At 32.5% G+C, this 72,089-nt stretch overlaps 1 long non-coding RNA gene across 1 annotated transcript; it reads left to right on the top strand.

Moving 5' to 3' along the window:
- The first annotated feature begins 37,586 nt into the window (after positions 1-37,586).
- Positions 37,587-70,145, top strand: LOC141564881 (uncharacterized). Its single transcript, XR_012488775.1, has 4 exons — positions 37,587-37,693; positions 44,335-44,371; positions 46,162-46,230; positions 67,878-70,145. It is a non-coding gene; the product is annotated as an uncharacterized LOC141564881 (long non-coding RNA).
- The last annotated feature ends 1,944 nt before the right edge of the window (positions 70,146-72,089 follow it).

Below are 72,089 nucleotides of genomic sequence, written 5' to 3'. Positions count from 1 at the left end.
ACTACTACTACCAATACTACTACTATTTCTATTACTGTTTGTTAATTTTGCCACCTAAAATATAACTCCTTCCAAACTTTAATTCATAATAGCTCCTACATGGTGCATTTCCTGAAACCCTCTATGTTACTAGTCATTCCTTTGGATTTCCTTAGTATTTACTTTTCATGCTGTTTGTAATATTTAACTATGTGTCCTCTACTTTCCCCTATAAATACCCTGGGCAAGAAATCTTTTTGGCTCTATATTTCCAGAGTTTAGCACAAGCACATACTTAAATACTTATGTGAATCTGTGATCTTAACTGGTTTAAATGTTCTCTCCAATGATACAAACTGTGGCTAAGTTATGGTCCTCTTATTTGAATCTTCCTATAAACTTGTCACAAAGGGACCATTTGAGGCACTGGGGATCTTTCTTGCTTTTCACATTTCAAAGATTATTTCTGTTAACTTCTTATCCAAAACATCCTTATCTTATCATGATAGGTCATGAAACAAGCTCATTTCCTCTTCTTGTCATAAATGTTTCTGATGACATTTTTTACATTTTTTCCAAAGTTCTTTATTAGTTGTATGTAGCATTCTATTCATACCCACTAGATAACTCTCCATTACCCTCTTAGTAAAACTGATTTTCAATTCTTTATAAACTGTGGTGTTTTATGTCTTACAGCCATACAATATGAACAGGAGGTGTTAGTATTAAAAATATAAGGCTTTCTTCATGAAGAATCTTGTGATAATTAAAGGAGGTTTTAAATTTCCTGAAGGCAAGTTATTTTCCCTCTTCTCTTGTTTCATCATGGAGTGGTTATAAGTCTCTTCCAGAAGTCTTTGCAATGTTTTGGTCTTGAGGCAGTCAGAAAAATGTTACCTTTTGATACCATCAAATTTGGAGAATTCTTCTTCAACTTGGTCTTACTTCTGGAAGTCCCCCATCATGATGATAAATATATTTTTGGATTATTATATTTTGTCTAACGTTTATGATTAGAGGGTCACTGGACAGTGTTATTTCTGTTATAGCTTTAAAAGGCATATGTTAAATATTTAATAAGTGCTTATTGTGAATTGAATTGAATTCTTGTTTTTCTCTTTGGTTTCCAAACCAAAATTATGGGGTGGAAGAGAGAGAATCTTATGTCTAAATTAACTCACTACTATTAACTTCAGCTCAGGATATGGATAACTATACTGCTACTATTACTAATAGCAATATTAGAATTTAAATAGAATTTTGAGGTTTTCAAAATATTTTACATGTTATTTCATTTGACCCTCACAGTGAATATGGGAAGTAGGTGTGATTACTATCCTGTTTAAGAGATAAGAAACTGAGGCAAAAATAAATTGAAGGACATATTCAGGGTCACATAATAAATTTATGCATCCAGATTTGAACTCAATTCTTTCTGACTCCAAAAATAGTGCTCTTATCTACCAAGCCACATAGACATATATAATCAAGATTCAAGCTTAGGCAATTTATAGTCAGTTTTTTTTTTTAACCATACTAGCTACTCCACCAGGGTTCTTGCCTTTGTAATTAATATGCAGAATTAATTGGTACTATATAACATTGAACAGGACATGACCCTTTTGTGTAATAAGATTTTGAAGTAGATCTATTAGCACTTTCATAATTTCTTCTCACCAGTGACCTTTTTATTTCTTTTTTCAAGATTGTGTTCTTAAAGAAATAAGGCTCTTTCTCCCTTTTGAGCCCTTTATGTATGCTTGGCACACAAAAAAATAAACTTAAAAACAGTTACACATTACTTTCCTCACAATTGTATCTTAAGTACTGGGTACCTTTTCATTAGCTATTTAAGTCTTAATTTGTCCTGGTTTAAGAAAATAAATAGGCAAAAACTGAGCAGTTCCAGATTGATAGAGCAAAGGTGATTATGCTTATTACAAAGGGATTCTCCTCTCTATAAAAAAGGTTCTAGTTCCATAAATAGTAGTTCATTAATGTGTGCTCCATTTTGTTTTGCTTTGACAGATCATTAACAAGTTGACAAGTTGGAGGGCAAAAAAAAATTATATTATTGAGAATGGCTGTCAATTGGATATAAATTAGACATGATGTTAAAGCATTTTTGAAGTCAAATTATGTCAGTGGAAAAAACTTCCCATTTATGAACACTCAGCTTATATACTTTTAAGGGACACTTTTACCACCCAGTAAAACCTTCATTAGAGTTCTGACTTTTACCAATGTTATTTTAATACTAGATGACTAAAAAAAAAAAAGAGAAGAATGACAACTCCTGATGACTATTAAAAATAACTTTTAACACATTTCTTTTTGTAGAGATAATTTGTGAGGTCTCTTTGTCCTCCGTCTTCCTCCTCCTTCACTTCCCTAATGTGTCCTTTTGTCAGGGGCTTCACTTAGAGTGGAGCTGGTTCTTTCTTGCTGCATTTATTCAAGTGCCTTTTAGGGGTGTGGGAGAAGTAGTATGGAAAAGCTGCCTTTTATTTTCTGTCATTAACTTTCAGAAATCTTTCATTCTATTTTACTTTCAGTTTTTAACTTTCTTTCCTTTAGGTGTGCTGGATAGAAAAGGCCATGTAGCATAGTGACTACAGAGTTGCCTTTGAGCCAAGAAAAGCACTTAAATTCTGCTTCTGACATGTCACTGGGCAAGGCACAACTTCTCTGAATCCCTATTCCTTTACTAGCCAATGAGCAATAAACTCTCTAAGTAGTTGTAAAACTCAAAAAAGATAATGCTTGAGAAGTGGTTTTTGTAAACCTGAAGGTATTATCTAAATTCAAGCTATTGTTAATTCAAATCTGGCAATATTTCCTCTCCTTTCTTATTTTTGGGACCAAAGTATTTCTGGAAGAATCATTTAAGGAAAATGAATCTGCCCCACAATGGGCACTTAATAAATGCTTGTCAATTGATTAATTGATTGCTGACCATTTTCAGTCTGCCAAATACATATGGAATAGCATATCTATGGCAAGCAACTATGCAGGGGGAAAAATCACTTTAATATTATTTGTATTAAATGGGTATTATATTCTGTTACTGAAGAGGTTGGTTGTTCACCCCCCCAAAAAAAAGTGCTAGTGGGTATGGGGTTATTAGGCCATGTAACAAGGGGGCAAATTGGCCCAAATCAGAAACAGAACAAGCAAAAATTTCAAATCAACAATAGGGGTGGAACTGGGTATGATCCCTATCCTTAACATAAGACATTATTGTACTATTATTATCTTTCTGCCATTAACATTTTTCATATTCTTTTCTACTTTCTCTTTTTCCCCATTGAATATTGATTGAATATATTTGTTTTCCTTAGGAATACCATTCTTTGCAACAGCTGTTCATTTTGATATCACATGATGTCAGAATGGCTGCTAACTGAAAAGGCTTTGCAATGCACTTTATTATGTGCTTAATGAAAACTGACACGTTACTTTCGAGAAATAGGGCAAAGTACCCAAGCATCTTCTTGGAACAGCTCTTAGCTAAGGTCTGTTCATACAAAAACAGAAATCCGCCCCATGTAGAGTTCTGGTTCTTCACTAGAGGGCAGCATTTCTACTTAGTTTTAGGTTTACATGTATGTCTGTATATGTATGTTTATTTTATTTTTGGGAGAGTGGGATGGTTGTAGGGGCTCATAGCTCCAGGAGCAACAATTTTAAAAAGAAGAAACAACAATGACAAAAGCAACAATAAAATACATCCCTAGCCCAGTTACCAAAAAGGAAAGTGGAATGACCATAAGACTACTAAAAATAAATTATTTTTAAGATGGTCTCACTTCTTGTTTATACTTAGCACAAATTTAGAGCAGGGCAAAAGCAATCAGCTCTTCCATGTCCTCTCTTAGGAATCTGGGATATCAGTAAGTCTCATACATACAGTATCATTCCATTTCAAAGTGAGGAGTATGGTTTGTTTTCCTAGAATTCCAGGCGGCATGAGGTACTTAATGAAACTATGCTTGCACCCTGCTGATGGGCTTGGTCTGACAGACTGGCTAAATCCCATCCCAGAGGGCTGGTAGAATTGTACTAAATTGGATCTGAAAATGATTTGCCTTAACACCATTAAATAATGTTAACAAACCTATTCTGCAAACCAGGTTAACTTAGTGTGTGCTTGAGAAAAAAAAAAAAAAAGCCTGAGATGAAAAGCGATTTTTTCCTCCCTCCCTCTCATTCCTCACCATTGCTACTCACTTCCACTTGGGGATTGTTGGCTGGCTGTAGATTCAATGTGTCAGAGCTGCCAGGATGCTGTACAGCAGCCAAGCGGTAACATGGCACATATTATAGAGAAGATGAAGGGCTGATATCATTTTTCTTCCCTTCCTGGAAGGTAGCAGGAGCAATTTTTTAGTGAAAAGGAAACAGGGAGAAGTGCTTTTCAAGAAACATGTTTCTGGGGGTGGGGTGAAGTGGGGGAGTGTTGATAGAATGGAAGAAAGATTGATGTTTCATAATCAAATTAGACTGAGGAAAAAAGTTTTTTAGCAATAAAATTTCTTGCCAATTTAACTTTTATTTTAAATAAATTCTCATTTCTGTGACATCAATGAAATTTATTCTATTATAATTATTATTATTATTATTATTATTATTTAGAGCTAGTTTAGAAAGGGGAACTGCATTCATGAGATTTGTCATCACACTTCATCCAGAAGAGTATAAAACATTTAATCTTTTTTTTTTCTCCATATGAACAATAATGCAGAACAAGGCATAGGCAATTGATTTGGGTCAAAGATCTTAAAGAAAACTATTCAGTGCATTATAAATCACCTAGGGGAGCCCTAAGAGGGTCCTTTGATCATATTACAATAGATAGATTTTCTGAAATGATTAAGACAGAATAATGAAAATGTACAAGGGCTAATTTTAATGAACATCATCCAGATTCCTCAACATTAATCACACATGGCTGCTCAACATATCCTGAAGAAAAATCCATCTTTTGACCCTGTCTAATGGACCACACTAAGTAGCTATATAGGTACTTGTTATTGCCTGTTGGCCAGGTTAAAAAAAATAAGAATACGTATTTATCTTGAAGGTATGGTCCTAAAATTAGCCTAATATAAGACATTAAAGGTAATCACTATGTATCATCCTCTGGTAAGCTAGATGGCTCAGTGAATAGAGCAGATGGCTCAGTGAATAGAGCACCAGTTCTGGAGTCAAGAGGACCTGAGTTCAAATTCAGCCTTAATACTTACTAGATGTGTGACCCTGTGCAAATCACTTAATCCCAATTGCCTCACCAAAAAAAAAAAGAAAAAAAAGAAAAAGAAAAAAAGATATTTTCTCATAGAATGACATGACATTGGCTATAATCAGTGGATCATTAGGACCAAATGACAAATAGAAGTGATAATTAGCATCTTTGCTTTTTTGTTAATTATTTTTAATTGTTTCAGATCCAATGATGTATTGAGGGTCATATTATAATGTGCTTTCCAGAGCCCCCAAGCTGGGGTGCCAAAATATACCAAGTGGACTAGCTCTCTGGAGGACCTCGGGACCAGACCAAGTCCTTGGTCTTAGTGGAGGAGTGATGAAACAGGGATCCCTATGAATGGTCAAAAATGGAGTCCATTTATTTCAAGTCCTCTCAGCCTCTAAATGCATTAGTACAATTATATCACCACAGCACACTGAGCATGAGCTAACTATAATTACCCTGCTATTAATATGTAAATGCCTTTTTTATTATAAGTAGCTCTGCCCCTTCTGACTTGTCAGGAAGACTGAGATGCCCCAAGGGGAGATGAGAGCAGAAACAGAAATCTTCAGCAGGTTCCCTCTGGGCTGAAGGATCTTATACCTACCAAGAGTTCGCCACTCTCTTGCTCTCTACAGTGTTAATGGTGGCTAGTAAGAATATGTGGACAGATTTGAACTCAAGTCTTCCTCATTCAACATCTAGTGATTTATCTGCTCTACTAAGGATGAAAAAGGAAAAAAAATGGGTATGAGATGGGTGGCTTTAAAAATAAAATACAGGTTGCTTAGAAGCAAGAAAATGATGGTTTAAGCTGTTGGTCAGTCAATCAACCAGTTTTTATTATATGTTTGCTAGCCACCAGGCATTACATTTAACACTGGAGATACAAAGAAAAGTATCACAAGCAATATGTCCAGGACAACTTCTATTCTTCCAGGCAACAAGTTGTGACTAAAACAAACAGCAGAGGGTAAGAACTAGGGGTAGAAGATGTAGGTACAATGAAGGAAAATAGCATTAACTTTTCTTGATGCTGTTTGACATGGCACCAATTTCAGACCTTTTTGAAGATTACCAGACCAACTAAGGTACAGTCATGATCACACAAAGCTAAAAGGGAAAACTAATGCTTTGGACATCAGTAAATTACTTCTAAAAAGGTCTCTAGAAATGGTACATTGAGTTGAACCTAAAATAATGAAATGGAATATTGATGAATGTAAAATCTTTTGCAGCAGTTTATTTGTAAGAAATCTGGGGGCTTTAGTTGATTCCAAGCTCAATTTGGGTTAACAGTATCTTATGGTAGCACTAGAAATGGATGTGACTTTAGTTTTCCTTAAGATAGATAGACAGACAGATAGATAGAAAGATACATAGATAAAGCAGGCATTTCCAATTTATAAAATAGTAAGTCTTACTTTGAATGAAGTACTATATAATCTACCAGAACATTTTATCCCTTTCCATATTTTTCCAGAGTCATAGACATTTTAAGCAGGAATATGGCATGTAGGAAAACAAAACAAAAAGCAGTATAACAAAACACAAAACAATGATTTTGGCTTCAAAGATCCTAGACTTTGTTCTAAATTTTACAACTTATTCCTTCCAGAGACATTGGCCTATCTGATTTTTCTTATCTGTAAAATGAAGTAGTTGGGCTGTGATCTCTAAGTCCTATGATCCCTGCTGCTTCTTCCTTGTTCTTTTCTGTTGCTTCTCTATTTTAAAATTCTATGTCGAATTTCTTTTCTTCTTTCTACTTGCTCCATCAGAATCTCCCACAAAACTTTAAGGCCAATGGAAGATTATCTATAGAGTAAAATGTCTTCTGTAGGAATGACAACTTTTTAAAAAGTATCTTTTTAATTTTTCTCAGTTTTATGTAACAATCTAATATTCATTTATACAAATTTTGAGTTCCAAATTCACTCCCTCTCTCTTCCCTTCTCCTTGAGAAAGCAAGCATGTTGATATAGATTATAGATCTGTAGTCATTCAAAACATATTTTTCATATTAGCCATATTGCAAAAGAAGCCACAGACCAAAAAAAGAAAGAAAAACAAAGTCAGGAGGATCGGAGTTCAAATATGACCATATAACCTAAGATACTTAATACATCCTAGCTGTGTGACCCTGGGCAAGTCACTTAACCCCAATTGCCTGGGGGGGGGAAGTATGTTTTGATCTGTATTTTGACTCTATCAATTTTGTGAATAACATTTTTCCTAAGTCCTTCAGAAGTGTCTCCTATCATTGTATTCCTGAAATATAGTCAAAGAATGAAAATATTAACTTAAGGCAAAGGTGTTTCTCTTTAGTAGAATTCCTTCAGTTTTCACAAGGGTACACAGAATTGGAAGAGTATGAGGACCTTAGAAGTCAGTTAGTCCAATCTCCTCATTTTGCAGATGGTAAAACTGAGGTTCTGATGTGTTTGAGCATGCATAATGGATTTGAAGTTGGATTTTCTCTAAATACAGTACTTTTCCCACTGAAACATGGAGTCTCCTTGGAATGAATCATTTCTTGTCCATGTCTCTCTAGAATCCTAACCCTCATCCAGTTTCATTTTATTAGGCTTGCAATCATGATAATGGATTAATAAATCATTGTGATGCTTTTGATTCTTTCCATTAACATAAATTCTTTAGGTTGTAATTGATATTTTCAATATCTTTAACTAAAATGATGACTCCAGACAAACTTCTCCATCAAGGAAGTTCCTTGAGAGACAGAATGGTGACTGGGAAGATCAATAGATGAATAACTAGAGACTTAGGATTGAGTCTTTAGTTATTCCAAGTAGCTAGCACAAACTTGGTCAAATATATTTAATTTCTCTAGAACTCAGTTTTGTCATCTATAAAATGTGTAGGTTAGACTATATGTATGACCTCTAAGATCTCTTTTAGATATCACACTTAATGATTTTAACTAAGGAACAAACATTCTATTAATCAAGCAACAAATAGGAATTCATTTCCTGAGGCACCATTACTAAATTAAGGATCAACAGATTTCAAATTGTAAGGATGCTTAGAGGTTACCTAGTCCCACACCAATCCATTTAAAGATAAAGAAAGCCTGGCCAATTCTGATTTTACTTATACATACTTAGACCCTCAGAGTTCTTGGGAAAGATGTTGGCTTAAAAAGGTCAAGGTTTCCCTTGCATCAGAAATCATTTCCAGTTGTCTTGACCTATGTCTTGCCCTTGGACTCTGATGACAGTGGAAGAAAGAGTGAGTTTGATGACTTTTTCTAGCTCTGCCCCACTTAAATCCAATTCATTTGTCAATTAAACCCTCACCTTCCTAATGGCATTGCTCCTCTTCAAAAATGAAGGCCAAACCACAAATAGTTCTTAGAAGAGGAGGTGTCCAATAGATGCTGTATATCAGAGAGCATAGTTTAATTACTTAGAGAAAGGACCACCCTAATTCAAGACTTGGTATGGTAATATGCTTACAATGTGGTCATTGTAAAGTTATTTAGCTTCTTAATGTTTACAAGCAACAATCTAAGACAGTAAACTACTGATGTGTTGTCAATAAGCATTAGTGGAGGGAGTTTCCTTCTTATGAGTTCTTCACATTGATGAAATCAGAGGTCTGAACCAAAAAAAAACAAGAGAAAAATTTATATCAATAGATTATTATGATGGTAGGTAATATTCCCTTTATAGGAACCTTTTAAAATCTCTTCTTTGACAATCCTAAACCTTTATATTGATTTTATAACAGGCTTATAAGTCTCTTAACGGCCGTGAAGCCCATTGTATTTTTAGATCTTTTGTCACTGTAGGTCCCTTGTCAGTCACTCACCCTCTGAGGATGTAATCAGCAAGCTATTAGTTTGCCCAATGTATAATCTCAAGTCCCTTGGAACAAGAGCTTTCAGCAAGTATGCTTCCTGATTGTGGAATTTACTTTTGATTTTTATTCATAGAGTACTGTCAGATCTGCCTTTAAAACTAAAGTGAAAACATATCTGTCTGCTGCTTCATGGAAATCTCTTAAGGGAAAAATATATTTAAAGGCATTCCATTTATAATTCCAAAAACATAACATCAAGCAACATCTATCGTCTATTTAATTGCTTATAGTTTAAATATTATTTTATCCTAAAATTGTGGTCATCTTTTGTCTTTAGATATAGTAAGCAAAATTAGTTAGGCTTTTCCATCCAAATTCCATTGCTTGTTTCCTTTAGAAAAGGGAAAAGATAATGAGAGATTGGGGGAGAGAGAGAGAGAGAGAGAGAGAGAGAGAGAGAGAGAGAGAGAGAGAGAGAGAGAGAGAGAGAGAGAGAGAGAGAAAAGGAAAGAATAAGGATATGCTGTTTTCTAAAGAGGGAAATGGCTGAACAGCAGGGAGGGGAAAATGATTATCAACATGACAAGAAATATTGTGCTAGTGCCCTTTTAAAGATGCAGGGTGGAAGCAATTCCTTTGTCACCATCTAAATGTTCTTTAAATGGAATTTTTGTATGCTAATGAAAATACATCCCAGTCATGTTCACTCACCCTTAATTGAGCCTACAGCATACAAAATCCACAGCTTTAGAACACAGTTGGAGTTGTGTCCCTGAAAGGGCCTTTCTCTTGGTAGTTAAGAGACTTCTTTCTGAAGGTAAGATGGTTTGATTTTTATATGGGTTGGCACTTTGTCTCATTACTCTTCTTTCACCCTGAAACTTACTGCAGCTGACAAATAAGTTGTCTAATATACTGGAAGCATGAAATCTATATACCATGCATAGCTCTGTTTGGGATAAAATTCTACACAGAATCAATACAGCAGTGATCAGATGAAGAATCATCAGTGTTTGTCATGCAAACTGAATTCTGGGTAGCTGACAACTGCCTTTGTCTTGTGGTTCTAACTGCAGACAGGTTTCAGTCAACTCTAACATACTCATCATATATCATCCTTAGCTGCTTGGTATACAGAACAAAAATAGACAATCTATGCAGGGACAAGAGATGGTGGGAGGAGTGCTGCTAGTTACAGAGGAAAACTTAGACCCAAATTTTATAATATAATGAGGCTTCAGTTTTCCTGCTGATGAGAATAGAAAATGGGAGCATTGTACATTTTCAGTTCCCTATTAATTCTAACACTATCAAAAAGAAAAATCCTAATTATTTTAAAAATTACTTTTACATGTGTTAGATTGAAAAATTCTGGATAAATTTGTTTTTGTTTTTACTATATTTTAGTGATTTTTTTTTTAGCAACAAGAAACAAGAGACCTTTTGTAATTTAAAAAAAAAATCCATAAATGCACCCTAGCTTCCATTTTCTTTGCTTTTGAAAAATTCATTTTATTTTTTGATTAAGGGATAGAGAGATCATCAGAGTGGAAAGTGAGGTTTCTGGAGGCAAAAGTTAAGAAGTGATTAGACAGCAATTTTCTTATCTATTTTAATAACCTTTTTGATTTTAGTGAACAGCCAACAGAGTGCATAGTGGACAGGAAGATGGAAATCTCTTCTGAAGAAAAAGGTACTCTATGAAAGTGTGTCTGAATCAGTCCAATTCAGGATTTCCTCGGACCATTAATTTCCTATGGAATAATGGCAAGTGATAGAGTGAAAATAATAGTGTTCATGAAATGCCCCCAAATTAGGATGGAAGTTCATAGTGGCTGCATTTAGAAATTCCATGCCAACTTAATGTAATTTGTAACAAATCAGTGTCTCACTATTTTACTGAATTACCAGGCCATAAGTGTTAAGAGTCTCAACAAACCTCTGCATGGAAATCCTTACCCAGAAGTTGGAAAACATTGTATGTAGATTTCTGCTGTGGATCTAATTAGTCCCAAAAAGTTTGAAGGAAAAAAAATAGACTTCTGAACAATTGCAAATCTTGTTCTTCTTTAACTCCTAGATTTTTTTTTCATTTTTTCCCTTTTTTTCTTAAATCTTTTTTATTTTTAAAATATATGCATGTATAATTTCAACACTGATCCTTGCAAAACCTTGTCCATGAATTTTTTCTCTCCTTCCCCCCATGTCTTCCTCTAGATGGCAAGTAATCCAATATATGTTGTACATGTGAAAATATATGCTAAATCTAATACATATAAATGTAGTTTTACAATTATCTTGCTGCAGAAGAAAAATCAGATCAAAAAAGAAAAAAAAAAAGAAAACAAAATGCAAGAACAACAATAAAAAGAATGAAAATGCTAGGTTGTGATCCACACTCAGTCCTCTCTCAGAGTGCAGATAGCTTTCTACATCACAAGATCATTGGAACTTCTCTGAATCATCTCACTGTTGAAGAGAGTCACATCCATCAGAATTGATCATTGTATAATCTTATTATCATGCACAATGATCTCCTGGTTCTGCTAATTTCACTTTGTATCAGTTCATGTAAGTCTCTCCAGGCCTCTCCAAAGTCATCCTGCTGATCGTTTCTTATAGAACAATAATATTCCATAACATTCATATACCATAACTATTATCAGCTATTATCAAACTAATGGGCATCCACTCAGTTTCCAGTTTCTTGCCACTATGAAAAGGACTGCTACAAACATTTTGCATTTCTCCCTTTCCCTCCTTTAAGATCTCTTTGAATTGCCTAGGGTTGTAAAACTGTATATATATATATATATATATATATATATATATATATATATATATATATATATATATATATATATATATATATACACATGCACAATTGCTTAATCACTTTATTGAAATAATATTTTAGGTTTTTTTTTACTTTGTTTTGTTAATGGTGCCATGTATTAATTCAAATAATTCTACCAACACTTAGTAAGTCCCTACTATACATTGGGGGAAGTATGAATTTTAAAGACAAATTTTTTCTCATTAAGTTTGGGAGATTTATAAATATAATGTTCTTTTCACATTAACATCCTGTTTATAAGAAGAGGTCTGGTTAGGTAAAGAAAATTATAACTTTTGTCACAAAATCAAAAAAAAAATCACAAACTTTGAGTTAGAAAGGATTATAGGAAAGGGTTAAGCACTATAACTTGCCCAATAATGACCAATGTGTGGATATACTTATCACTAAAGGAACTGAATCATTATCACTCTTGGTAGTTTATTTTGCTATAAATAAGACTAGAAGACAAAAAATTTTTAAAACTGGAGGGATGCTTCATATATTTTCCTTGAAGAGGTCAAAAATACCAGAAGGTATAAATCCCAATTTTATCATGTATCCAAGCAGATCAAAAATGTTATTTCATGAGGCCTATCCATTCATCGCTCATTGTTGTTCAAGAATATCATTATATATACTTTAACATGTTTAACATGTATAAGACTGTCTGCCACCTAGGGGAGGGGATGGAGGGAGGGAAGGGAAAAGTTGGAACAGAAGTAAGTGCAAGGGACACTGTTGTAAAAATTACCCATGCATATGTTCTATCAATAAAAAAGCTATAATAAAAATTATAAAAATAAAATAAAAATATCATCATAAAAATAATTGCAATCAATTCACTAATATCTGTTACAGAAGATGAGAAAAAAGAGAAGTTAATATAGGTTCATTCAATCATAGATATAAATCTGAAAGGGATCTAAGATACAGTTTAGAACAACTACCTTATTCAATATAAAGAAACAGAACTGATGATATTAAATGATTTGCCCAAGATCAAAGAGGTGCTAGATTTAGAGGTGAGATTTGAATCCAGGTGAAGACCTTTCTACACCAAAATCACTATTCATTCCACTATACCATGCTGACTCTCACAGTATAGCAACCCCAGACACCTCTAGATTTTTAGAATAAGCCTTCTGAAGAATTGTTCTTCCAGATTCAAAGTACTTTGAATGCTCCCCTTTGTAAACTGTAGCTCACTATTTTGGAACAATGTATTTGTCTGTTAATACACAACTAGAGGACAAAGTTATCTGAAGATAAGAATATCTATTAAAATGACATCATAAATTGCAACAAAACAGAGAATTTAAAAAAAAAACTTACAAATTAAATCAACATATATATTGATATTTGTTGTCTTCAACAGATATAAGAAAAAAAGAAGATATAAAGAAAAATGTCATTTGTTTAAAAAAAACATGGTAATTTGGTAAAACATAAGAAAAGTTAAAGATTTGTTATCCATTTATCAGGTACACTTTCTTTAAGAAAGACTGTTGAGCACTAAATAACATTGTTTTTAAAAGGACATTAATGGCATCCAAACTGTAAGGAAATAACTAGTTATTGACAAAGGTGTTTCTCCCAATTTGGCCGTTAGTCTATAGTCAGACCACTGACCTACTACAGAAAATATAAAAATCAATATAAAACTAAGAAATTTTAAAAATGAGAAGATACACTATATAATTAAGGCAACTTCACACTAACTTACTTAAATAAACTGTTATGTCACTAGATAGAGTGAATATATCAAGGAATTTTAACTGAATCACATCAATTGGTACTATAAAGAAAACATAAGAGCCAAGAAATCACCCTTTGTAATAATTGCTTTATCTTATCAGACAAAGACCTGGTAGCAAGAGCAATGCTGGTTTTGAGTATGAACTCTTGTGTAAAACCATGCAGAGGAAGATCTGTATTGCCTTATAAACTAGTGAGAAGCAGTTAAAACAAAATTCAGAGATAGATCTTAATAACCAAAAAAATGTAATGAAAATTAAGAGATCTGTATACATCTTTAAAGCTGAACTTTCAGTAGCAGTGGTGTTAACACAGTTAAACTCCATTAAGTGCTATATAAGAAAATAGAAATATCATATGAGGAAAAATCATGAAAAGTCAGCTAGACTAAATCAAATATACAAGGGAAAGGCCTATGTCATAAGAAATTAAATTTTAAGGTTTTGAATGATTATTTTTCACAGTGCCTGAAAAAGATAAAAATATCAAGGATTTGAGAAAAATATATTGATTTTTTTTAATATTACCACCCAAAAGTAGCTTGAGAAGGTATTAACAATTGCCAAAAATACTATGTCTTCTTTTCCATCTTTATAAAATGTTTATGAAATTAGTCTATTCATGTATTGATGATACCCTCAGTAAAGGCATAGGAAGAGCTTAGCAGGCTTTCCTAAATGACAATGTTTAGTAGATGAAGTAGGTGATTGAAAAATATAAAAGATATAAGATCTCACTGATTTTTTGTTTAATTATTTAAAAAATTGATTAAATAGCATAACACTTTGCTTTTATACCTGTCTCCCAGAAAATGTTCATAGAAAGAACCAGAGGAAAGCTTGTAGCGTGTTGGGCAAGCCCCCTGTGGATGATATATAAGACAGTATGAATATAGCTTGTTCAATGTGAGAAATCATTGATAGGTTGTGACTTGAATCTTTGAAATGAAAAAAAAAACGCATTGAAGAGATTTAAAATCCATTAAAGTATCAAAATATGAGGATGAGCTTTAAATTTCTGAACCATAGCTTAAAATATAAGGGATAGACTCATAACTAGAGTACCTAGAAAGGCTAAGCAAAATGCATTTGCCTAGGGTAATATAAATATAATTTTAAAAGAGAAGGAAAACTGAGAGTAACAGCAAATGGGGGTAGTGGTAGAGAAAACTGCATATTTCTGTCAAAATAGATAATGTGGAAAGAAGCTAATATGCAGGAAGAAAAGTAGTAGGATAGATGCTCATTAGTTTACAAGAGATAAAATCCAAGAAGAAAAGCCAATGTAAAACCCAGCGTCTCAAATATCTATAAAAAGACATATCAAATATGGGTAAGAAGAAAACAGAACGTGATATTCTGATATGAAGAGTCAAATATGACCAAGTAGACATCAATGAATTTTGACTCAGAGCTCTTAAAAGTTGTACCTTATTCAAAAAAGACAGACTAAATAAAAGTGGTAGTGGTAGAATAATATTGATCTCGACAATATGCACTTATGTAAGGTAATTCAGGAACCAGAGTAGGACAACAAGATGAAGATCATTGAAAGGAGAAAGAAAATCTATATCCATCATGCTCCTAAAATACATCTTCTCAATGGAGGAATTAGAGTCAGAATTTAAGAGACTGTTGGGTGTGAAATCACATGTTGGATTTAATATGGTTATTTGGTCATCTTAGAAATTTGTTAGCTATGTGACCATGAGCAAATCCTTTAATTTCCCAGAACTTCTAATTTTCTTATTTGTGAAATACAAAATAATACTTCTTTTACTTGCTCTTATAATAAGTAGTCATGGAGGAATGATAGTAGAGACAAGGAGTCACAAAAAGTGAGTAATATGAAGGTTGACCCAATATCTTTTATAGTTTTAGAATATAACCTTGGTAACTATATCTTATCTATATATCTCCTAAGTGGCAGGAGATAGAACTCTGGATTTAGCATCAGGGATACTGTGGTTTTAAATACAAGCTCAGACACAAACTAGCTATGTGACACCAGATGTACCACTACTTCACCTTTGCCTACCTTAGTTACCTCAACTGTAAAATGAGAATAATCATAGCATCTGCCTCTTAGCTTATTGTGAGAATCAAATGAGATAATATTTATAAAGGGCTATATAAATACTATTATTATTAATTTATTTTGTAGTATGTGTGTGCAATCACTTTATGTCAAGAAATATTAATGAAAATCAGAATTATTCCAAAATATAAAGATATATAAGACTTACTGGTGATCAGCAGGAAGAGAATTATTCTTTAGAAATGCAAAACCTTTTCAAACTATCAATGACCAGTCAAGATAGCCTTAGGACACTGAAGACTTGGAACAGTTTTGTACTATTTCCAGGACAACGTAGGACTCTGTCTTTGGTCCTGCATATATTAATGATATTATTATTAAAAGTCAAGGAATCTTGGACTCTTGTTTGAGTTTGAAGTAGAAAAGAGTAAAAGAGGATCAGTGCCTGACTATTCCAATAGAATTGAAGTAAGAAACACATTGTTTGGTCTATGTTAAATTCTGTATTGGTAGGAGGAGTTGGAATTTAACTATGAGGGCTGCTATGAACTCACTCTCCATTTCTTCTATCTGGCCTTTGTGAACTAATGGAATACTTAGATAAATCCATATTTCTTCTAAATGATTCCCCAAACTTGGTCACAACTGAGGGAAAGCCAGAATAATAATTCTACGTTAGGATTGTTGTAACATTCTTTTTTTTTTTTAATTTTTTTTATTATATATATATATATATATTTTATAATATTATCCCTTGTATTCATTTTTCCAAATTACCCCCCCTCCCTTATTCCCTCCCCCCGACGACAGGCAATACCATACATTTTACATGTGTTACAATATAGTCTAAGTACAATACATGTGTGTGAATATCATTTTCTTGTTGCACAATAAACATTAGAATCCGAAGGTACATGCAACCTGGGCAGACAGATATTAGTGCTAACAATTTACATTCCCCTCCCAGTGTTTCTTCTCTGGGTGTATCTACCTCTGTCCATCATTGATCAACTGGAAGTGAGTTGGATCTTCTTTATGTTGAAGATTTCCACTTCCATCAGAATACATCCTCATACAGTATCGTTGTTGAAGTATACAGTGATCTTCTGGTTCTGCTCATTTCACTCAGCATCAGTTGATTTAAGTCTCCCCAACCCTCTCTGTATTCCTCCTGCTGGTCATTTCTTACTGAGCAATAATATTCCATAACTTTCATATACCACAATTTACCCAACCATTCTCCAACTGATGGACATCCATTCATCTTCCAGTTTCTAGCTACAACAAAAAGAGCTGCCACAAACATTTTGGCACATATATGTCTCTTTCCGCTCTTTAGTATTTCTTTGGGATATAATCCCAGTAGTAGCGCTGCTGGGTCAAAGGGTATGCACAGTTTGATAACTTTTTGGGCATAATTCCAGATTGCTCTCCAGAATGGCTGGATTCTTTCACAACTCCACCAGCAATGTATTAGTGTCCCAATTTCCCCACATCCCCTCCAACATTTGTCATTATTTGTTCCTGTCATCTTAGCCAATCTGACAGGTGTGTAGTGGTATCTCAGAGTGGTCTTAATTTGCATTTCTCTGATCAGTAGTGATTTGGAACACTCTTTCATGTGAGTGGATATAGTTTCAATTTCTTCCTCTGAGAATTGTCTGTTCATATCCTTTGACCATTTATCAATTGGAGAATGGTTTGGTTTCTTATAAATTATGGTCAGTTCTCTATATATTTTGGAAATGAGACCTTTGTCAGAACCTTTGTTTTTAAAAATATTTTCCCAATTTGTTACTTCCCTTCTAATCTTGTTTGCATTAGTATTATTTGTACAGAAACTTTTTAGTTTGATGTAATCAAAATCTTCTATTTTGTGATCAATAATGATCTCTAGTTCTCCTCTGGTCATAAATTCCTTCCTCCTCCACAAGTCTGAGAGGTAGATTATCCTCTGTTCCTCTAATCTATTTATTATCTCCCTCTTTATGCCTAAATCATGGACCCATTTTGATCTTATCTTGGTATATGGTGTTAAGTGTGGATCCATATCTAATTTCTGCCATACTAATTTCCAGTTTTCCCAACAGTTTTTTCCGAATAATGAATTTTTATCCCTAATGTTGGAATCTTTGGGTTTGTCAAAGATTAGATTGCTATAGATGTACCCTTTTTTGTCCTTTGTATCTAATCTGTTCCACTGATCTACCGGTCTATTTCGTAGCCAATACCAAATGGTTTTGGTGACTGCTGCTATATAATATAGCTTTAGATCAGGTACACTTAGACCACCTTCCTCTGAGTTTTTTTTCATTAGTTCCCTTGCAATTCTTGACCTTTTATTCTTCCATATGAATTTTGTTGTTATTTTTTCTAGGTCATTAAAATAGTTTCTTGGGAGTCTGATTGGTATAGCACTAAATAAATAGATTAGTTTGGGGAGTATTGTCATCTTTATTATATTCGCTCGGCCTATCCAAGAGCACTGAATGTCTTTCCAATTATTTAAATCTGATTTTATTTTTGTGGCAAGTGTTTTGTAATTTTTCTCATATAATTCCTGACTTTTCTTTGGTAGATGGATTCCCAAATATTTTATACTCTCAACATTTGTTTGGAATGGAATTTCTCTTTGTATCTCTTGCTGTTGCATTTTGTTAGTGATATATAAAAATGCCGAGGATTTATGTGGATTTATTTTGTATCCTGCCACTTTGCTGAAATTTTGAATTATTTCTAGTAGCTTTTTAGCAGAGTCTTTGGGGTTCTCTAAGTATACCATCATGTCATCTGCAAAAAGGGATAGTTTAATTTCCTCATTTCCTACTCTAATTCCTTGAATCTCTTTCTCGGCTCTTATTGCCGAGGCTAGCGTTTCTAGTACTATATTGAATAGTAATGGTGATAGTGGGCAACCTTGTTTCACTCCTGATCTTACTGGGAAAGGTTGCAGTTTATTTCTATTGCATATTATGCTTACTGACGGTCTTAAATATATACTCCTGATTATTCTAAGGAATAATCCATTTATTCCTATACTCTCAAGAGTTTTTAGTAGGAATGGATGTTGGATTTTGTCAAATGCTTTTTCTGCATCTATTGAGATGATCATATGGTTCTTATTAATTTGATTATTAATATGGTCAATTATATTAATAGTTTTCCTAATATTAAACCAGCCCTGCATTCCTGGAATAAATCCTACTTGATCATAGTGTATTATCTTGGAGATGATTTTCTGAAGTCTTTTTGCTAATATCTTATTTAAGATTTTAGCATCAATATTCATTAAGGAGATTGGTCTATAATTTTCTTTCTCAGTTTTCGATCTACCAGGTTTAGGTATCAGTACCATGTCTGTGTCATAAAAGGAATTTGGTAGGACTCCTTCATCCCCTATTTTTTCAAATAATTTATATAACATTGGGGCTAATTGTTCTTTAAATGTTTGGTAGAATTCACATGTGAATCCATCTGGCCCTGGGGATTTTTTCCTGGGGAGTTGATTAATAGCTTGTTCTATTTCTTTTTCTGAAATGGGACTATTTAAGCAATTTATCTCCTCCTCTGTTAATCTAGGGAGCCTATATTTTTGGAGGAAGTCATCCATTTCACTTAAGTTATCAAATTTATTGGCATAAAGTTGGGCAAAGTAACTCCTTATTATTTCTCTAATTTCCTTTTCATTGGTGGAAAGATCCCCCTTTTCATTTGTAAGACTATCATTTTGATTTTCCTCTTTCTTTTTTTTGATCAAATTTACCAAAGGTTTATCTATTTTATTGGCTTTTTCATAAAACCAACTCTTGGTTTTATTTATTAATTCAATAGTTTTTTTACTTTCAATTTTATTGATTTCTCCTTTTAATTTTTGTATTTCGAGTTTAATTTTTGGTTGGGGGTTTATAATTTGGTCTTTTTCTAGCCTTTTAAGTTGTAAGCCCAATTCGTTAATCTTCTCTTTCTCAATTTTCTTCAAATAAGCCTCTAAAGATATAAAATTTCCCCTTATTACCGCTTTAGCTGCATCCCAAAGATTTTGATATGATGTCTCATCATTATCATTATCTTGGGTGAAATTGTTAATTGTTTCTATAATTTGCTCTTTCACCCAGTCATTCTTTAAGATGAGATTATTCAGTTTCCAATTACTTTTTGGTCTATTTACCCCTAACTTTTTACTGAATGTAGCTTTTATTGCATTGTGATCTGAGAAGAAGGCATTTATTATTTCTGCCTTCCTACATTTAATTTTGAGATCTTTATGTCCTAGTATATGGTCAATTTTTGTATAGGATCCATGAACTGCTGAGAAGAAAGTATATTCCTTCCTATTGCCATTCAGTTTTCTCCAAAGGTCTATCATACCTAGTTTTTCTAATGTTCTATTTACTTTTTTAATTTCTTTCTTGTTTGTTTTGTGGTTTGATTTGTCTAAATCTGAGAGTGCAAGGTTGAGATCTCCCACTATTATAGTTTTACTGTCTATTTCTTCTTGCAGTTCTCTTAACTTTTCCTTTAGAAAGTTAGATGCTATACCACTTGGTGCATATATGTTTAGTATTGATATGGCTTCATTATTTATGCTACCTTTCAGCAGGATATAGTTTCCTTCCTTATCTTTTTTAACGAGATCTACTTCTGCTTTTGCTTGATCTGAGATAAGGATAGCTACCCCTGCTTTTTTGGCTTTACCTGAAGCATAATAGGCTCTGTTCCAACCTTTTACCTTTACTCTGTATGTATCTCCCTGCTTTAAGTGTGTTTCCTGTAGGCAACATATTGTAGGGTTCTGCTTTTTGATCCAATCTACTATCCGTCTCCGTTTGATGGGATCATTCATCCCATTTACATTTACAGTTAAAATTACTAATTCTGTATTTCCTGCCATCGTATTATCCCCAGATTATGCTTTTTTCCCTTGACCCCCCTGATCCCCCTCCCCGATATTTAATTTACAGACCCCCCTTGTGACGCGCAACCCTCCCTCTTTTTTTTTTTTTTTTTTTTTTTTTAGGATCCCTCCCCCCTCCCTCCAAGTCCCTTCACTTATTCCCCTTTTCCTTTTCCCTTTTCCTCTCCCCCCTTTTAATGAGGTGAGAGAAAATTCTCTGAAAAACAAATATGTTAATTATTTACTCTTTGAGCCTCTTCTGATGAGAGTAAGATTCACACAATGATTCTCCCCCTCACTAAGTTCCCTCAGATATGGTGTATTTTCTATGTCTCTTCCTGGGATGTAGTTTCCCTCTTTTTATCACTCCTTCCCCTTTTTCTGAACCGACCTCCTTCCCTTTACTACACCCCCCTTTTTTTCTTTTATATCAGTAAAATCAAATTATCCTTGAGTATTTTTTATATACCCACAACAGAGTTACAGTTCTCAAGGGTTCTGTGTACCTTTTTCTGTTTCTCTTCAGTCTTGTGGATGTAGATCAAATTTTTTGTTTAAGTCTGGTTTTTTTCTTAGAAACATATAGAATTCCTCTGTTTCATTGAATGACCATCTTCTTCCATGGAAAAAGATGCTAAACTTAGCTGGGTAGTTCATTCTTGGTTGCAGTCCTTGATCTTTTGCCTTACAGAATATCAGGTTCCAGGCCCTTCTATCTTTTAATGTGGCGGCAGCCAGATCTTGGGTGACCCTTATTGTGGCACCTTGGTATTTAAATTGTTTTTTTCTAGCTGCTTGCAGGATTTTCTCCTTTGTGTGGTAATTCTGCAGCTTAGCCACTATATTCCGTGGTGTTCTTTTTTTAGGGTCTATTTCAGAAGGAGTTCGATGAATTCTTTCCACATCTACTTTCCCTTCTGTTTCTATTATCTCTGGACAGTTCTCTTTGATAATTTCCTGTAAAATAGAATCTAGGCTCTTTTTTTGGTCATAGTTTTCTGGAAGTCCAATAATCCGCAGATTATCTCTCCTAGATCTATTTTCCAGGTCTATAGATTTTCCCAGTAAGTATTTGACGTTGTTCTCCAGCTTCTCATTTTTTTTGTTTTGTTTGACTGATTCTTGGGTTCTCTGTGAATCATTCATTTCTATTTGTTCCATCCTGACTTTTAAGGAGTTATTTTCTTCTTTCACAGTTTTTAGTTCTTTTTGTAAATGCCCAATTTCGTTTTTAAATGAATTATTTTGCTCTATTGAATTTTTTTCCATTTCCCTAATTTTTTTTTTTTGAGAATTATTTTCTTTTTCCAATTCAGAAATTCTATTTTCTTGAGACTTTTTTATCTTTTCCAATTCAGAAATCCTACTTTCCTGTGTTTTTTTAACCTTTTCTAATTCACTAATTTTGTTTCCCTGCATCTCCTGTGAATTCTTTATTTTTTCCAACTCCAATTTCAGGACGTTGTTATTCTCTATCATAACTTCCCTTTCCTTGCCCCATTTTTCTTCGATCTCCCTCAATTTCTTAAGAGCTTCTTCTAGGAGAGAGTTATGTGATGGGGGGCAGGAATCGTTCCCCTTTAGGTTGTTATCTTCTGAATCTTTGCTGTTAACTTCCTCGGGGTTGGGTACCCGCTCTTTCTCTGTATAGAAGGAATCTATAGTTTTTCTAGCTTTTTTGCTCATACTTAAAAAATGTTTTGGGGTCTGTCCCTGGGGTAGGAAATTATTTACTTCTTTACCAGCTTCCTCCCAGACCGGATGGATGCAGCGGCCCCTGCGCCCGCGCTAAGAGAGAGCTCTGGGAGAGAGTTCCCCACCCCCTCCCTGGAAGTGCCTCAGAGGTGATTAGCACTACTGTGCTTCAAGGGCGTAGAATAGTGAAGAAAGCAAGAAGCCCAGCCTATGTGTCCGGGTGGGGAGTGGATGTCTGCAGCAGGTGACGTGAGAAGCCCCTGTGCTCAAACTGGAAGTGTCTGCCAGAAACCGCGGTCCCTAGTTCAAAGGTTCCGCTTCTCTGGGACTTCCTGGAGCTGAGTTCCACTCCCTCCAGCTAAGCTAGGCCGTGTGTGTTGCCTTGGGCCGTATCCACCCACTTGTCAGTCTCTTAACTATTCTCAGGAAGTAGCTGAGGCCACACCCCCTGGTGCCGAGTCTGCTGAGTCACCCCCAGGGTGGGGGGGGGAAATCTAATCTGAGTTTTAAAATATTTTGGCTTTCTCTTCTGAACTGCTAAATAATTAGCAGAGAAGAGCTAACAGCCTGTGCCAGATTCCTTTACCTCAGTGGCTTCTCTGATCCCAGAGCCCCTCCCAGCGCAATGGGCGCAGTGTGCCCCTACCCCACCGTCTGTGCTGGTCTTTCTTATTCCTCCCCTGAGAACTGACCTTTCCTGTTGAAACTCCAGATTCTCTTCAGCTGGTAAGTCGTGCTTCCAGTCCTTGTGGTATCTATCAGTCCTGAGCTAATTCTGAGACTTAATTTATCTAATTGGTTGTGAGGGAGTGAGGACGTTCACTGAGTCGTGTGTTTCTTCTCCGCCATCTTGGCTCCGCCCCCCTAGGACTCTTGTTGTAACATTCTTTAGAGACTTTCAATCATTATATAAAGTATCTATATTTATATTTACATATATTTATATAAATGACAAATTATATAAATATTAAAGAGACCACAAATCTAGTATGGACCCTTGGTATAACATGATGATGGATTAAAATCATCTTAATTCTTTCTCTTTCTCTCTGTCTCTCTCTCCTGTCCCATCTTTTTGTTCCTTTCTTGTCTCTCATTCTCCCCAAAGGAACATAGCTAATAATTTCTTTGCTTGCCTTAGTGATAATATTATTCTTCAAAAGTAGACAAAATGGCAAAAGAAAATCTTGGGATCCAGTACCCAGTAGTAAGGAAGAACCAGTAGCTGAAGTAGAAAAGACAGGGAGGGGGGAGGCAGTGATTTCTCCATATTAGAATTTATTATAAGAAGAGATAAAGAATAGATCTGACCTATACTCTAAATCTTTGTATTTTTAGACAGCAAATACCAAAGGGTTCAGTGAAATGATTCCATGACCTATATAATTCCATAAGGGAAACTGTGTAAGGTAGATGGTATAAAATTAATAAAAATAATTTTAATATTCATAATAAGAATGTATATAGTACCTATTATATACTAGTCACTCCCCTAAGTGCTTTACAATTATTATCTCATTTGGCCTTCACAACAATCCTGGGAGATAGGTGTTATATTATCTCCATTTCACATCTAAGGAAACTGAGACAAACACTGGTTAAGTCACTTGCTCAGCATCCCATAGGCAGAAAGTGTTGGAGGCCAGATTTTAATACAGATCTTTCTACCTCCAGTTGTTTTCTATCTACTGTACCACTTGGCTACCTCTTATTCCTGTTTTACAGATGAGATGATGTGCAAAAATCTTCAATGACTTCCTATGGTCAACAAAATCATGTATAAAATCTATAGCTTGACATTCATCACCCTTCATAATCTCTTTGAATGACCTTTCCAGTCATCTCAAACTATTCCTCTGCACTCTATGTGTTCTGGCCAACTTGCTCTTTTCCAAACTCCTGTTATTTCTCCATTCATATGTTTGTGCCTCACAAATCCCTATTTAATACTACCTGGTGAAATTTTTCTCAATCTTCAAGTTTTAGCTCAAATGTTACTTCCTCCATATAATAGTGATTATCTCATTATCAGAAGACATCTTTTTCTCCTTAGTTTTCTAATAGCCCTTTGTATCTCTGCAGGACACATAGCTAGAATGCAATAAAATTGAATTAGTTTTATAATCTTCAGGGCAGGGACTGGTTGTGAATCTTTGTTTTATTTAAAAGTCTCCCATCTCCATTTCTCTTCCTCCTCCTCCTCCTTCTTTTCCTCCTCCTCTTCCTCCTCTTCCTTCTTCTTCTCCTCCTTCTCCTTCTCCTTCTCCTTCTCTTTCTTCTCCTTCTCCTCTTTCTTCTTCTCTTTCTTCTTCTCCTTCTTTCTTCTTCTTCTTCTTCTTCTTCTTCTTCTTCTTCTTCTTCTTCTTCTTCTTCTTCTTCTTCTTCTTCTTCTTCTTCTTCTTCTGCTTCTGCTTCTGCTTCTTCTTCTTCTGCTTCTTCTTCTTCTTCTGCTTCCCCCTCTTCTTCTGTTTGTGCTTCTGATGCTGTTTCTGCTTTTTCTACTTCTGCTTTTCCTTCTTCTTATTCTTCTTTCCTCTTCTTCTTTGCATAAGAAGACTGTCTCCAGTACTCTATCCCGCCTTAAATCTCAAAATTCATTGAGAGTTAGACTCATTTGCCATTTTCTATCTAATTCCCCCCAATTGTTATTGCCCCCAAGTTTTTGTACAAATCTCATATTCTATTATTGATGTGTATACTATTCCTCATTAGTAGAATGTTAAATCCTTGAATACTTGGACTTTGGACTGTTTTTATTTCCTTCTTTGTATCACCAGTGACTGGAACAGAATAAGTCCTTAATGTGAAATTTAATTGAATTTGAATATACATGCCTAGCATTCAGTCCATTCCTTTGTACATAGAAGGTACCTTTAAAACAGTTATTGAAATACTAAAATTCTGGTATTTCATTTTTGACTTTGTTAGACAGTAGTGGCTCCTGATGTTATTCAGGTAAGGTTTTGTTAGTATTTTAAAAAAAAAGTCAAGTCAATCTATTCCCCTTTGAAATTTATTTTATGGATGCATGTCCCATTTTGATTAGTTGCTGATTAAAGAGCAGAAAGCAAGAAAAACCTACGAATGAGTTATTTTTAACTTTTGAATATTTAAAAAATCAAAACTAAAATTAAAACTCAGAGAACATGAACTCACTTGAATTTAAAAAACAAATAAATGAATGAATTTAGTAGCTTAAACTACTAGTTCTTTAAAGGACCATAGGGGGAAAATTATTTCTAAATATTGAATTGATTTAGAGACATTTCAAAATATATATGGTTAGCTCATTTCAACATTCATGATTATAATATTTTGACACATTCCTTTCCTGATATATAATTTTTTCTCTTCTCTCTTTCTCTCCTTTTAATATAATTTTCCCCTTTACCCTTCATGTAAGTCTTTATTGAATTTCATAAATCATTTCTCAGTTTTCTTTTGTTGTTAACGCCCAGTTAATTAGACAATTGGAGCAATGTACCATTGGAATGAAAAAAGCTTTAATGTTATCATCAGTTGTGTTATGTAAAATGCTAGGTTAATCTTGGTGAACTCTAATATCTTTTAAAACAGCCAATAAAATGTGTGTTCTATTGATTTACAAAAATCCAAGAAAAATAGAAACATTACCAAAAAAATCGACACTTTTTTTTTTCTTTCTGAAGAATCTTATTGCTGAGCACTATATTTATTGCATGTGTTCTTTTTTTTTTTCCTTATGAGCATACAGTATAAAGAGTTCTGGCTTTGAAATCAGAAATCAGAAGATCTGAGTTTTAAATCCTGCAGCTCTACCAGTTTAATGAGTAAGTAATAAATACTTATTCAGTTCTTCCTATATGCCATGTCAAAGGATCATAGATTTAAATCTGGAAAATATAATATATGTCAAAATTGGTATAAGTTTATGCACACACATACATATATATGTATATATATGTATGTATAACTATACATCTCTCATTTTTCTGCATCACTCTCTCTCTGTCTGTTTCTCTGTCTCTCTTTGATTCTCCCTGTCTCTTTCTCTAGATCTTTCTGTATATCTCTCTGTCTCTGTCTCTCTGTCTTTCTGTCTCTCAAAAACTAATTCTCCAATATAAGGGATTAAATGTAATGAGCAAATATTTCTCAAAAGAACGAATATTGACTATTAAGTACCACATTAAAAAAAAAACAACACTCCAAATCTCTAATAATAAGAGAAATGCAATTTGAAAACATTTTGAGGTTTTGTCTCATACTCTGTAAATTGACAAGAATGATCATAGTTAATAATGGAGGATTGTGGGAAGATAGTCACACTAATACATTGGCTATGGACTTGTGAATCAATATAACTATTTTGAAAACCAAACCGAAATTATTCAAAGTGATAAAAATGTCCATATCTTTTGACTTAGAGATTCTGTTACTAATGATAAGAAGTTCTCATATATAAAAATATTTGTGGTAACATTTTTTGTAATAGCAAAAAAAAATTATAATAGCAAAGAATTAAAACATTGGAAAATGGCTAAATAAATTGTGGTTCATGAATAGAATGTAACATTACTGTGTTGTATGGAATGATGAATATGACATATACAGAGAAACATGGATCTAGATGAATTAATACATAGTAAAACAAGCATACACAAGAGAACAACAGACATAGTGGCTATCATAGTGTAAATTGAGAAACAACTATCAACATATCATAGGCTGAAAATTATGAAAAATAAGCGTTGTTTTTGAAAGAAGAAAAGTGAAAAGACATTTCCCCTCTACCTGTTTACAGAAATGGGAGTCTAGAAGTGTTGTATAATGCATATATTTTTAAACTTTTAGAAATGTATTTAAGGGGCAGTTAGATGGCATAGTGGACCTGCCCTGAAAGCAGGAGAACCTGAGTTCAAAGCCAGCCACAGAAACTTCATACTTCCTACCTGTATGACCATGGACAAGTCACTTAACCACAATTGCTTCAAAACAAGACAACCCTCCCCCACCAAAAAAAGGTAAGAAAATGTATTTAATCAACTATGATTATATTTTCCTCTTAAATTTTTTATCTTTAAAAATTCTATTTTTTATGTAATGACTTTCTGGGAAGGGGAAAAAGAAGAATGCTGGGGAAAACTATAGTAATATAGAAATACATCAATAAAAACTTATTTAAAAAAATAATTTACCATAACCCCTTCATTTTGATTGGTTCTGGGTAACAAAGATAATGAATATCTGATGAGACAGTTCATTTCAAGTCTTCCTGACTTTAATTCCAATATTGTTTTACTACCATCTTACCTCTATTAACTTTCAACTTTCCCTCCTTGAATTTTAAGATATCATGATTTGTGGAATTAGATACTTGGATTGCTATTCAGATGAAAAGTACAAGATGAGGCAAAAAGGAAAACCAGAAAATTAATATAGGCCTGATTTTCTGAGTCGTGACAATTTGTTATACTATGGGCAATCATATGCTTGCCATATTTCCATAATGATTTCTCTGACTGGTCTTTAAGATGATTTATTTTCCTCTCCTGATCCTGATGAATTTTTAAATCATTTTAAAATTCTGTTTTATAACAAATGATTGCTGTATTTATATAATGATATTAAAATTATGATGACGACGATGATGATGATGATAAAACAACTTGAATTCAACTTCAAACTTTGAGAAAATATCCTTGGGATTTTTGTGGATACTGTTTGATATCTAATTCTTTTTGAGAAAGTCATAAGTTTATAGAGTTGATTTGAAATCAATTTTGGGGGTTCAATTCCTCACTTTCTTGTATTAAGGTTTGCAGGCTGTTCAAATGCATGGTAAAGTGCGTGACAGCCATAAAGTCATTCAATATTATGGTCTACAACAATAAAATGGCAGGGAATGAAGTATTGCTCATTGAAACCCACACAATCCACTGTGTGGTCATGAGTTTCAGCCTATTTTACCATTAGAGTTTAAGATCCTTGAGAATATGTCTTTTCATTAATTAATGAACCTCATAATACCTAGAACATAGTGGTAACTCAAAAATTATTAGACTTGACAGCTTATTCCTATTTACTTTTGTGTATGAGAGGAGTTAACAGGAAAAAAACAAAACAAAACAAAACAAAACAAAAAAAAACCTGAGGAAATGTCATGTTAAAGTCCTGAAATATTCAATAAACATTGATATGCTAAATGTCAGGGATTCAAAGAAATACAAAAACAAGAAGAAACCAAATTTGACAGCAGATTGCATGCGTGGAATAAGATCAAATGAGAATAGTTAGCACAAAACAATACAAGTTTTTATTCTGATGAAAGGCCATCACATTCCTTAGTAGTGTCAGATGCTTTAGGCCTTAACTTCATATTGATTAGAGTTTATGGAGAAGAGGAGGATCTGTTGTTTGTCCTTGTTTTTAAAGAGGACAAATGTCATCACAAGAGTGATGTCTTGACTTGTCCATGAATTGGGTTTAAGTGAGGTAGAGTTGTGCCCAAAACGCTAGGGAAATGAATACAAATAATATAGAAAATATCAATTTTTCGCACCAAAGGACCAGTCCAGGCTTTACCCAAATCAGACATAAAACAACCAAAGAAATTATATAAGTAGCAGAAAAGGTAAAAAGTAACATGAAAACTGGTTAATCTTCAAACTGGGCAGTCAGGTAAACATAATTGAGTTTGTTATATACAAATTTAAAAGTAAACCTAGTATGACCTCCTTTCTGTCTTTCTCACTTCAGAGTTCACTTCCTTCCAAGTTAAAAAGTGACAATATGAATCTCTTTTTTAGAAAAAAAAACTAGGTGTTTTCTGTTTATGGACTCTTTTTCCCATGGTCTTCTGCTGCTGTTTTTCCCCTTTGATTTGTTTTTTAAGGTCAAGAAATTCCTTTGAAATTTTATTAGCAAAAGGATTTTTTGAATTTTAGATTATTTTCTTCTCCAACAGAGTTTTCCTTTGTGTCTTCTGAACTGGAAAGTGTTAACTACTTTTCTCATTCTCAAATTAACTCCATATACTACTACATAGAAATATTATATATATTTCTCTTTTGGTAGAACTGCACAATCTGCCTTTCAGCTTCATTTGCAATACATGTCTTCATGATATTTCCTTTTTATCCCTAGATAATCCTATTTTTTTGAGGCTTCCAAACTCCAATCTATTATATCTGCTAGATTGTGTCTAAGTCTTCAGAGTGTTTACTTTGGATTTAGCATGTCATGGCAACCTGCTGACATGAAGCCAAAATGGAGTAATTTTAGGAACTAATAATGTGAAGAAAAGCACTGAATTTGTGTTTCTTACTCACCTTATGTACCTCATTTTCCTTCTACTTACAGTGGTCTCTATATGATAACACTGGATTTTTTTGAGGGAGGAGGGGAACAGATATAGTAGAGCTGAAACAGTCAGATCTCACAGAATGGGACATTCAGGGAAACACTCATTCAGTTTAACGTTCCAGAAAGCTGGAGTTAATGCAACTTGCTGTTTAAAAAAAAACAAAAAACAAAAAACAAAAACAAAAAAAACCAGAAACCACCCCTGAATATATAAATGCAGAGAAATGAAATGCTCCGACTGTCAAGTGAGGCAATGGTTGCCAAGGTGAATATCCCATCTACTAAAGGAAGTGTAATCAAATGTCATGTATATCTCAGTTTGGACCTGATCTCTGGAAATCTTATCTGGTGCTTTTTTTCCCCCTGGGAGAGTATATAATATATTTGCCTCTTCTCAAGTGCTAACGGCTTCTTTTTCAGTTACCTGAATCTTATTTGAAATGCTCTCAGCTGAGGGCCCCAATGTAAAAGAAATATGTTATGCATTATGGTAGAGGGACACAGACTTCACCCTTTTGAAGTGTTTGCCTCTTGGAGCTTTTCATTAGAAATTTCCAAGGCCCCTGTGTGCATTCCTGCTTTTCAATAACTAGTGCCCACATTTTATTTCACCAATGCATATTAGCTTCCATAAATAGGATATCCTGGATCTCATGACTCATTCTGTTCAATTTTTTCTACTTCTTCAAATGTGGCAGTTTACAACTCTATATGTGACTTTTGGTTGAAAGCTTACTTGTATTGTTTAAAAAAAATTCCTTTTTAAGGCACTTTTATCTCAATAATTATGAAATACATATGTGAATATATAGTTATGCAAATATATATGTATGCATGCATATATAAATATGCATCTAGTCCTTAATACACAGGGAAATTAAATTTACAGCTTCTTGACAGACCTAATTAAAAGTAAATACTTGCTGATTTAGAAAATAAATTTAGGTACTGTGACACTATTATTAAATGACAAAGAAATCAAAATTCCATATGTTATATTACAGAATACACACTTAAACAGAGTGATGCTACAAGGTCCCTGAAATTGCTAAAAATTGGATCCACAGACTCTTTTTGGTTCACTTCAGTGCTTCCCTTCCCTATCTGCTCTGCTCTTGAGAATATTTCCTATCTGGTATGATTTGGAGAAATAAAACCCTGACCTGTATATGAAGAGGCTAACAGGGTCTAAATGGAGAGATGCAATTATGGGGGGATGGGACAAAGAGAAAGAGACAGAGACAGAGACAGGGAGGGAGGGACAGAGGAGGGAAAAAGGAAGGAAGGGAGAAAAGGAGGGAAGGAGAGTTGGAGGGGTCAGGAAGCGAGAGGAGAGATAAAGGGAGGGAGCAAGAGAGAGAAGGAGAGAGGTAGAGAGAGAAAGAGAGAAAAAGGAGGGAGGGAAGAAAGAATACAGATGTAGAGAATAGAAAGAGAAACAGATACACAGACAGAAAGAGAGAGACAGAGATACAAGGGGAAACAGACTACTAACAGCTAGACAGACAGTGAGGAAAAAGAAATAGAGACATACACACAGAGAGATATAGAAACAGATAACAAAAAAATACAGATAAAGAGACCCATAAAAGGAAAAAAAATCAGAGGAAAAAGAGATAGATTCATTGATATAGAGAAACATAAACACAAAGACACAGAGACAGAAACAGACAGATAAAGGCAAAGGAGAAACAGAGATACAGATGTAGAGACAGAGAAGTCGAAAGAGACCTACAGACAGAAGAGAAATAGTGAAGCAGACACAGAGAGACAAAGACAAATAGACACAGAGACAATCAGACAGAGATAGATAAATAGATGGGTAGATATAGGCAGAGAGAGACAGAAAAAGAAACCTGCAGAGAAAGGCAGAGAGAGGGAGAGACAGACAAACAACAGAACATCTGAGAGGGGGAAATAAGAGTTGAATGAAAAATATAGGTCGGTACTCCCTAGACAGGAATGGAAGCCACAGTCCAAGCTATAGTGATATGAAAAACTGGAAAAACAAGTATCTTTGTTACACTGTGGACTGGATCGGAGCTGGGCCCAATAGTGAGCCTCTTAGCATTTTCATTATAGATCTCTATTTTTAGGAATTAATAGCTTGGCTGTAACAATTTGCTCCAGGCTGGCATACTAGGTCTCAGCCAGGGAGCACATTTTGGAGTAATAGGAGATTGCCCATTTCAGTGCCATTTATTTATTTATTTATTTTTATTCATATAACCTAAAAATGTTTTCTATTGCAAAAATTACACTTGGTAACCAATTGATCTGTAATGTGATGTAGTCATTTTTATTTGCCCACCCAAAAGAACTAAGTCAATGAAAAATGACTATCTGAGAAAGAAATGTGATAATCTATATCTATTTTTATTAGCTCTGGAACTTTGTGGGTGTTTAATGTATATATTAAATGATAATAGCAACTACAATGACATTCATTGCAGATTGTATTGTCTTTACTACTCTCCAGTAAATGGTTTGTGCTTAATGGAATTAATTACACTAGCTTGATTAGATAAGTAGTTATTTTTCTTAATAATTATGGTATGCTAAATATCAGTGGAATATTAATCTTGTATGGTAGGATTTCAAGGAGTAACGTGAACCCTCCATAGTTGGTTCAGCTTGAACCTGGGTCTACTACATTGAATGGCAGTGTTGTAAGGGTATAGCTCTTTTGGAAGGGTGGGAATTTGTCTATACATTATTGATAATAAATTTTATTTAAGGCTCACATTATGCAACTGAATCCTCACAAAAATTCTATGATGGTAACTATTATATATAGCAAGAACTATTCCCATTTTATGGATGAAGTAGTTGAATCTTCAAGAGGTTCTTAAGATCATTGCATGATCATTCTAAAGCTGAGAGGGAGCTTAGAACCTACTTCTTCACTTGACAAATAAGGAAACAGCCCCAGAAAGGTTAAATGATTTGCCAAGGCCTGGTTAGATAATTTGCCTATGGGCATGTGACTGTTCAATTTTATAGGAAACATTCAATACAGATCTCTGCTATTCCCATATTTATTGCTCTTTGCACTGGTTTGTTTCTTCTCAACAGTAGGTATGTATTGAGTATTTCCTAACATGCATATCTTTATGCTCATATATGATTGTTTTTATCTCTCTCTAACTACAATTAGGATTGTACCCAATATTCTTTATACATAAGAGTTTGGCGGAGCATGAGCAAGCTAAAGAAAATTTAAGTTTCCCTTAAACCTAACATTCTCTGATCGGAGGGGAAAGAAATTGCTATGAAAAAGGACCTATGTCCCACATTGTATATATTTAGGCTTGGGAGAAAAGTTAGGTATTCATTGCACATATGGTTGTTTTTTTAAATTTTTATTTTATTTTTCCAATACATGCCAAGATGCTTTTCAAAACCTTGTGGTCGAAATTTTTTTCCCTTTCCCCCACCATCCCCTAGACAGTAAGACATCCAATATAGATTAAACATGTACAATTCTTCTAAACATATTTCCATATTTGTCTTGCTGTTAAAAAAAAATCACATCAAAAATAATCAGAGGAAAAACATAAAAAACCACAAGAAAAGGGAAAAAACAAATAAGTAACAAAAACAAAAAAGGCAAAAATACTATGTTTTGATGAATATTCATCTTTGTAGCTCTTTCCATCACAAGTCTATTGCAACTGTCTTGAATCACCTCATTGTTGAAAAAGAGCCAGATTTGTCAGTTGATCATTATATAATCTTGTTGCTGATGTATGCAATGTTTTCTTGGTTCTGCTAACTTCACTTAGCATCAGTTCATACAATTTTTCCAGGCTTTTCTGAAATAAACCTTCTAATCATTTCTTATACAATATTTAAGGAGATAAATTATAAAAAAAATACTCCTTACCTTTTCTTGGATAGAAAATAATGTATAGTCTCCTGGCTTTGAGAGGAGATCAGGTCCAGTTTTTATAATGCTTTATTATTACTGTTCCTTCTCTAACACTCATTTCAATAATGCCATTCCACTCAATTAATTTCATTTTAATTTAGAGACCATTTATTAAATACCTGCTTGTTGGCTGAGAAGAATATTAGGCTTGTGAGAGGTACTAAGTTTAGAAAGGACTCAGTCTCCATACTTATTAAGCTTAAAGTCTCATAGGAAGATATAGTAAGTATACATTAATATATATACATAGATATACATACAATACATATATATTTACATACATGTAAAATAGATAAGTATATCAAAAAAGTGAAAAGTAAAATATTAACTGAAGTACAAGAAAAGGACTAGGGAGTACTAGGATGGGGAATCATGGAAGGCGAGATAGCATTAGGGAAGAGATAGTTTTTGAACACTAATTTATTCTCTGGGTTCTATAATATCATTTCTATGCTTATTGCATTTAACTTTTAGATGCTAAAAATACACTATAGTATCCTTTCTACAGCTATTCAAATTTATCCATTAGATGCTAATAAATATCAAGCTTAAAAATAGAGGAAAAGAAGAAAAATTTGACAATTTTGACATGAGGAAATTACTAGTGAAAATTAATACCCGACAACTTCTCAGTGTATTTTCTATCCATTTGCTAAGGAAAGTGATACAAGCTAGATTTCTAATTATATCATAATGTTGATTTAAAGATGCTTAAGAGAGTATGAGTAGTGGCAGGGGCAGTGAAAGGCATAATATAGGAGTGGGAATGGGGATGGTGGTGATTATCTCCATGTTAGATGCTGTGCTAGATGATTTGTTGACATTAGATAAAGAATAGTAGTGAGAAAGTAAAACTTGTTGGTGTTCAGTTGTGTCCAAATCTTTGTGACATCTTTTAAGGTTTTCTTGCTAAAGATATTTCATCCTCCAGTTCATTTTACATAAGAGAAAGCTGAGGAAAAACTATTAAACAACTTATCCAGTATTATTATAGATATTAAATGCCTGAAATCGTTTTTGATTTCAGGTCTTCCTGACTCCAGGCCTGGTACTCTATACACTGTATCACTTCCCTGCAAAGTAAAAATTACTAGGAGAAAAAGGAAAAATTCAGAAGAGAGGGAAGAAGAGTTGAGTAAAAAAAAATAGTGGGGAAAGTAGGATCTAGGAAAGAAAAAAAAAAACAATACAAAGATGAGGTTAGAGATAAGAAAGATCATTTTTAAAGACTTAAAAGGAAATTGTTAAAGGGAAATAATTGAATGAATAATTAGTGATATTCTTGGTTAAGCTGTGATGAGATTTTTATGCAATCCAGTATAAGGGGAATGAAAACATTTTAAAAAATCCCTTTCTGAAATAATTTCTTGGTTCTAGTTAAATAGGTGGATAAAGGACTATCTTCCACTTAAGTCCTTTGATAAGCCTGTGCTAATTCCTTTTTTTTCATTCTTTGCAACTTCAAGCAAAATAAAAGAATTCCCTCATGTTGTAAAGAATCATAGAATCACTGTCTCTATTAACACTCCTCTGGGTTTCTGATATTAAAAGTATTACGTGATTTACCCCCAAATATTAAAAGTGTTTATTAAAGAGTTGGACAGAGGTACAGATCTATTTGCATATGTGTGTATGCTTAAATGAATCCATGCATATGATATAGTTGATAATTGAGTTTAAATACTGACTCAGAAATATCTTACCTGAATGATCTTGGGCAAGTCACTCATCAATCTGTTTATTTTTTCATTTGTAAAATGGGAATAAAAATAGTATTTATATCACATGGTTATTGTGAGGAACAAATGAAATAATTTCTGCAAAAAACTTCATAATCGTTAAAGAAGTACTCAGATATTAGCTATTACTACATTAAGGGTATGTTTACAGATGCAAAACAAATTTGTTGTTCACATAGTGTTGAATGTGATTATACTTATAACCAGTCTGATTTCTCTCCCTATTAGGCATGTGCTAGAACTAGCCCAAATTGGCTTATTAGAATCAACTGTGAAATTTTCGGTCTATATTAAGCATTTAGCAAATGTTTCAAATCAAGTCTTGCTTTTTTGTTGTTCTGTTGATTATTTAAACATAAGAAAGTGATGGAGAAAATGTTAATAATAATTTAGATTAAATTTATGAGTGTTACACATATATTTCCTTCTCCTCTACCCTCACCAATGTGGTTGTTAAACACCTTGTCTAAACTACTCTTTTGAGAATCTCTATGAAACGATCCAGGACTTGAATTTACTTGTCCCTTTGTGTCAGTGAGCTGAGAATTATCACTTGGGGCTGGATTTTGAAGGGCTTTAAAAGCTAAACACAGAAGTTTATATTCCTTCCTTCCTTCTTTCCTTCCTTCCTTCCCCCTCCCTCCTCTCTCCTTCCCATCCTTCCCTCCTCTCTCCTTTTCTTCCTTCCTCTCTCCTTTCCTTCCTCCCTTCCTGCATTCCTTTTTTCTCTCCTTCCTCCCTCCCTCCCTCTCTTCTTCCCTCTCTTCCTCCTTTCCCCCTCCCTCCTCTCTCCTTTCCTTCCTTCCCTCCTCTCTCCTTTCCTTCCTTCCCTCCTCTCTCCTTTCCTTCCTTCCCTCCTCTCTCCGTTCCTTCCTTCCTTCCTTCCTTCCTTCCTTCCTTCCTTCCTTCCTTCCTTCCTTCCTTCCTTCCTTCCTTCCTTCCTTCCTTCCTTCCTTCCTTCCTTCCTTCCTTCCTTCCAGGAATTCAAAGGCAAAAGTGAATAGTTCTTGCCCTCAAAGGGCTTTCATTCTACTGGAGACAATATGCACATACACATATAAATTATTCATTTGGTAAATACATACACAAATCATGTACTATATACAGTTCAACTTTTGAAGAAAACAAATAGCAGAGCAGGCAATGATGAACATTGACAGAAAGAATTCTCTCGAAGCATAATAAGTATTGCATTAGACCTTTTGGTTGGTCAGTCAATTCCAATCTCTTCATGCAATGAAAGGAAATGTTTTCTCATCAGAAAAATAGGAGTATGGGAAGGATGGGTTTCACTCAGGAGTTGGTTGATTTGTAAGCCCTTGCAATATATAGAAAAACTGGTAATTCTTCTATTGGCTGATCCACTTAAGCCTTTTCTCTTTCTCTGCATTAGCAGAATGCATGTTCTATCTATGCTAATGAAATTACAGGTAGAATTTAAATTCACATTCATAGAGACATCCACAATAGACTAATTTTGGTTGGGGGAGTGCACTAATAACTGAGAGATAATGGAAATCAGGTAGGCAAGTGTAGTAGGAGATAGCACTTGAATTGAGCCCAAAGATTCTAAAAAGGCATAGAGCAAGAAAATGATTTTAGGAAGTGAGCACAATCAGTGTAAAGAATGGATATGGGATAGAGCAAATAGTGAGTACTTAGTGCATGCTTATTGAATAAGGGATTAAAATAATGACTGAATGATTGACTAAAAGTTTTGCAGAACATAGAATGTGTGAAAGAAAATAATGTTTAATCAATCTGAGATTTTGAAAATCTGTGGATTGAAACACATTTGTGAAGAGCTTTAAATGCCAAATAGCAGATTTTATGTTAAAGGAAAATGGGGAACCTCTACAATTGAAGAAAGGAGAAATAATATCAGATTTATGCTATAAGCTTCTTATTAGTCTACTTACCCTTCTCTAGATCTTTTCTAAATTATGTTCAATTATATTTTTATTTTGACCAAACAGGCATAAAAGTACTAAATACATCAGAGAGTATGAACAAGCTTGAAATAATAAGGTTGGGGTAAATGCCTGCTTCTTCATTAGTGAGCAGGTGTGTTTATGGGGGAACTTCATCTTCTGAATGGAAAATCAACAACCTTCAGATGTGACTTCTCTTTTTGGCCGATGTTAATAGAATGAATTTAGCTATGTCACTAGAATTTTTCAGCTCCCAAGTCCTGTCTCCTTCGGTTTCTTGAATGCTCATCCCCAATCACAAGCCAAAAGACTCATTGTCTACTCTCTCTATTCTGAACCTCATGCATTTTTCTTCATGTGTGTCACAGCATATGTGTATCTTCTTGCCAAGGAGTCTACTATTTTCCACCTTGCGTACTACAGCTTCCATTGGACAATTTCTTCAAATAATAAAAGTGTCATCAATTACATTGGTATGTCCTCTTTAACTGTTTTGTATATCTAAAAGTTGATTTTTTTGAACCTTAATATATCACTTTATATTTATTTCCATCAAATTTTCACTTGCTTATAAGGAAAAATGATAAGGAACACAAAAGTGTATGAACTTTCTATTTTCCTTTCCCATATTTTCTTGATTGATAAAGGTAGGGATTGTCTTCATGAATTACTATTACCTCCATTCTAGGAAAGGCTTTGTGGTCTAGTTTCCCTGAAAGTAATAGCATTTCATTTTGTTAAAATTATCCCATTATATACTTTCTGCAAACATTAAGAATTTCTCCCCTTTTCCAACACACAATTCAAATCAGCAAAATTTTACTGTGGCCTGAGCCAGTCTCTGAAGAATAAGGCTGATAGATGAGATTGGTTTAATTCTCAGGATTCCTGCTCCACAATCTTAGGTGGAGCCCACTTAACAAGGGGACTTTATTTCTGTTTTTAGTATAAATAGAATCTAATCTAAGTGCATTTCAGTCCTAAATGGAACCCATGTTCTTGTACCCTTCTATTAGGATCTACAGTAACCAATCTAGTTTATGATGGGAGAAAACCAACCAGAGTAGTCTGGATAGAGATTCCTTTGTACAGATGGCTAAAGGTGATTGAGGCTCATGATTAAGCCACATTCTCAGCAGGAGGAGCTGAAGATGGTTAGCTCACCTTTTTACTTAAAAGTCCACCCCCATATTAATTTTTCACTAATCAGGGTTGATTTTTTGCTCTCTGGGCACCTCCTTTTCTAAAGGTATTTAAGTAAGCAGGGTTCTCCATGGTTTAGTCTTTGATAATGAAGAGAGATAAATGATAATTTGTTATGTGCTGGCCCAATAAATAATCAAATTATTGATTTTGCAGAAACTTCGGGTCTTGAGATTTTCATTTGTGACATGTGGAAGTATACCTATTAATAACAGATGGGGGGGATTTTAGAAGTTTCACTAATTTTTTTCAAAAGTCTAATTTAAAATTTTACCTGTATTTCTGCAGTAGAAAGAATTTTGGAAAATCTTGTGGTTAGTAGCTCTCTGAATATTGATGGAGAGGCATACTCTAAAATGATTGCTCTGTATTGGATGCAACAAAAGGAATTTGATTCTATGTTTATGGAAGGAGAGAGTTAGTTTAGAGATTATGCTTTTTTAATAAAAACATCGAATGCAAAGTTTGGTAGAATAAACAAACACGAGCTCAAGAAGAATAAAATTAAGTGATAAAGTTTCATTAATTCAAACTCCACTAATTAGAAATATATTGAAAGTACTAGAGGGAACAAACTGGTTTCAAGTATTCTCAAGCAATTTGGATGCATGGATTTCTAATTGATACACCAATTAGAAATTATTTTTATTAATTAAGAAAATTAGTTCATTATTTCATCAGTTAAATTAAGACAGCATTAATTAATTATTTAATTAAATAAATATTTTATACTTTATTAATTTTTAATTAAATAACATTATTAATTTTTATAACTTAAAGAATTAATTATTCTCCCCATTCTAGGAAAGGCTTTGTGGCCTAGTTTCCCTTAAAGTAATAACATTTAATTTTTAAAATTTATTCCATTATATACTTTCCACTAATACACACAGTTCCTCCCCTCTCCCAACACACATTGATTCAAATCAGCAAAATTTTACTGTTTTTATATTTCCACTTCAAAGTGCTTCCAAATAATGATTTAGTCAGTCTTCAGATCATCTTTTTTGGTGGCAGAGGAAGGTCAAATGATACAATGGTTGATTAATCTAACTGCTGTAGCCACAGGAAAATTATTTAACCTGAAATTTTTCAAACCTTTTTCACGGATAACAAGGTTAGTATTGTAGAAAGAATGTTGGGTTTGTGGTCAAGAGACACAGGTTTGGATTCAATCTTCACTTTTTTACAGGCTTAGTGATCACTTGTAATTGGCTTAACTTCGTTTCCCCTACCTGTAAAATTGAAATTAAAATAATTGAATGAAAGAAAAAAATTATTAAGAATTTATTAAGTCCTGAATTATAAATAAAAAAGCAACAGTCATCCTTCTTAAGGAATTTCCATTATAATAAGGAAAACAAAATATATGGATTTCATCTCTAATGCAGATGAGTTTTTAGGTTACAAAGATTAAAATCTATTCTCCTTGATGGTATTCCTACCATATATTATATGTATATATAGTATATATTCATATTCTTACCTAATGTTGAATCATTTTCAAATTCCAAAGAATTGGGTGCAGAGACATGTCTTTTTTGGAACATCCATAGCTATTGTTGCTGAGTAATTAAGGTTTAGAGTCAGTCAGCAGTTGGTTTTGGTATTAGGAAGGAAAATAGGCCCCTAATTCTTAAGGGTTGTTCATATCCATGATAACTGGAAATGGGGATAATGATCTTGGAAGCTCCAGTAACACCAAGGCTCTTTGGTTAGCACATTGGGGTATGAGAGAAGTGGTGATTCAGGTGGTGACTGTTTAATTTCTCTGGCACAAGCTGCCTCTTCTCTTCTACTTAGGATGTTTAAGTAGTCATTTTAAAATGTATTTTGGGTTACACTAAAGATAGACTCACAAATGCAGTAAGGGTCCAAGAACTCCCCTTACTTAAGAATTGAAATGAATATGTATATTTCTCTTTCTCTATGGAAGATTTTAGTTTAATTTTTGTCTGTCTGTCTTAAACCATGAGCATAGGGTATGACTTATAATAGGTGACTTTTAATAGATAGAATCATAATAGCTAACATTTTTATAGTGCCTTAAACATTATAAAATGCTTTACAAATATTGATCTCATTTTATCGGCACAAAAATGCTAGGAGTGAGTGCTATTATTAAATCCATTTTACAGATGAAGAAACTGAAGCAGACAGAGACTCGGTGACTTGTCTAGAATCATAAAGTACATTTCTCAGGTCATATTAGTATATAGCTCCTAATAAATTGCCTGAGGCTCACAGAGCTTAAATTGATTGATCAGTGTCATTCAATTTTAGATGAAGGATTTAAATAATTATAAAAATTCTATGGTCAACATTTTATCCATTAAACCAAAATGCCACCACCATAACAGATTGGTAATACAGAGAAAAAGAAAAGAATAAATATATCTATATCTATATCTATATCTATATCTATATCTATATCTATATCTATATCTATATCTACACATATATATTATAGTCTCTATATATGTGCAATATACAGATATAGACTATAATATATAATACATTATGCATAAAGAATACATACATACATATATATATGTATGTATATATAAACTTTTTTGTAACTGAAGTTTCTTTAATATGTGTCTGATATTTTATCTGTGTTCAAATTATCCTGATATCAGTGAGGTTAAAGGAAGAAACAGTAACCTTTATTTAACTTCTTCTTGTTCATCAAAGCTTGATGCCAGGAGGTAGTTATCTGGAATATAACTCCTTAGAGACAGTTAGCCCAGGTTCCCACTGAGTATTTAAAAAAAATACTTGTTCAAGATTGCCTGTAGTTAAGTAGTTCCATTACTTACACTTCTGCAAAACCTTTCCTAATGATCAGAAATGCCCAATACAGACTGTTGTGAAACAGACCTTTAATTAACCCCCCCCACACACAACTATGCTTCCTTTTCAATTCAAATTAGGAATAAATGGGGAAGGGGGATAGCAAGAAGTAAATTCTACTATGTTTTGGCAATGTAGACAATTCTGAACTGAACAAAGAAGCTTATACTCTGAAAATCTTGTAGGAATAAAGCATGCACGATAAATAAAAAGCTTCCAATGCTTAATTCCAATCTGCTTCCCAACAACTGTAGCTGCTGATAAGACACCTACTCAGAGTAATGATGCATAATGTGAAACTGCAATAACCCAAGCCTCATAAGTATGAAGGAATGCCTTTCTTTTAAAGCAAACTAGAGGAAATGTGAAACAGCCATTTTCAAAGGTATTTCCATGAGCTTGGAAAAATGCCAAGGTTTGGCTTTTCTCCACATGATAGGGAGAACAAGGAATGTAACTATTATAGGGACATCAGGTATTGGGCCATGTAGTATCATGTAAATGTTTATGTGCTACTGATTTGTTATTAGTGGTGATTCTAATAGGAATATAAATATTATAAAGTGTGTTTACCACAGATAAATCATAGGGGTAAGAAAGTAATTTGCAACACTAAAGCTCATTTTGGATAATTACAGAGCCCCAGAAGAATGTGTTTATGTATTACAAAGAAAGGGATTGTTAAAGAGAGAACTGTTTTGGGTTAGTGAAATTCTGAAAAGACTAGAGGCTGATCCTGTTTGGGACCAGCTTAGGAACGTGTGCAAACATTAATGAAAGAAATTTTGTGAATAGAAGGGAAAGGAAAGGCTCAATGGTTTCAGTTGCTGGGCTAACCTTATTAAGTCAGATTTCTTAAAGATGACTTAGTGTAACTACAGAAAAGACATAAGAAATGATTAGTTAAGATTACACTAGCAATAAGGATACAAATGCTTTATTGCACACTAGTTCTGTTTTGCATTTTATGTAGGGGTAAATGAGAAGGCAATGTTGTTTATCCTTGTTTTATGGAGGCTATTTTCATCAAAGTATTAAAGGTTATTATTGCTTTTCCTCCCACTTCCTGTTTTATCTGACTAAGGGAAGTTCTAGCTTTCTGGTTTTCCTCAGAAAACCATAGGTGATTCATAGCATTATGAAAGTTAAAAACAGTGCAGAAAAAATGTATCTTCTGAATTTTAGAAGGTCACATTATAATGAGATTGAAATTTCTTTCAGGTACTGTTCAGTTGTAAACAAATTTCGTTTGGCTCCTCTTATAAATGTCCCACTGATTAGATTAATTTCTAGTGAAACAAATTCTTTTTCTTTCTGACAAGTTAGTCAGTGTTTGCTTGGTTAGGAGATTGTTCAGGAAAAATAGTGTGGGAGAAAATAAATAAATTTCCTGAAGCAAAGTAAAATGAGCATAAAATTAGATTTAGCTGAACTGCATGGAGGAGTCCACATTGTCTTTTAAAAAAAAAAAAAAAAAAAAGTAATTCAGCTAGCCATTGAGTGAGATTTAAGGCATGCAGAGTAAGTGTCAGCTGGAACCCAGGGAAAGTAGCACACTTTCCCCTCTAAATGTCCATGTCTTAGTGCCTAACATTATTCCTACTCTCCTTGTATACTCTAGAGAAATCTTTGTTGCTATGTTGTGTGTTGAACTGTCACGTAGATTCAATTCAAGCTGCTGCATGCATGAGTGCACCCACACATGTGCAGTGATGCAAACATGCTAAACAGAATTCCCAACAAAATACTGGGCCCACAAAAAAGCCCTTACGTAAAGCTTATTTTAACTTATTCCATCTTTCTTTTAGTATTATTCTCCTTTCATGTGGAAGAAAAAAGTTATTAGTTCTACCTGGGAAAAAAATGATTTAGCATTTATTTACTTCCCCCATCACTAATGAATTACTATGGAATTAGTTAGAATTAAGTATTTCAGGCATAACAATAGATAGTATACATAGGATCATATACACATACACACAAACACATATATACACATGGGATTACAATTTGCACATTTACACATATGTATTTATATATATTATATGTATGTATAGACACAAATCTAGATAATATATGTAAATATAAAATTTATGTATATTTACATATAAATACATTAATATATGTATAGCCATCAAATTAAATCCTCTCAATTTATAGTAGTTGAGAAAGCATAGGCTTAAAGAGATAATTAACTTTTTTCAAGATCATAAAAATGTTAAGTGGTCTTTTAACTATAGTTAGTGTTCTGTACTGTACTGAAATTTTTTCTCTGGATTTATAGTTTTAATGTAAAAAACACAATGATTGTATTGAGATATATAGAAACTTATTTATTATAATGATTTTCATAGTTCTAAGCATAACCTTGGAAAAGTGAGGACCACTTCATTTTTACAACAAGAAAGGAAACACATAAAGACAAATGTTGAATAGTTTAACATTCTTGAAACAAAATCCTTGGAATGATTTGGTCCCCTCCCCCCACATTTTTTTTTTTTTAATTTTAGAAATTTGGAATGGCTTTAAATCCTAAATTCTTACTCAGAAAATAACACTCTTATTCTTGTTTCTTAATTCATGTCCTTGTGTAGATTATTCTTAATAAAATGAACATTGAGAGCAATTTCTTTAAGAATAGTGATTCTCAAGTTGTAGTTCTTTTGCATTGACTCATTCTCTTCAAATGATATCAATATACTTGAATAATCCCAGTTGTGTTCTTGGTTTTCAAATACAGAATACATGCAAGAACAAGGTGTGAAATTTGAATATTATGATTACACAAATAGAGATAAGGTTCACTTTGTAGAAGAGGTATATTCCCAGGCAGAATGGCAGTTTGTCTCAGTTCCTTATCTGTAAAGTGAGTTAGAAGGAAATGTGAAACCCTATTCTTTTCTTTGCCAGTAAATCCTGAAGTCAGACACAACTGAAAACAACAAAGGTGGGTGGGGTAAAAATGTCTGGAAAGTTGCTTTTCTTAAAGAAAATCCTATTTTCTTGCAACATTTTTATAAAAATTCTAATTTTTCCCTTCCTTATTTTTTTTTCTTAGAAGAATGTGAGAGAGTGAAAAATTTGAAGTGAAGAAGGTATGAAGGAAAGCTATTGCAGTGGCAAGCAAGAAATCATACTGATGAAAACATTAAGTCTTCTCTCTCTCTCTCTCTCTCTCTCTCTCTCTCTCTCTCTCTCTCTCTCTCTCTCTCTCTCTTTCTTATTTTAAAATCACCCATATTGACTGCTTATATATTTAAACCATCCTTATTTTTGGTTAAAAAAATTTGTAATCACCTTAGTTGACTAGATGTTTTATTCACATGTAGAAACAACTGAAGTATTGCTTATTTCCTTTCAAAAACCCAATATTCAAATTCTTAGCAAGGTAAAATATAGTTTGATTTAGGAAGAATTGATTTTTGACTCCTATTCAAAACACTATCTATATGATTGGAAAATCATATCATTTCTCTGAATCTCAATTTCCTTAACTCTAAAATAAAATAGTCACCACTGGGAGTCTCTTCTAGCTCTATGATTTTAAAATCCCTTTTAGTTTTTTTTTGATTCTATGAAAAATGATTAAAAAATGTCCCTACAAAATCCTAATCAAGTAACTTCCTTTTTTATGCCTTATTTTTAAAAATTTGTTAATAAAGTTACTGATCAACCTTATCTGTGATATTTGAGTTCCATGAGAACTTGAAACAATTCTCAAATAGATTTGATCTCTTCAGACATGGATACGCAGGTGATTTGTATTACATATTACATATTTTTGGTAGAAATGTTTAAAATGAAGGCCTTCAAGAAAAAAAAAAAAGTAATTATACATATATTGGTATTGGTATGTGTAGAACACACATGTAATAGTATAAATTACTTAAATAATAATTTAATTATATATTTTAATAAATTTAAAATATTTAATATGTTCTCATACACAAATGCACACATACACATAGCATAATGCATATATATGCATGGATGTATAGGCATATATATGTATATATGTATACACATATACATCTGTGTCCATATGTTATATATATTTACATGCATACATATACATATACATACATACATTTATATATAAAAACCACTATGTATAAACACATGTTGGTATAAATTTTTTCTTGGAATCCTTTGTCTTTTATTTCATAAAAGGGTGTATATGTGGTTATATACATATACACACATTATATAATGTGTGTTTGTATCTATCTACACATACATACCTATATATAATACTTATACATATTTTGAAATGTTTTATTTTGTATTATGTATGCATGCATGTATACATATGAATATGTATATATATATATGTGTGTGTATATATATATATCAGATAACTTAAATACATTTTAAAAACTAAGTATCTAAAAGTTTTGTTGTATATCATATTATTTATCAATCCTTCTGTTTTTATATGTTCCACATGGTTATTTTTTTTAAAGAAGTAATTATAGATTTGGATTTACATAGAATCATAATATTACTTTCAAATCGGAATCATTTTACCTCTTAGTTGAAAGAAACTTCAGACCACTTGTTGAATTATTCCTAAGTGAATGTATTCTACTTTTACCTTTACTTGTCAAGTAAACAATCTCTCTTTTTTATACAATCTGAAATTATTTCTTTCTGAAGCAAAACTCTCTGAAGCAAATATTATGTGTGTTTTTTGTATTGCTCTTCTACCTTAGAGACTTTTACTAATACCAGTCTGACAAATACGTTTGCCATTAACTCCCCTAGATTTTTGCTGCAAAAAATGATTCAGTGACATTAAACAATGTTTGTTTTTTTTTGATAAGGCATTTATTTTTTTCAGTTATTAAACATTCAACTTTCTATTTCATTTCTCCTCACACATTAGATGAAACAAAGAAAGAAGGAAACGAAGGAGGGAACGAAGGAAGAACAAAGGAAAAAGAAGGGATAGAAGGTAGAATGAGTACAGAACTCTAGTATCATATAAGTACAGAAAAAAATATTTTCTAACAGTTTTCATGTACAAAAAAGTTGTGTCTCACTTCTCATTTACCATATTAAATTATCATCACTCTCTTTATAGTGTAGCGGTATTTTTCATCATCCATCTTCTGGAATTATAATAAAAATTATAATGATCTAGTCCTTAAGTCTTTCAAAACTGTTTCTTTTTAAAAATTGGTGTTATATTATAAATTATGTTTGCTCCTTCTTCAATGCAGGGGTTATGCCTCTTCTCCCAATCAGGACAGTCCTTGTAAACATTTTTGCCCCTCCTGTCATACCAGAGAAGATATTTTAATTATTATAGTATTAAGACATAAAATATGTTGATATTATAAAATGTTAAACATATATTTTATGTATTTATAACTTTATAATTTTTTTTCTGAGTCACTTCTGGCCTTTTGTACCTTTTGCCAAATACCCACCCCCATCCCCAATTTTTTCCATTTAATTTCTTTTGCTGATCCATGATAGATTGAAACCATAATGGGGAAAGTTGTGATGTAGGAGGAATAATTATACGTTCCTGATTTTGTCATTTCAATTTGTATCAGTTCATACCAGTCTTTGCAGATATCTCTGAAAGTTTCTTTCTTCATTTCCTAAAGCAAAATAACTTTCCATTTTAATTTGTATATCAAAATTTATTGTCATTACCCAAACAATGAGAACCCCTTTTGTTTCTAGGTCTTTTTCACAACAGAAAGAGTTGATAAATGATTTTTGTACAAATGGAGCATATAGAAAGAACCCTTTCCTCTTTCTTTGTATCCTTCTTTTAGTATGGTGTGAGATGATTGCCTAAACCTAATTTTTGCCAAACTTGCCAATAAAATAGAATAATTAGTTCTATTTATTATCATTAATGTTTTGTTCTTTTATTCATATATTTCTTATTTGCTAGTATTTAGATGCTCAAGTATTTAATACATTCTATAATTTTTATAAATTGAGTTTCCCGTTATTGTTTTTGTTGGAGTTTATTATGAATATAAAGAAATGTTGATGATTTATGTAGATTTATTAGATATCTCATAGTTTTGGTGAAATTACTCTTTCATTTAGCTTTTAATTTATTCTCTAAGTTTCCCCAAGTACATCATATTATCTTCAAAAAGTATTATCTTATTTCTTCTTTATGCTTATTCCTTTTCATTTTCATCTTATTATTAAAGTTAGCATTTCTATCACTCTTTCAAATATAAGTAGTGCCAATAAATATCTTTGCTTTATCCTTGATCTTATTAAAATATAGTTTATTTCTTTTCTATATAAAATGTTGCCTCTTAATTTTCTAGATACACTACTGGCTATGTTAATGAAAGTCCATTTAATTCCGTGTTTTTGTATTTCTAACAGAATTTAATTTTTTTGATATTTATTGATATGATCATTATTTTTGTTGTTATTAATGTCTTCAATTAGATTTATATTTTTCTAATATTAAATAAACTTGGCATTCCTTTTGTAAATCAATCTTAATAATAGTGTAGTTTTTTGAGTTGTTATTTCTTGGCTAACAATTTATTTAATTATTTGTTGTTGTGGTTTTGATGTTGATTAAGGATATTGGTCTATTTTCTTTCTCTAGTTTACCTCTCCTTGGTTTTAGTATCAAGACCATTTTTGTACATTTTGTACATTAAAGAATATTCATTCTTTTACTATTTGCAAGAACAGTTTTTATAATATTTGAATGAATTGTACTTTCAATGTTAAAATTCATTTGGGAATCCATGTAGTCTCTATTTTATTGAGCTTCCTGTTTCCATGGAATTTATTTATACTTGTTCAATTTATTATTTTTTTCTGACTATAGGCTTGTTAAATCCTCTATTTCTTATTTCATTATTCTAGATAGTTTCTATTTTTATAAATATTTCATTTAAATTGCTTGTTATATTGGCATAAAATTGAGTAAATATTTTCTAAGCATATCATTTATTGCTTTTTCATTTGTTGTGAATTTTCCATTTTATTTTTTGATACTAGTAAATTGATTGAGGTCCTTTCCTTTATCTTTGACTACTTTTTCCTTTACCTATGAACTGAGGTGCTCTGGAATTCCTGATTAAATTTGGTTGAGGTTATTTCTTTGAGGAGAGAAGGGAAAAGGGGAAGCCTATTCTTTCCATCATGGCTGACTCACAGTTTGCCCCTCCTTGAGAATCTAATAATTTCTAGACTCCTTTATTTTACAACCATCCCCACAGTACCACAAATAATTAACTCAAACTTCTCTTCGTATTTGATCAGAAGTCATTATCTTTGATCTTGTGCGTAACATTTTAGTTCTCTGTGCAATAGAAATCTGGATCTGAAAAATTCTTGATAAGGTGATGGCAGAGAAGAGCATGAATTATGTTGCTTCCTTTTACTTTATCATTTTGGCTCCTTTTCTATTTATTTATTGGTGTATTTATTTAACTATCCATTTATCTACTTATTTGATTGTTTATTTTTATAAGCATTTATTTCTCCTTCCCATTCCTTTATAAAAATACTGAAAGTAAAACTCTAGTAACAAATTTGCATAATTCAACAAAACTAATTCCCACATTGACAATGCATGATAAGTATATGTCTCATTTTGCATTTTTAGTTCTTCATCTATGCGTAAGGAAGAGGATGGGATGTCTCTAGTTTTCTAGAAATGTGATTTATCATTGTATTGATCAAAATTTCAATGTCTTTCAAGGTTATTTTTCTTTATAATATTTTTTGTCATTATTTAAACTATCCTAATTCTGCTTACTTGACTCTTTATCAGCTCATAGACCTATTGCCAGTTTCTGTGCATTTTGCCATTTGTTATGGCAAAATAATATGTCATTATATCTTATTTATTTTCTCTGTTGGTTTCCTCCTTTGGATTATGATTAAAATAAATTTGTTTTATACACACACATGTACATATCTGAGTATATATATAAGTGTATGTATTCTTTTCTACTTCTTTGAACTTTTTAAGGTATAAGGTACAATAGAGATACAGTTGGGTCAAAAGTAAGCATATTTAGTAATTTTTGGGGAATAGTTCTTAATTCTTTTCTAGGCTGGCTGAATCAATTTGCACAGCCACCTAAAAATCTGTCATTTCCCCTTTTGCCATTTTTATCTATATGATGAGTTTGAGGTAAAATTTCAGAGTTTATTTAATTAGTAATCTAATTATTAGTTTTTTGAAAGATTTTTTTATATGGTTGTCAATATATTGAATTTCTTCCTTTAAAAACTTGCTGTTCATAGCCTTTGATCATTTATTTTTTGGAGTCTATTTCCTAGATTAATATATTTGTATCAGTTATGCATACATATATATGTGTATATTTCTTTATATATAGCTCTGTGTGTGTGCACGTATGTGTGTGTAAATGAGACCTTTATCAGAAAAAACAAAACAAAACAAAACAAAAAAACAAACAACTTACTCAAAACATTTTACTCAATTACCTGTCTTCTATTTTAACTGCATTAATTTTGGTTGAGCAAAGATTTTTTTAATTTTCTACAATCTATATTGGCATATTATCTTCTGTTATACTTGCTATGTTCTTTTGCTCGGGAATTATTACTTCTCTTCTTATCCATAGAACCAAAAATTTTTTTCTTATTCTACTCAAATTTGCTTATGAGGTCAACTTTTATATCTATGTTATGAATAATTTGATATTTTAAAGAGGATTTTAAAATTATAACTAAAAGTTACTTCATTTAATAACAATATAAAAACAAAGAAAACAAAATCCAGAATTTTCATATAATAAAATTTCATATAATAATTTTTTCATATAATTTTTCCTTTCATGAACATATAATATAATATCATGACTATGGAAGGCCACTGAAAGAAGGGATTTGAGCAAGAGAAATATATCTTAATGATATATTAGAGAAAAATTATTAGAAACACATTTGTTGAATTAAAATTCAGTAAATATTTGTTGCTTTAACGCATAAAGTGTTCTATTTCTGCTTTCTAGAAAAAAAATTTTTTGTCCTTTGTGATCAGTTCTCATGTTTTTATAACTTTCCCTCTTGTTTTTGTGATTTTGTTATTAAACTTGATAGGCAAATCTTAGATCCATTTGTCTAGTTGTTAGTTTATCATAGTTCTTCACCTTAATATTTGGTGATATGTAGTAATGCATTTAGAGTGTCCTTGCCCTTTTAAGCTGGATAATTTTCCCCTTTTATTTAAAAAAGAGAAAAATAAACACCAGAAGAAAGCTCTTCATATTGTGGGCTTACCTTTTCATTTGATAATCCTTCCATATTACACTGGTGCTGTTGTAGGCTCATTACTGAAAATTTTAATAGCATTTAATTAAAAACCGGAAATGTGTTTTCAATTCTATTACTCCAAAAAAGCAGAAAAGAAAGGCTCATCCTTACCATTTGCATTATGCTGGAAACTGTTAAACACTTAATCTTCTTGCATAGTGGTTCTATGCTTTTAAGAGGATTACATTATTAATTGTTTAATTATTCATTATGCTGCATTTCCCTGTTTGGTACAAAAAATTAATTTAATGTTTTATCCTTCTTAGCAGTTATTCTTTGTACTGGCCTTTCTGTATTCTTATGATGCGATGTCTTTGCAAAGAATCTGGAAGCTGACTTGTTGAAACTAAGCCTGGAGAAGCGGTAAATAGATAACTTGCCAGAGCAATGAGTCAAGATGCTAAGGGGCTACTGAGTCTTGCTGCACTCCAGAGACTAGACTTAGATTCTTGTCACCAGCAGGAGCATCATTAATCATAATTGCACCCGTGACAGTGAGTTTCTTGACCTCATTGAAACACTCAGGGAGGTTAGTACTTCAAGCAGTTCATCCTTCAGGCAAAGAAAAAGGACTGGGGAGATTTGGTTTTTATTATCTCCACTTTTCTTTTCATCCTTTCATAAAGTGTGGGGTTTATTTAGGAAAATCTAAATTCAAACATTGCTTCAGACAATTAATAACTGTGTGATCCTGGACAAGTCACTTAACATCTGCTTGATTTTCCTCAACTGTAAAATTAGGATAATAAAAGTAGTCACCTTGCAGAATTGTTGTGAGGATCAAATGATAATAGTATTTGCAAAAAGCATTCAATACATTGCCTGGCACAATTTGCATTCTACTCTGGTTAGAAAGCTACTCAAGTGGATATAGCTATCTTTCTACTCAGTACCAATAGCAATTTTTGCCATTTTTTTTTAGATGGATGAAACAATAGTTATCATTTCCTTCTTCCCTAAGGTAAAGAAGCACACCACAAACTTGTCCATCTTATCATCTGAATGTGATTGAAATAAGGACCCTGAAAATAGCAACCAGAGTGATTGTAGGGGAAAAATTATTTAGCAACAGTGCAAATACTCCTCCAAAAGTGGTTTGGATGGCAATAGCTGCCTCTGAGAATGAAGCTATCACCAGCTGTTTGTTGGTTTTCTTTCAGAGGAACTTTCTGAAAGGAAAAGCCTTGAGAAAATAATACAAGAGCATGTACATAGTTGTGTGTTTGCTATGCACATGCACGAAGTTCATAATTTCAATCCACAGAACAAAAACTAATTATACTACACAAACAGTCACATACATACACGACCACCATGAACTTTTAATTGTATCCCAACATTTCATTTTGAAACTGAACTTTGGGAAAAGGAATTAGAAACATTAATGAGCCTTTCATGAGATTTTGGACTTAGATTTAGTGTAGATTCTTTAAAAAATGAAATTAGATGAGACATTGTTATGTTCAAATTAGTATTCAAACAGAATAGCTTTTTTCATTTGTTTCACCATCCCCCCCATCCTGATAAATCTCTCATCTATCTAGCTATCTATCCATCTGTATGTCTATCTACCCATTAATCAATGTATGTATCTGTCTATCTATGTATCAATTTATGTATGTATCCATCATCATCTCTCTTCTCTCTCTCTCCCTCCTTCCCTCCCTCCCTCCTTTTCTCCATCTATCTATCTATCTGTTAATTTTTTTTTTTTTTGTAAAATAACCTTGGCCTTAACCTGGTTTATGAAACAGCATTTACTATCCATATCATCTACCTATAATGAAGCATTATTATCCTGTGTTGGACTGTTTTCTTTAAAGGAGTTGCAGCATCTGTAATGACATGTCCTTCAGTTTGAATAAAAGTATATGCAACCCATTTGAGGCTTGTCATATCAGCGCCACTCTGTTGAAAGCATCTGTTCATATTATGGGTTTTGCTTTTCTCTTTTCCTCTTCCTGAATCCCATCATTTTCAAGGACCCCTGAATTGAGCTGACCATTATCTTCAAAGGAAGCCTTCCAGGTAAAATTTGAACAATTAAGGCTAATAATCTCTTTCTCTTTCTTCATTTATGAGAGCTATTAGCTTTGTCCACAGTAACTTGGATAAATATTTTTTTAGATCTCTCCTACAACTTAGGCAAGGTCATTTTGGAAGAAATTCTACATTTTTAGCTGGGGAAAATTATAGTCTTTGATAATATATTTTGCAAAAAGCTTCAAACAATCCCATTATCAAATACAGTAATTTAGTGCTTCAATTGATGCAAGTGACTTCAAGGAATAGATGTAAGTAAACAAATGTCACCCTGGAAAGCAAGATGGCAATGTGGGTTGATAACAGAGGTGAATTTTCTCATCTTTTGTTTCTATTGATGATCCACTGATATGTAGCTATTATCTGATGAATTACACTTTTAAGACGTGGCTTCTGAATTATTTCTCAAGTACATTGGTTAAATTTAATGGTATTTTAATTATGCTTGAGGGATTATATATTATAGCTTCTTCATCCTGGGTGTCAGTATTATTAGCTACTTTTTGAGCTATGGAATATTAGCCAGAAGTGGCTCAGTTTTCTGGTCTCTAAAGATGGTACCAACAACCAATTTCAAAAGCATTTGAAGATGAATCAGCTAAGTTTTTACCATCTTGATAATATAAGGGGAGGAGAAGACTTTCATTTAATTAGTAAACTGATATGAGATGACAATTTTTCTATATTATTAACTTATTATAATAGAATTTAACAAATGATTTAGTTTCAGAAAGTATTTTTAGTTTCACCAAAAATAGTTCCACATTATATATAGTGAGGTTACCAAAGAACTTCTTGCTAGTCAGATGATTCATTCTTCACTTACTCTGTTTCTCTCTGTCTTTCTCTCTGTCTCTTGTTTCTCTCTTTTTTTCCTTCTCTCTCTGTCTATATCTCTATCTCTAGTTTCTATTTGTCCCATCTTTTTTTTTCTGTCTGTCTCTCTTTCTCTGTTTCTCTGTCTGTCTCCCTATTTATGTATATATGTATATATACATATACATATTATATATATTTTAAAGTTTTCTTTCAATCTTTAAGAAAATTAGTTTATTCCTTATACTATGCTTTCTGAGACTATGTAAACTCATAAGGAGAAATTTGGATATTGGCTGATCAGGTTACATTCAGCTAACAAATATTGTATTATACCAGGTACCAGCCTATCTGATAGGTAACAGGAGTAGAGAGACAAAGATCAAATAGTCCTTGTCCTCAAGGGACTTATATCCTAGAAGGGGGAAAAACACCTATGTATATAACAAGATTAAATATTAAGTAAATTGGAGGTAATGAGGAGAAGCTACTAACTTCTTTGGGGATAAGTAAAGGTCTCATATGAATTGAGTTATAAATATTAGAGATATTAGAGATTCTAAGAAATAGAGCTGAGGAGACAGTTTATTATAAGAATGGAGCTAGCTTGTGCAAAATCTCTGAAATGAGAGATTGAATGTGGCATAGGAGATAAAATAAATTCAAGCTTGGCTAGATATTAGATTGTGTGAAAAGAACTAATGTTCAAAAAATCTAGAAAGGTAACTTTGAGCCAGATAGTAAATGACCAATTGGGAGGCTATTGCAATTGTGCATGTAAAAGGTTATTTGGGTTGAAAGCAAGATGATAGCTGTGTAATTGGAGACAAAGAAATTGATATAAGAAATGTTGTGGAGATAGAACTAACATGTCCTAGTTATTGATTGAAAAGGGGTCCATTAGGGAAAGAAAAGAGCTGAGGATGTCTCCAAGGTTATGAATCTAGGAAATAGAATTATGATGCCCCTTAACAGAAATTGGAAAATTAGGAAAAGGGGTGGGCTTTGATAAAATAATAATAATAATTATAATAATAGCTTTTGTTTTACATATATTCAGTTTGATATACTTATGAGAAGTCTACTTAGAAATGTGGACATAATTTACTCTGATGCTATAATGAAAAGAGCACTGCAATAAACTCAGGAGAGGACTACAGCACCATTAAGTTATACTATTATATATATTATATGAGTTGTATATATAGTATTTATACTATATATATATATATACATATCCATATATATACACATATCCATATATATACACATATCCATATATATACACATATCCATATATATATATATATATACTATAAAGTACATCATAGGTCCTTGAAGTAATGAAGGAAAAGAGTAAATAACAGAATAAATCTGTTTTTTCCTTCTTTACACATTTTGAGGAGTATAAACAAACCATAACATTCATTTTTATATGAATTTTATTGGAAGTGGTAAAACAGATTGTGACTGAGATAGCAAATGAGCTCAGAAGAGAGGAGGGAAAAGGAAGAAGCACAAGACAAAATACTTAGGACTAAGAAAAAAATCAGGAAATGTGTTCTTTGACCCTTAAGTTATTTTCTCTATAACAGTATATTTAGTGGTGTGGTCTTGATTATTCTTTAACTTCCTGTTTCTGTCTGAATCAAATACTTGTGTTTTTGCAACCTAAAGGAGCATGTTCCATAATCTATGGTTTCCTTTTCCTTATTTTATTTTTCTTTAAATATTATTATTCCATTCCAGCAGGATATTACTTCAAAAGTGTATCTTTCCTACAATACTTTATCCCTCTCTTCCTAAACAATTAATGTCTATAGCTAGGCTGATGGGCAGTTTAATTATCACTCTTTAAAAAAAATTGAAAATTTTGTTGTTCATAAAATACTGAAGTCTAGACTAATGAAAGAACACTAGATTTCAAGACTCAAGACAAATATATATATATATTTTTTCCCTAGGCAAGCTTTATTAGGTTTTAATGTTATTAGTTTTGAGGTTAACACAACTAATGAATAAAAGATAAATATTCTTACCATTGTATTTCAAAATCAAAGAAATTTCCTAACCTGGCTTCAATTCTAGTGTAATGAGTCAACTGTCTTAAAAGGAAACAATCCCTTATACTGCTTGGGATGGAACAAGGGTAATGATAATTTTTTTTCAATGTTCTGAAGATCAGATAGCACTCCTAGAGCCAAAATTATTATGATACAGTTGGTTAAGATTGCAGCTTTTCTTCATACCACTGAATTTTATTTGTCTTTGTATGCATTAATTTAATTAATATAGTTTTATGGACGAAACTCTGTTCTTGAATGTAGATAATATGCAGATTATTGTACATGAGATCCATTCCAGTCCCAATTCTAGGTATTGATATTTTAGCTGTTCAAAATATCTTGAAGAATTGCTCTTCTATGAAAACTAATGTTTAGATAAAGTGAGGTGATTTTGAAAAGAAAAAAAAAATTCTGTTTCAAAAAACAGGTAAAATATTAAAAAAGTAATCAAATATTTCTATTTTTATCTTTTCTTTTAGAATAACAACATGCCCATGAATAGATTATTTTTTCTTTCTTTCTTTTTTTTCTTTTTTTTTTTTTTTTGCTTTCCTTTTTACTTTCAGGCTAAAGGGAAACATACTAAGGTTAGTGAAAAAGATATGTCCCATTATGGATATGTCTATTTCTGAAATAAAATTGGCTGAGGTAGACTTAATTTGGTATTTTTAGCTGGTGTAATTAAACATAATAATTCAGTGGTTAAAATGATTGGAAATCCCAGATTGACCATACTACGGAAGTCCTTGACTTTATATAAAATAGACTTAGAAAGCTGAAAAGACTAATTTTAGGTGTGACTACCCAATATCACCAGCTCTTTCTTATTAAATAAACACACCCTATCTTTCACTTCTTATACATTTCTGAAGCATACATTCTTTGGATTAAAAGTGTGGTATGATAAGCTGAGTAGGTTTTTAAGTGATTTGGAAAAGAATCTTTTGAAAGTAATTATTTCCTTCTGAAATTTTCCTCTCTGTTTTTGTCTGTCAGTCTCATTCTCTTGCTCTTTTCTTCCAAAAGGTACTAATTAGTTACAAAGATTTGCAAGGTATATATAGCTAAAGGTATATATATATATATATATATATATATATATATATATATATATATATATATAAATTTCTGATTAATAACATATTATTCAATAAACAATGAGTTATTGTATCTTATAGTCACCTTGAAATTGTGAAATTTTAAGAAAAACACTATAGGTTTCAAATTTTCATGCATGGAAGCAGGCAGCCTGAAAGAAACTACAACTTTGAGATTCCTTCTGAGAATCAGAATAACTGGCCATTCATTGTGCTGTATTTTTAGTAATGTGGTATTTAGTATGCAAAATGATAGGTCTCTGGGACTTGTGAGAAGGCAAAGTAGAAAATGATTTAAAGAGATGGAAAAAAATGGCTCCTTCTAAATATGGTTGCTGCATAAGTACAGTTGACTGATCATAAAATGTCTAATTCAAGCTTTCATATCTATATTTTAGATTGACAGTACCCCTGGGTTATTGGAGTGAGCTTCATTTACTGAACAGTCATAGGAAGCCATGTTTATTGTCTCAGCAGGTGGCTGGCTGTACTTGAAGGGTAAAGCTAAAAGGCAAAGCAAAAGCAAAAAAAAAAAAAAAACAAAAACCAAAAAAAAACCTTGTTCATATTATTAGAGGCTCTCTTTGGCTTTGACAGATGTATGCTGGAGAAAAAATGGGGGGGAGCACACGCTTCAGTTCTTATCAAGCTTTAAATATTTCTGCTTTAAAGACGTCAACTTAAGTTCTTTAGCTTCCTCCAATATAATATAATGGTATAAACAATTTCTTCTGGGAACAAATGTGACCAATCTTACTATATAAGACATTATATGTCTCGGAGCATGCTGATTTTCCTGCCTTTTCCTACTAGTTTCGATTGCTTTCACTGTGAACATGGAAGGATTTGTATATTAGAAGTGACTAGAGTAATATAATGTTTGTTTATTCAATTTTAGGATGAATACTTCTTTCAGGGCCTATTGAAGAAGACTTTATGTTAACATATTTCATGTTTGCATGCTACCGGTGAGGAAACCTCCAAAAGCCCACAATTCTTTGTTCTGTTACCTTCTAAAAGAAGGGAGAGAAAGGTTTGGCAGTTATATTCATTACTATACAGCCTCTTCTTGTGTTGTAAGGTGAGAATTTCTGAAGGTGTTGGCCAGTTTCCAACTTGTGAAGTCCTTTCCATGAGAATGGTCCTAATGGATATGCAATTATCTTACAACATGCTACCATTAATATTGCTTTCATTGTCTCAATTAACTGGTAACTATTGTTTGCTACAGAAAATATGGCTCTTTGCTTTATGACCTAATTTTGATATCTTGTCAGATATCTATATCTCTGGTTCAGCCTATTATTTATTTCAACCGAATAGACTGTATGGCTTTTGTAGTGGTAGTTGTTAGCATACAACTTACTATCTAAATTAACTTTTGTGACATTAAAATGAATGGAAAGAGGGAAAAAGCATTGAGGACATTCCTTCTCTCTTTCATTTCTTCCTTGTTCCCTGCTCCTTGCACATTGAGATACTGAAACTTACTGAATGATCATCTTTATATAGTAGTTTTATATATTCACAGAAGAAACTGTTTTTTAACCTTTATTCTTTAATAATGGTAAAAGTTCTGCTCTTAAATAACCTCATAGTTACAAGCTTATTACCAGACTCGATAGAGCTTTTCATGAGAAGATTCCAACGTTCTTTAATATGAACTCATTAAAATACATATCATATCTTACTCCAAGGAGTGATTAGCATTCTTTAATAGATGGAAAGACCAAGGAATAAAAAAAAAAGTAAAGAAATTTCTTCAAGGACATAAAGTGAATTAATCATGAAAAAAGATCAGAATGCCTGATTCTCCATAACAACTTATTGTATATTTTCTGCAACATACATATCTTAAACATGAATATTTTTGCCCAATTTTTAGAGGTCAAATAAATTCCAGTTGTTATGGTTGATGAAAAAAAGCTAATTTTTGAAGTTTAGGTCTTTGTAGAGCTTGTTATGTGTAATGACTGAGATAATTGCAAATACATCTTGTTTTTTCTTTCCTTCTAACTTGCTACACTTCCATTCCGCTCTCATGGGGCCAACAGTTATACAGAAGAAAAATATAGCCAAGAGACAAGAATGTTTGATAAACATAAAAACTATAATACTTCACCTAGTATATAACTTTCATGAAACTTAGAACCATCTATTTTGATTTTCATTCTATATATTTTCACACTATTAATGTTTTAGAATATTATTTTCTCTGCCAAACACTTAGCAAAATAATTGTCATGTATGATCACTAAATTTGGCAAGATAGAAATGATGATTCAGATAGAGAAGCATGGAATGTTAAAAGTGAAATGGAGCATTGAGATTATTCAGTTCAACTCCCTCAGTTTTGCAAAAAGAGAACAGATAGAGAGAGTGACTTGCCAGAGTCACACAGATTCCTCATGGCTGAGGGAGAATGAATATTTAGGTAATCTACAGGGCTCAATTTGGAATTTGAGAGATATGAATTTTAGCTCATTACTTAGTATTTCAGTAATCCTGGTAAGTCATTTAATCTCCTTCAAATTCCTTTCCCTCATCTATAAGATGGGAGCATCAATAGCACCTCTCCTACACAATTTTTATGTGAATAAATAAAATAATAGGTAAAGTATTTTGCATATTTTAAAATTCTATATAGACATGAGTTTTCATTACTATTCTCATTCGGTATTCTTTTATTACACCAGCTGAGTAGGTCACATTTGCTTCCATTCTCTAACCAAAATTGCTGCTCTTCTCCCTATGGACAGTATAGTTGTGCAAAAAGATGTTCTGTGAAGCACTAGTTAATGGGTTCCATGCAAATATAGTGGCTGTAAATAAGGAAAAATTGATTTTTCTCTTTTTTTTTCACAGATTTCTTCCTTGTTCCTCTCCCCAAGCCCCTCAAATTTATTCCTTTGATAAAAATGTATAAATATTTTTCCTAGATCTTTGTAGCAATCTAATCTAATCTCTTCATTTTACAGATGAGAAAATTGAGGCTCTGAGAACTGATATTAATTATTCTTATGTCATGTAGAAAGAAAGGGATTGATCCCCAAATTAAGCATTCTTTCCATTTTATCATTCTGCTTCTACCAAGATGTTTAAGAATCTAGGAAGGAATCCTTGAAGCCCTACAATTTTCTTTTTCATGGAAAATATTTTTTTCCCATTCCAGCAATACTTTTTTCAGATTTTTGAACCTTATCACTCATAAATTATTAGTTGTGTCCCAAAATATCTAAAAAATCTACCATAGTTTAATGAAAGTGTTTAAACCTTTATTGCAGTTCAATAGTTGGCTAATTTTTTGAAATTTGAAACTAGGCTAGTAGATATAACTTGCTTTCTGTGAGAATGAAGCATAGACAGTGGGTGTATACTTGGTGCTTCAAAGACTCTTGGGAAAAATAGATAGATTGAGTGAGTTTTATTAAATGTTAGCCTCTGTCTGTTTCACATAGTTTGTTGGTAGCCATGTCAGTTGGGTATTAAGTCATAATCCAGCCCTAGCTGTAGGGAATAGAAATGTATAGTATTTTAGAAATCAAAAACTGCATCTTCCTCTATAGATTTCCAGCCATGACAAATCTGAGAACTGTTCTTAGTCATCCACTTCTGCTAACTCAATAATTATGGTTTTATCTTGGGAAAACATGGAGCTGCTTGGGAGAAAGGAAATAAAATAGCAGATGGCTACTATTGTAGAAATATTGCAAGAACAAATAAGGAACCCTTACGACTATTCACACTTGCCTTTAACTTTGGAAATTGGTAGGGAAAAAAAATGGTCATGCACTCATGGTTGAATAATTATTTTAGCAGTATACAGGAGTATATCTTTTAAAAAAGAACTCTTGGATTTTAAAGTTAACATTTTTAGATAATTACACATCTACAATAATCAATTGTCAATAGCATATAAAGGAAATGTAAATGACTTAATCAGCAACTCAACTAATACAGGGAAATTTAGACTTTACCATGTGACCTCAGTGAAACAGATGGAAAAAAAATCAGTTATGGTATTAGAAACTGAGAGTTCAAGGTGTCCTCATATGTTATCTTATGCAACCATATTTTTGTTATGATCTATACAAAACAAATAATATTTTTCTTGGCTGTTTTTGTATAGTTTTAGTATGTGGTACTGCCTCAGCTTCTAAGTCAAGTCCTGCCAGAATAGCTTCATACAAAAAAATCATATTCTCTGAACTTAAAAATTTCTGAATTTTTAAAATGGGGTTAATCAGATGAATTTTCTAAGTACATTTATAGATCTTAAAAAGTTATATAAATATGTTTATGAATTATTAAAGTTTCTGACAATTTTCTAAAAAACTGAATTCCAATCCTTGTTTTGTGTTTGACTTTATCAAATTATTCTCCATTTATGGACTGAGTTTCCTCAAATATAAATTGAGAGGATTGAAGATAATCTCTAATGTCCTAGATAGTTTCAAATCCTATGATTCTGGAGTTGGGGATTTGTTCTTGTTGTAAGAAAAAATAATACAGATTTTCTAAAAATGCTTTGAATCATAAGGCTGTTTTGTATTTTATACATGGTGTCCCCCCAAAAAAAACACATTTCAAAACTACTTTATAACTGAAGGAGACACATTTTTTGTCTATTTTTTTTGGTGATGTGTCTAGATGTATAGAGTAGTCTCATCACAATGCCAATATCACAATAAAATTTACTCTTACTTCCTCTAAACCCAAAGGTTATCTGGACTGAGATGGGAATGATTTTTACCCAAGCTGACAACATTAACTGAATTTCACCCCTCACAGTATCTATACTTGCCTCCTTGATCCAGTAGAAATTGAAAACCAACTGTCATAAGAATAAAAATTCCATTTCATAATGTTGATTGTACATCAGTAAATTTTTTTGAATAGATGACTTAGACAGAAAAAAATCCTATGAATGTTCCCTATAATTATTTACTCTAGTAACCTTATACTGAAATGTTAGAATTTATCAACTGAGAAGCATCAAGAAATCATTACTTGTAAGTTGTTTGGTTCAAATAGGACTAGAAGATTGGTTCATTGTCTTTATTAATGCACAAGATTGGGTTTTGAAACTGCCATGTGTTTTTAGAAATCTCAAAAATATTGAAAAATAGAATTCACATAGTTTTAAAAGTGGTGGGAGAATTGCTTTAGCCATGATAACTCTTATCTGACATTGCATTATATCTAGGTTTGAAAGTAATATTTTGTAAAATACCTCATCTTATTTGGAACACATGCTTCTTTCTATTGTTTGTGCGTTTAGATTGCAAAGAGTGATTTCTATCAGAAAAAATAAATTGTATTCTATACATTTTCACTATTGTTGCTTCACCTCCCATAGAACTTTCAAGACTTCAGTATAAAAGCTTCTGTAATGAAGCATACTTCCTATGTATGAAATCTAAAAATGACTTTTTTTCAAGTGAAACACATAGGTCAGTTTCAACAGTATATGAAACAAGTCAACACCATAGTCTAAGTGAGTTTTCTCCTTTACTCCATACATTTTACATGGTTTGATATGAACAGTCACTTTTGTGATTTAAAGTATCATATGTATGAACCATGAAAGTCTTCAAATCTACATTATGATGACAAAAATTTGCCAGTTTTAAATTTATTGACCATCTGTCAGTCTTCACTCACTACTAGCTAGCTGTCATTATTTATTATTTGATGCTTTTGTATAATGAGTCACTGCAGGGAGCAGCCCATAGCTCCATCTCGGTGATTAACGAGGTCATTGTCTATCAGCAGCCATCATTCCCCCATCCTAGCAAGCCACATTTCCTTATTCAGAGAAAGACTTTCACACATTCTCACTTGTAAGCTTTCATAAGTTTTTTGTTTCGCAGTAAATTTAACTAACCACAATCAAACTTTTACATTTCATGAAAGAAATCATAAATCTTCTGGACAAATTAAGCAGTGCATTCCAAAATGTCAAGTTTTAAACTGATCAATTAATCCATCTTTATCTTTCTGTCTATCTATCTATCTATCTATCTATCTATCTATCTATCTATCTATCCTTTTCTCCATCTTATCTATCCATCTACTTAAGCACCCTATGTGTATTTTATTGGGAAATTTTGATTTATTAAATTCTTTAGGCAGTGTGGCATAGTGCATAGAATGCTTGGCTTCATAGTACACAGCTTATATTATTTAAATTGATCCTTACAATAACCCAATGAGGTAGAGGTTCTCATTAACCCCATTTTATATGAGGCAACTGAGAGTTAGAGATATGAAGAAACTGACTCAGTTTTATACAGTTTAAAGGTGCCAATGGTAAAATTTGACCTGATATCTTTCTGACTTCAAATGTAATATTTTATCCCTTATGAGGAATGAATGGGGAAAAGAATTGAGATCATAGTCTGCTTCTTCAACTTAATAATATGTGACCATGGAGAAATTGTTTAATCTTTCCCTCTCTCCATCCTACTTAGTTTCTTCTTCATTTGTTAAGTGGGAATAATAATGCCTTTGGTATCTTCTTCATGAATTCAGTGAGACAATATCATAATGCATTAAAAGTAGTTTGCAAACCTTAAAGCACTATATAAAGTTACCTTTTATTATTTTTCTAAAATCAAGTTAGGACAAGCATTTGAAGTACTTAATATAGTGACCAAAATTCCTAAGATACCTCTTGGATCTTCAGTATAAGGTGTATATTTGTAGGTGCCATAAATTGGCAGAGTGGAACTAGGTATTAGACTATGCAAAAAAAAATATGTCCACTACACTCTCTGATATCAGTCCCAACCAAATTTGGGACTAACAAGAAGAGGCATAGATAGAGACAATATTCTTAGCCCAGTGAGTTCATGACAAAAACATCTAGAGATTAGATTTCTAATCATTTTAACTATTAAGGAAACATGGCTGATTTTCTTAAATAGTTATTAATGTTGAAAGAAAGGAAACTATCTGCTATGATTGATTGAGCCTGGTGAGAAACATATGTACTCTAGAAGGCTGGCTTGGTGGAAGATGGGATGGTATTACAGCAGAACTACTAAGACATTCCCCCTGTCTCTCTATGTTTTCTTTACTGTATTACTTGAAACTTTTCATTGGTGTATTTTAGAAATGCAGGGGACATTGACAGAAAATGTACTCAGTGAACACTCATTGTCTAGGACATGATAATTTTAAATATATTAAGTTCCCCAAATATGTTAGTGATTTTTGGCAATAGATCAAGTTTACTTTTATATTACCGTAAAAATGTGTTAAAAATGAGACAAATTACATATAGATATTTTAGCAGTATCCATTTTCTTGACTGGCAGCTAAAGTGGCTCAGTAAAGTGCCAGGGTTAGCCATGAAGATTCAATCAACTCTTTGATGTTCAGTTATATCTGATTATTTATGACACCATTTGGGTTTTCTTGTCAAAGACACTAAAATGGTTTGCTATTTCCTTCTCTAGTTCATTTTAAGGAAAAGGAAACTGAGAAAAACATAGTGAAGTGAGTCACAATTTTTAAGTGTCTGAAACCAGATTTGAACTCATAAAGCCTGAGTTGTCCTGATCCCATACCTAGAATTCAATACACTGTACTATTAGCTCCCATCAATGAATTCCAGTGTCTCTCTCTTACCTGGAGGATCAAATATAAATCCTCTGTTTTCATTTAAAGTGCTCTTAAATACCTTTACAACCTAGTCCCCAGCTACCTTTCTGGTCTTTTTATACCTTTTTACACTATGCCCTCCTTGTTATTCCTTGTGCAAGATGCTCCATGTCATGACTCCCTGGGGTTTTACTGGCAGTCCTCCATTCTGAAAATACTCTCCCTTCTTCACCTACTGTTTTCCTTGGCTTCCTTCAAATTTCAGCTAAAATTCTACCTTATGCAAATGGTTTTTCCTCATCCCTCTTAATGCTAGAATCTTCTTTCAGCTGATAATTTCTGATTAATTCTTTATATATCAAGAGTTGTACATAGTTATTTGGATATAGTCATGTCCTTTACATTGTGAGCTATTTGAAGGCAGGGACTATTTTTGTAATTTTTTTTCTTTTGGAGGTTTCTTTTTCTATCTCCAGCACTTAGTATAATGCCTTCTACATGGCAAGTGCTTAATAAGTGTTTGTCAACTTGAGGAAACTCTATCATTATAATTCAGCACTTATTTTGCAATATATAAGTTTAAAGAGTCATATAGAGCAAAGCTTCATAAACTGTGGTTCATGATCTCATATGGAATTGCACAATTGAATGTGGGGAGTCCAAAAATTATGATTTATTTTCAGTAGATGTTTGACTTGTATATCTATTTTATATGCAAATATGTATGGTCATGCAAAAATTTCTTGGATGAAAAGTTGTCATGAATGAAAAAAGTGTAAGAAGAGCTAAACTTCTTAAAACACTGAGAAAATAATTGTTCAAAGTAAAACAAACTAGTATCAGAGGTCAAGCATTATTTCAAATCTTCTTTCCTAAAAGACCAACTTTCCCTGAATTAACCATAATGTCAATTCTAGTGTACACATCAAGTAGTATCTCCATTAAATTGATTTAATGCCTATTAATTTATTATTTTTAAAATGCCTATACATTTAGTTTATCTGAAGTTACTTTATCATTGGGACTTTATAAAAGGGGCAAAAGAGACCTGGGATGTGATTAACATCATTAGGTCTGTTTTCTCATTTATAAAATGAGAATGTTGCATTGGCTGGACTCCAAATTCTAAAGCTTATGATAAAATGAGATAATTTATAGAAAGAACTTTTCAAGTTTTAAAGTACTATATCATCATCATCATTGTTAATAATTGGAAGAGAGAGAGAAACAAACAAACAAACAAAAAAATACATTGGAGTTCCCCTGGAGTTACACTTAGAAATACAGATTTGGTTCCCTTGAAGACAGTTTGTGTGTCTGGACAGCTCCTATGGGGAACCAGGTGGCCATGAGGATTGCAGAAATGGAGGAAATGACCCAGAGTTTTATCTTCCTGGCCCTTATCAGTTCCTAACACAAGAGGATCTTAAACTAACAGTTCTGAAGTGTCAGTGATTATGTTAGAGAGTTTCTGAGTCAAGCAGGGGAATATGTAGATTGGAGTTAAAAAAAAAATTTGATGTTCCCAAGGAAAACCCCTGGGTGGAAATATGATACTAAAAAGTTCTAACTGAAGCTTCCAGTATTTAACCTGGTCCATGCAAATATACACTCTGCAGTCTTGGATCAAGAATTACATTAGTATTAAAGTTAGCTAAAGGACACTATTTTGGGAAAATAAAATAAAACAAAACTATACACAAATTCAAAATATGATTTAAAGAAAATCCATACTGTAAAGTAATTTTATTGTGTAAAAAGTTATCTTAAAGAAACTTTCAAGTTTTGCCAGTTAGAGTTTCTTCTGCCAAGTCTCCTATTTTGGTGACAGAACTACTTGAAAAATATAAATCATTTTCTTTTACAACTTTCTTCTGCTTTTCTCAGTGAAAATAATCACTGAGATTTCTTTTCAGAAATAGTATGATTAAAAAATTAAAAAGAAACAGTATTGCATTGTTCAGTCATGTCTGACTTTTTGTGAACCCATTTGGGATTTTCTTGGCAAAGATACTGAAGTAATTTACTAATTCCTTTCTCAGCTCATTTTACAGATGAGCAAACAGTATTAAGTAATTTGCTCAGACTCACACAGATAATAACCATCTGAGGCTAGATTTGAACTCAGGAAGATGAACTTTCCTGATTCTAGGCCTGGTACATCATCCACAATACCATCTAGCTGCCCCTGGTTAATAGTGTAGTCTATCTTAATAAATGAAACCTATTTATCCCCTCCTCCATTTTTACTTTTTATGTCCATATGAACAATGGATCTTTATGATTTTCTTTGTTCTATATAGATTTGCAGTCTTCAGTTCTATTTTAGGAAGATTGTCAGAATGTTTCAAGATTCCATATTCTTTTTTTCTCTGATGTTTCAATGGAGTCATTTTTCCCATTAGCTATTCTAAAATTATGTTCTAGCAGATGCTGGCTAGTTGATGATTACTCAACTTGTAAGAAGATGCAAAAACAAATAATATTTTATTAAGATTCATAAATCAGTGGATTCTTTTTATATAATTATTGAGGAAAACTTGTGTAGCATACCTAGTGCTAAAATTTATTCTTTCGGCTATATCGTCTTCATAAAGCTACCTAATAAATGCTAGCAAATGTCTATATATATTCTTAGATATGCAAATAACTTAATAAAAGGATGGATGGACTTTTAGATTCCCTGTTTATATAGCCAAGCAATATAATATTGGTCAAGTAAGAATGGAAACAACCTTCCACACTATAAACTTATTCCAATGAAAAGAAGACTCTGTCCTTCACGATTTTCCTCTGCTAAACTGTTAAAAACTTTTAGTTTTAGGTCTGAAAATCCCTCATATTCTTTAAAAATTATGTGTCAAACGTACTTGTGTGTGTGTGTGTGTGTGTGTGTGTGTCCACCTAGCAGTCTTATCATCCATCCCCTTTAGACTTCTCTATGCTGTGCTTTTAATCAATTTCCCCACCAAACATCTAGTTTTTCCATTTCTTTTGACTGATCACATTGGGTTCTTACATTATTCTAGTTGTCCTTTCCTGTACACATTTTCTTCTCCTTGTATCTTTTCAATAACACAGAAATGAGGCACTTCCCCCATTATATATATGTATAGATGCATAAATATATTATCTATCTATCTATCTATCTATCTATCTGTCTATCTATAAACATATATATTAAACCTTATCATGACATTATTTAGGTAAAAACAGTATTGATTCCTGAAAAAAATGATTCACATCCAAGGAATGAAACCTCCTTGAACAATTTTTCAGTGAAATGCATTATACTGAATGATTATTGGATTATAAGCATTCTTTAGTTTGCTATTTAAAAAATCTTCTCCTTCTCTATAGTAGTTAAATTACCTCACTATTTTATGAGTAAACCAACCACTCTATATATTGTATTATCTTTCCTTCTTGTACCAACTCCCTCACTGTCCCTTAGCTTTCTGTCATCAATAACTTTTATCACCTAACTGCATGTGCTTTTTCCCCTTGGACATTGATGCATTAGGTAAACAAAACGAACCCTTATGGCATTCCACTAGTCTTGGCCTTTGCTGAACTATTCCCATTTAAAATGCTAGTTCATTTTCAAATCTAGACACATATTCCTATTGCTATTCTGTAAAAAGTAACAAATAAAAATTATTATTTTTCTATTCTACCAGTGTAAAAGCACTGACTATAGGTTGCAAGAGAAGTCTTCAGGACACGCATGAAAGATACCTAACAATAATAAGAGGAAGCAGCTGCTGCATGGAAAGCTAAAGCAGACCTCAAGTCGTGTGGGCAGAAGGACACATTGGAGCATCTCTTTAAGCAACGAAGCACAGCAGTGTCCCCCAGCAATCAGAGATCAGGCAGCTTAAAAAATAAATAGATATAAGCAGCAATCGGTTCTAGGTAGTAGCCCCCAACTTCACACTTTCTGAAGGCAATCGTTTTAAAACAAGGTACATTAACTGCTTGATTTGCAATCAAGGGCAGTCTTCACATTTACCAGAATGGCAACCCCCGACTGGTCAAGTATTCATCTTTTTTTGTCCCAAAAGTAAAATTTTGCCTTGAAGAGCTAATCTTTGAACCTTTCAGTCTGTTAAATGTTTAGAAGAGCATTTTAACTTTACAGAGCAATACCCTTTTGTCTATGGGGTCAGTGAGTAAACATCTGATTAAAAAAAAAAAAGGGAGTATTGCCTTTTAGCAGTCTGGCAGGGAACTTAAAAATAAATTTCAGAGCCACAGAATTACTGAAATGTATCTAAAACTTGGCCAGATATTTCCTTCCCAAGTAATAATATCAGTGTACAGTAATACCAGTGTACAGGTAGAAGAAATATATAACTTTTAGAAATTTTAAGTGTGTTAGAGATCAGGAATTTGTTCCCTCCTAAACTCTGCTTTCTGCAGTTCATATGTTCATTGGGCAAATATTTACTGAATTTATGTACAAAGCACTTAAGATAGACACTATAAAAAGATACCAGATGAATATCACAGTCTTACTTACTCAAACATTTATTAAAAGAGCCTACTATATACAGATTATGATGGCAGGTTAGTTTACAATTTCATAAAGATTTATGATATACACACAAAAATAACCCATCATAGACAAAGAACTTTGGTTCTTAGAGTGAACAGACAAACTCAAGGTTTTGCAGAAAGTTAAAAAGCAGAGCTAAGATTCCAAATCAAATACAATCACTCTAAGATTTCAGTTTTCTTATCTATAAAATGATGGGTGTAAATTGCATGACCTTGTCCTTGTATCATTCAATGTTTTTAATAAATTAAAGGCAGAAATAGCATACTTACCAAATTTAAAGATGACATAAAACTCAAAGGGGACAGTTAACATGTCAGCTGACAGAGTAAGTATGCAACAACAACAAAAAACAAAAACAAAAACAAAAAAAACCTTAAGAAATTAGAACACTTAACTAATAGACTGATCTAGTAAAATGAAATTAGTAGATATAACTATAAAGTTTTGTAGTTAGATTAAAAATAAAGAAATTTATGGGTATGAGAAAGCCATGGCTAGATTACATATTGTCATGTGAAAAAAAAAAAAAAAGATAAGGGAGTTTTAATGAAATTCAATAGAAATTAAATGTGACTTGTCCACTAAAAAGTTTATACCAACCTAGGATACACTGAAAGAGACAAAATGGCTTAAAGCAAGAGAGATGACTATTCTATTATGTTCTACCCAAGTAAGAGTATAGGTGGACTATTATATTTAGTTTTGGATGCCACGTTTTAGAAAGGAAATTATTAAGTGCATAGAGGAAGACAAATAGCATGGTTGAAGGTGTTGGAAATTGTGAAAAGACTGAAGGAACTGGAGAATTCTTGGGGGTTTAGGAAAGGAGACAAACAGGAAAAAAAACAATTGTCTTCAATTATTGAAAAGTTATATAGGAAAGAGATAAGATCTCTTCTGCTTTACTGTGGACAGAAAACAAAAAAAAAGAGGAGCAGTTGGCAGAAGGTATAAATAGACAAATTTAGACTCAAGGTAAGTAAAAACTTTCTAACAAAATAGAATGGGTTATTATTTTTTGGTTATTATTCCCTAGATTTTTTTCTCAGTTGATTAAATACATGACTACTGCATTACTCCATTTCTTTAAGCACTTCAGATAAAATCCAGGATCTGTTGCATTTGTCTTTATTGATTAGATAAGTCTGATTCATTGATGTTTGAAAGATAGTGATTAAAAGTCCTACAGAGCAGAAATACCCACATTTTAGCTCTGTATTTTTCCTTTCTGTTGCAAATGTCATAAGAATATATGAAAAACATAATGATAGATGTTTTTGGTTTTCAGCATACAGTGACAGTGGTGTTTTTGAGTTAAATTTGGACAGAGATTTTCATAGAAATACTGGTTATTTTCTTCAATCTTTCAACATTATGAATTTGTCAATTAGATAGTCCCTTTATGCTTAAATGCCTTGATAAAAAACACTTTGTAAGTTATAATTTTAATATTTTGCCAAAAATAACAATAAAAATTTTATTATTGCTAATGCTAATAAAATTACAAGTATTAATTCACTGAAATTGAATGTGAAATTTAAAATGCCTATAATATAATTTGTTAACTGAGTTGAGTTATTTAAAAATATTTAGAGTGACGTAGACAGCATGATAGAGTAAAAAAAAAAAAAAAAAAACAACTCCCAAACTTTAGAATCAAAGGTTTTGAGTTCAAATTCTACTTCTGACACTAATGTACTACTTAGCATTTAGATACATTTTTAGACACTCTAGGACTTGGTTTATTCATCAGTTTAAGTCAAAAACTCTTGATGTGCCTTTCAGATATACTGCTAAGAACAATAAACCATTTATTTTTACTCCTTCAAGAGGAAAGCAAAGAAATGAGTTTCAAAAGTTTTATTCAGGGAGAATCCAGCCCAGACATCTCTTTATTCCCTACTGTGAATACCATACCCTCATGCTTCTTTCCTTCACACACTTTTACCTTTTGTGTGCTGTTATCCATCTTGGATTGATATCTCCTTGATAGAAGGGATTATTTTCCTTTTTCATATTTGTATACCCAGCACCTAGCATAGTTCCTGGCTTAATAAGTGTTTATTAATTGTGTCCCTGAACATTATTATTATAATTAAGTACAATGTTTTACTCAAAAGAATAAAAATTTTATTGACCTTATGAAAATGTGTATGCTTTATTTTTTCTCTTGTATTGTTGGGTTTAATACAAATTAACTACCTTTTTCACTCAAAAATATCAACCATAGATAACTGTTTTATAGAAGTTGAATAATGTTTAGGGTATATTCTAATAATTAACGTTGGATTCATATAGTATTCCTACTTTCCTGGGGCTGTACAAGATCACTTTAAGGTGGCAATGCCAAAAATTAAAATGTTCCCTTGAGTTCAAAAGGGTGCTTGATGATACACTCCAATACTTCTGATGGTATCCATTATAGTATAAGGAAATTTTGATTGTAACTATTTGTGCTTTGGTGCTTTTTTCTTATTTCCATTTCCTTTACAATAACAACCATCAGCATTAGAGAGCATTGCTTTATGAATACTTTGGGGGAATACACACACAAAACATGTATATATAAACACACATATGAATTTTTAAATAATAAAGACACATATGATTGTATGTCTTAGAATTGGGAAAGACCCAAGTTAAAATTCAGCCTCAGTTGATTATTGTTTGACTCTGGGAAAGTTAATCTCTATCTCAATTTGTTGAAATGGTAAAATGAAGGTAATAGCACCAAGCTCCTAGGATTGTTGCAAGAATCAAATGAAATTATATTTATAAAGCATTTAGTTCAGTGCCTGTTACATAATAGGATCTATCAAATTCTAGCTGTTATTATATACAGATATGCATATATACAAGTAGTTGTGCATATACATATACAAGTATATATATATATATGTAGATATATATCTACATATATATATATATATCTCTCTATATATATATACATACACACACACTCATGTAGACATACTGTATATATGTGCACACACAAATGTTTGAATATGTGTTAAAGAGACACAAAAATATGCACTTGGTAATGCTTTATAAAATCTTCATTGTTAAGATGAAGACATATGAGCAGTATAAAATTTTGGATAAGAGTCTGTAGCATTGATTTAACTTACCATAATCAAATAATCAATTAATGGACTGATGGTGAGAAATCTTGAAGAGTATTCTAGAGAGCTCTATTTTAGTTGGTTTCTATTCTAAATTTTTTATTAATGCCTTGAATGAAAATAAAATTGATATGTTTATCAAATTTGAAGATTACGTGAAGAAATAAGAGCAAATAATATGGTGGATAATAGGATGAGAACCTGGACAA

Source organism: Sminthopsis crassicaudata, chromosome 3 (assembly GCF_048593235.1).
Source record: "Sminthopsis crassicaudata isolate SCR6 chromosome 3, ASM4859323v1, whole genome shotgun sequence".
Lineage (NCBI taxonomy): Eukaryota > Metazoa > Chordata > Mammalia > Dasyuromorphia > Dasyuridae > Sminthopsis > Sminthopsis crassicaudata.
The sequence above is the reverse complement of the archived record's forward strand: the minus strand, read 5'-3'. Positions and strand labels throughout refer to the sequence as shown.